The sequence below is a fragment of the Seriola dumerili genome, unplaced genomic scaffold, assembly GCF_002260705.1.
Source record: "Seriola dumerili isolate Sdu_G_001 unplaced genomic scaffold, Sdu_1.0 BDQW01000025.1, whole genome shotgun sequence".
Classification (NCBI taxonomy): Eukaryota; Metazoa; Chordata; class Actinopteri; order Carangiformes; family Carangidae; genus Seriola; species Seriola dumerili.
This window is the reverse complement of record NW_019174280.1, coordinates 9,166,334-9,238,422: the sequence shown is the minus strand read 5'-3', so window position 1 is coordinate 9,238,422 and position 72,089 is coordinate 9,166,334. Positions and strand designations below refer to the sequence as shown.

Here is a 72,089-nt window from a genome sequence, read left to right as displayed (position 1 = left end):
TGTGTGTGTGTGTGTGTGTGTGTGTGCGCGCGCCCACCAATGGTTCATCAAAGAATAGGCTTACGAAAGCTTTCACAATGTGCGGCTCCTTTATAATTTGTTTGAAATCATTAAAACAATATGACTTGCTCTTCTTTCTTCTCCTTTGGCACTCATATATCAGATGATGTTGATGGAGGGGGTGTAGTGGTGGTGGTGGTGGGGGCTAGGAATACTAGTGAAAGCATTTAGACAACTCATCTCTCTTGCATTTATTTCTGACAAGCATTATAAGACTGAGAGCGGCAGAAGGGAGGGGTCCAGATGCACAGAGATTCATTAAAAATGATTTGTAAGCTCAGTCGAGTTCCCCGCTATCTCCCCCTGCAGACATGAAATGCCTTTGGGTATAATACAGACACAGTGGGAAGATGTGATATATTGGATGCCCTGTCCAATAGATCCACAGATGGACAAACAGATAGACAGGGAAGCACCAACAATCTATAATCACTCCATGATGTAAACCTGGGCTACATGCAGAGGTATGAAAATGTCTATTCTCAGCAGCTGTGTGAGCGCCATCAAACAGAGTTGTATACCTTGACCCTTTGCCCAGCCTCTCATAAATAATCCTTTTTTGATATGTTAAAAAAAAAACGTTAATCCACAGTCGTGTTTGTCTTTCCAGTGAGACCTCACTGTTTAATCATAGACGAAAACATATTTGGCCGCTGTATCACGCCAGTAATTTCTTCCAGGGACATTGCCACCGTCTTTATGCTAATATTCCATTAAATTAATTAGTGTGCTGTACTATGTGAAAGCAAGACTGATAGTATGAAAATAACTCCTGTCACAACAAGTTGCCATAGTGACTGGCTTGTCTTAACTAATTTGTGGCAAGTATGGATGTTTTCTAATTTATCATTTTGTCCGACCAATAAGAATAAATTTGTTGCATCAAGGTGGGCAAACTGTTTGACAAGCTAATCAGGATTTCTCCTCACTTAAATTGAATTAAACGAATTTATAGTCATTGCACAGTCTTTACTAAATACCTTTAACTGTATCTCATCAAACCTACAAATATTAGCTTGAGAATTTCCAAGCAGATTTACAATTCTCTAGAAACAATTCAAATGATAGTTGACACCATTTGAAGAAATATTACAGAACGAAATAGAAGAGTCAAACATGCCAAAAAAAAAAAAACCTTGTAAAATGTTGTTTCTTTCTGCATATGTGTATGTATCAGGGTGTGTATGTGCATGCTTAACCGTGAGACATTGCTCCAGCCTCACCTTCGCATCTCCGGCGCATTTCAAATCTAGCACAAAACAGAAGTTGACATTTTCTCTTTTAAATTTATCTCTCTGCACAGAGACTCCTGCCTCTTGTTCCAGACACAGAACACCGGAGGTTCATTCATTTCTGCAGAAGTCTGTCAGTTCCTATAACATGCCCCCTATGATTTAGTTGAAATGCCAAGCGATGGCAAAGGTACTGCGGAAAAACCTCCTTTGTTTTAATCATAGACTTGTCAGATGGAGAAAATTATAATGAAACTTTAAGGGCTCTCTCGGTTATCCTACGTCCAGCTGGGCTGTACAGGACTTTAGAGGGAAATCTATCCTTTGGAGAGCAAAAATATGTCAGCAGTTTTATGAGGCTCATGCACATGAATCTCTAATGCTCTCCTGTGAAAGACTGATTTCCCGCTTCATACTCAAAGTAAACAGAGCATCTGCTTCATAAGAAAGTAAAAGGTTTATTTCAATGGTGTTTCCTGTAAGATGGGAGATGATATACACCCAGCATCAAGTTTCAGTCTTTCTGTCTGCAGACAGTCGACAACTGTGTCTGCAGTGAAGTAGAACTTTTATTCCTGCAATCATCTTTCATCATTTATTACTGAAATTACAATTTATGAAACATCCCCCTGATTATTTTGCATTCATGTGTGGACACTAGTTTCATGCCAACAAGCCTGTAGTGTTCAATATTTAATATACACCATGAGTATTGTAATCTGCTGAATTGTGCAAGAACACAAATAGTGAAAAGTGTCAATCAATTAATGCTATTTCAAGTCATTGATTCCATTATTCTTTTACTCGCCCTACAACATAAAAAATGTGTATTCAGAGGATGAATAGGATGAAGCAGATTGTTGTGAGGAACAAGGCAAAGACAAAGAAGCCATGTGACACCACTGTCAGGTGAATGACTTGCATCAGGAGCGGTTCCTCTGAGAGATGTCTGTTTGTAATGAAAAAGCACCTCTTAAAAGGCAGCCTCTGCAAAGACACAAAGACCCAGACAGGATGGATAGACAAGAAAACAAAACACATCAAACCCTGATGCCAGAAATGCTTTCTTTTAAAACATCCTATTCTCTAACAGACACTGTCAGTCTATATCTGTCACTTAGAAAAGCCAGCGTTTATTTGCCTTTTACTGGCTATTGTGGTTACTTACACAGCACTCGAGAGGTGGTGCTTATATACCTCTGTGCATTTGCAGCCATATGTGAACACTGGTGATGCACGTGAAAAGAGAACAAGCTGATTTAAACAGTCAATTTGGTTGACAATGTTGTGCTGTTTTAAAAATAGCCTTACATGTAAAGCCATATAAATGGCTTGGCTTGTTCCGGGCTTGTTCATTTTTAGCCAGTTCAGCTTTTCACAGCATAATGGAGAGAAAATTGCCTCTGCCTGCTCAGGGATGGGGATTTTGGAAGGCAGGAGCAGAGTGGGACGGTGTTGACATAAACAAACAAACAAACATGATGTTATTTTTGGCCGGATTTCTCAATATCAATATTGTGCTGATTTGGGAAAATACTAAGTATAACTCACTAACCCTGAAAAATATGATGTACACACATAAATAGCCTAAGCCCAAGGGTTTTTCACAAACATGGCATAAACACTGCACAGCGTTGGGTAACATACAATATGCAGAACTGTGTCAATATCAAAAGTTTGACTCACATTTCTGATAGCTGAGTACTTTTAGTCATTGCAACAACAAAAAAAGAGGTGCCATGAGGCAAGACTATAAATGGAAGCAGCATGTGGTATAGAATCCACTTTCAACGTAACACTAACGTCAACATGCTAACATGCTCAAAATGAGAATGCTAACGTGCTGATGCTAACACGGTATAATGTTTACCATGTTCAGTTCTTAGTTTAGCATGTTAGCGATCCATTCAAACCACACCTCACACAAGTCTACTGTCTGTCGACTGTGCAACACTTCAGTCAATAGTAAGACGTTATCTTGTACTGCTAGCCAGATTAGCATGGGATGATTCTTAATGGTTTAGTTCACCAAATCACCTTTTGTGTAGAGACACTGTGAGGCAAAAATTCCACCAGTTACAATATATTTGAAAAGGTACACTTTTTCCATGACCCCTGTCTTCTAGACTGGTAAGTACACAGCCGTTAATGCTAACCTTGACTATGTAGCAATAGCAAAACTTACAAATAACACCTTTAAATGCACTTATTGTAATTCAAGTACTGCTCTGAGCACTGATGTACTATAAAGTAAAGTATAGTATGTACTTTATAGTACATCAGTACTATATTTTACATACAGGTCTGTTTGAAATTAACAGAATACATTCATGCTTCCTAGAGGATATACCAATTCTATTATGAACTTCTGCCACCCTGAGGTCAAAATAACTTTATTCACTTTATAACACACCATGTATATTTGCTTAGCACATCCATGCGTTCGGGATGATAATCAATTTTGATTTAAGTGATGGCCTTTTCTCTAGAACAAATTTTACCTTAGTTTTGTAAAGAACTCTGCGGCCCTAAGGGCCCTCAATGAGCTTTGGGCTTGTAGTCTTGTTTGTATGTATATCCAGTTCTCATACACCAAATTAGTCAGGGTGTGAGTCACTGCCTGTATGTGTTGTCAGAAATAATGTTGGAGCACTCAGCATCATTTCAGTGATTATCTATGACATACCTGGAGCAAGGTGATGCTGGAATACTGATAATGTCTGACTGTTATTAAGCATGAAAAAAACAACACAGATGAATAAATCTCCCCCATGACGGGACTAATGGTTTGGCAGCTGTATTAATCAATCCTCATCTGTAAGAAATGGCAGATTTATAATATTCACACTGTGCAACGCTTTGTCTCTGTCTGTCTACTGAACCAAAGATGATATGTAAAAAATTGCAATTGATTTGGTTGTTGTACATAACATGCAGACTTCCTAATTATCGATTAGTTACCTTGTATGAACTCAGCTTGATGCGATTTCTATTTAAATTTCATATTGACCGACCAACAGGCAAAGTAAAAAAAACAAAACAAAGTAAGTCAGCAACTATCTGTCCATCAATCTGTCTGCTTTTCTCTCTTAGTGTACACTAGAAGGATGGGCTTGCAAATGACAATGATTTCAAATGGACTAACCTGCAACATTGATCATCAGCTGACTATAAGTTCTAGTAAACTATTTGCACTTCAAGCACAGATATACTTTAATTTAAAGAAGTGCAAACCTGTTTTTGAATAAACTTACAAATTCTCAAAAGAAAACAAGGTTACATCAAAACCTAGAATATGTCTGGACTACGTATGGACAGTGTGCCAAATTGAGGACAAAGTTGAAAGCTGTTGTGGAACCACTGTAAACAACTGACATCATGTGTCCTATTTGCATTTTGCCATGTGTCAGCGGTTTCAGCCCTTTAACTGTTTGCCTCTCTCCGTGCACACATATACAGTATTTTAATACAGTCATATTCCCTATAAAGCTGTAACCTCTTACATGTTTTTCTGTTGCTGTTGTCAGACAACAGAGGATTGAAATAGTGCCTGAAACATGGCTCATTAAGACTAAATGTTAACCGGCTGTCACATCTAAACCATTTCCAAGCTGCTGCTCTGCTGCTGCTAAAATCCTGATTTTAGAACGATTTATATGACTTTGTCTGACAAAATCACCAAACACATACAAAGACTGTTTTGTGATTTCGGCTATAATTACTTGTAAAATTATCACTCAGAGAGAAAGTTAGAATAAGTCAGAAGTCAGAATATCTTTCTTATTTTGTCTCACACACACAGCACAAAGTCTCTGTTTCTCACTCACAGTCAGTACTAGCAACTCTCTTCTACAGAGAGTAGCAAGTAGTATGTTTGTCCAAAAAGTCACTGGATATGTCGCTTGGTGATTAAAAAAAAAAAGTCTAAATCCAGGCACAAATGTAATAAGTTGGCAACACTGCAGGCTGTAAATGCCCCCCTAATAGAAACTGTTTCATTTTGAAAATGACCAATGGTGTAACTTCATGACTCAGTCACATGTATCTAACTGACCAATGGTGTAACTCGATCACTCAACTGTATCACTCAGCCAATCAATCAGTCACAGAAATTCGTTTTATATGGCTGGCCCCGCTGTTGTGGTCCAGCCAAAAATGCTCCATGTAGAACCTCTTTGTGAGCTGTTTTATAAGAAAAGTAATTTTCTTACAGAGCAACAACTTGACTCTCCCGTCTTTCCAGCCGCTTGCGCTTCTCCTCTGTCCCAGAAAATATATAATACACCCCAGCGTTATGCATGGACCAACACAAAGTCGGACATTTTAATTGAATTTACAGAGAAAAGGCCTTGACTGCCAGATTCTCTTAGCATGGCATAGTAACTCCACGTTAAGTTTTATTTCTCATACCCAGTTCTGGCTGAGTCATTCAGTCATAATCTCAGGAGCTGAAGAGTGTCATCACTTTCTGCAAAGTGAGAGGAAATTTATCCCATACATAACCCCCTTTAGTCCTCCATATCTTCCACAAAGAGATTAGGCTAGATGAGACGTACTAAATGAGGCTTTAATTGAATTGGGGCATTAACAAGTAGCATATGTCGACAAACCTATTCATTGCTATCAACCTCATATTTGATTTCGTTGAGCTGTACATGCCGTTATAACTGTGGCATCTCTGTGGACACCAAAATCACAGTGCAGTGAAGAGATATAAACGTGGCACAGTCTAAATGTATAGGCCCCCATGTTTGAATAAAAATAAGGATGATAACAAAACTTATTGAATTGGTTTTCACTAAAACAATTAACATGCAATTACTGGTATAGCCCCCTTTGGCACAGAACAAGTCATTCTATATTGTTCATAATATGTGACTTTTCCACGTTGAAATGTCTCAAAACGACATGTTATTATATATTTTTTGAGTTGTGTACTTGCATTATCCCAAATGTTTCCAGCAATTTTCAAACCTAGTGAAATCATCAATTAATCATAGTAAACATTTGCCTCATTTGGTCCCGTCAATAACATCATATCCCCTATGCATATGCGTCAGTATTGTGGTTGCCTGCTAGAGGCTCAAAATGAACTTTTCATTCAGTTTTAAGCCACATTTTTAAGATATATTTTTTACATCTTGATTGTTTTCAATTATGTATTTTAACCCGATGAAGGATTTTAGTCATTTGATATCTGGATGTTAAGTTTTCAGAGAAAACACCAAAAATGTTAGTAGCAGCTCAGTTCCCAGACCCTCCAAGACGTCCTAAGTCCACCAAACAGTGTCAGTGAAAATTAGATTTTTAATGTGAAACTAATTTTTTCAGTGTCTCTATCTGTTTTAATCCCCTGGCCCATTTTTTATGGAGAGGAGGACACCTCTGTGAATAATTCAGCTGCTGACAAAATCTCCTGAACGTCAGATAAACAATTGAAACAGAGGTTAGCAGTCTCAGCTACAAGCCCTCCCCTGATGTCCCATGTCTGCTGTACAGAATCAGCCAAACACCAACCTTTCAATTTGCTTTATTGTTTTTCACTTGTTAAAATCACCTGGTTTGTTTTGGAAAGAAGGCGACCTCCTGAACGACTGACACAGAAGGAATCCAAAAACAAGAAGTTGTTAGTAGTGGTGAAGACAACAATTTCGTTATTTTGTTATTGTTTTAATTGAGAGACCTATAATGCAAAAGCTATGTACTGTGCGTTTAAGGCAAACAGTGAAAAAACAGGGAAAAAGAGTAACTTTTGAAATGTTCTTACATACTTTTGTCAGCACAACATCCTCCTAATCACAGCAGTAGTCACACAAATTAATAACTGGAAACAGGCCTTTGGAATTATATTACAAATTTTGCTTAGATAAGTAAAATGTCAAAGTTAAAGAGGAAACTCTCTGCCAGTAAAGCTCACATAAATTTTGTATTAATGTCAAAATGAGCTCAGAGCTAGAAGCTGTTTGAGCTGGAGACCAGTGAGGCATGGTCCTGATTATGTGCCTTGTTTTATAGTAATTCTGGTTTCTCCAGGTGTGTGTGTCTTTTTGTACGTTTCTCAGCCTGTCTTGGCTAGTGATTAGACTCCCTTGCCTCCTTCAGCACTCAGCTGTGAATAATCCTCCCGCAGTCCCTCATTGTGCATTCTGACTCATCTAGAGATTTCTTCAGATGTCTGACCACAATGACGGTGATTCCAATAACCACCGTTACAGCTCAAGTAAGATAGGTTTTGATTGCCTGTTAGGGGGCTCTTGTTTTGCAAATATGTTTTATATTCTTGGAATTTGACATTATTATTGATGTCAACTTAATAGTAAAGTTGAGTTTGTTTTATTCATATAAAAGAGACTCTTCTCCAAAATGTACTCTGATTTTTAAAAATGAGCTAATTAGTGTGAACCAAATTTCATGTCTTTGTCTATTCAAACACTTTGATTTCCTGCTGCAACAGGAAACTTTTCACCATAGTTTTCAGTAATCAAATGTTGACGGTCCAAAACTGCTTATGCAGTAAAGGAAAGAACAATGGGGACAGAAATGCAAATAAGTCAGTGATTATGCACTAGGCTCCCTCTAAGTATGTAAATAAATTAAAAGAACAACAGTAATCTCTTTAGTCTACTCTGTATTTGGAATGCAACAGTTGTTAAAATCTTTAAATAAAAGATTGCCTTGCTCAACCAAGCAACCCAAGAAAGAAGAGCAGCACAATATAATCGAAGCATGGAGGTACAACCCCTGTGTGGAGAAGGCCAATAGTCACACAGCTCTGAGCGATCATTATAGGAACAATGGCAACATAGAGCTCAGTATCATCTGCATACAAGCAGAAATTTATGCCAAAGTTAAAAATGTAATTACCAAGTGTTTAGATGGAGTACAGAGCCATGAGGGGCAGTATATCAAACAATATGGAGAGATTGGTGGCTATTTTAAATTAAGATCAACTATTGGGCTACCACTTTAAATGTATTTGATTTCAAATTATATAAAATATTAACATTGGTGGTTTGAACTGTGTTTGGATCAAGGAGACTTAATAGTGAGGTTTCAATAGAGTCAGTTTCACTTTCATCTGACAGAAAAAGTCCAGACAGGTTATTAAAAGAAAGGTTAGAAGCTAGTTAGCCACTAGACATTCAAGGATTTTTTATACAAAAGGTAGAGGGATCTGGATCTAGATTTTTTTTTTTTTTTTTTTTTTTTAAAAAGGGATTTAATTAAAATGCAGGAAGCTCCCTGAATTTAATGTTTTCTAAACTAAGACAGAATATTGGGCAGTGTTCAACATTTAGTGAAAAGGATGGAATTTATGGGCAGTAGGCTCTCCATGTGAGCACAAATGAAACATTTTGATAAGACTGCAGTAACACCTGTGTCAACCTCCACAATCTAGGTTTCACCTTTGGCAACCATGTCTGCTACTGGGCCAACAGAAAAGCAAGTGTCCTGGTTCTCTTCCCTACAGCAACACTGGAAAATCACCCTGTCCAGACTACTGTGCATCATGACCCCAGGTATAGGAATGATGTTACAAATTATGCCAGAGCAGCAGTCTTTCTGTTTTCCACTGCAAGCTGAAAATACATCTGTGGCAGAAAAGAAAAAGAAAAGAAAAGAAAAAAGAAGTCAGCAAGATTAATTCAACATGTGATAAATACTGAGAGGGCATCAGTCATACAACCATGCTATCACCAAATGTGTTCCAGCCACTTACGCAGAGGAGTTCACTTCACCCCAGAGAAATAATATCTGAAAGTTTGAATTGATGATTATAATTTTCCACAGGGAGCTGCATGAAATATCAATTGTGCCCTTTGACTGACATTTGGACGCGCTGCGCTACTGATTACCCGGGGTAGCCAGGACTGTATTCTCTGCTGATAGGAAAAACTGACATGCTGTTCATTAGTGGGGCCTAGAAATCAAAGGTACACAGGCTCTCATTAAACAGTTGGCAATCATGTATCCAGGATCTTCACAAGTCAAAGACAACCATGGGAGGCTTGGCTGAGCACTAAGGACAGTAAAATTGGGTCTGGTATTCTGACAGGCACCCTTCTTTTATGATAAAATGTGAATGAATATGGTTTTGAATTTGATTTTGCTTCCATGCTGATTCTTAATCCCTGAAAAAGTAGGTTTTCCTTCCCTCATAAGGGGTTGAAAGTTAACACATATCAGTTATCTCCTCTGCATGAAAGAGACTGCACCAAATTAGAAATTGGCAGACTTTTAAAAATAATAATAATAGAGGCATATTCTACCCAGCTGTGCAATTGTTTCTGCAATATATTTCCATTACGGTAATTAAATTTCCAGTTTAATTAATTGCCAAGGAGACTGTGCTGCTACAGTCATTATAATGCACACCAGAGCATTTGCTGGTGAGATTCCTTTTCAAACATCGATGGCTCACTTGTTCAGTATTCACTGGAGGATTTAGTCGGCTGATTGTGACACAGTCACTAGGGGTTATCCGTGGTCATATCAAGCAGAGATGCTGACTGGTTTTTGGCTGAAACAGTCATGGCCAGGCATAGCACAACAAGCGCAGGCAGGTGGTGGAATCAAAAAACACAGAGAGAGATGCTTAATAGGACACCCGAAGGCTGGCAGTGATGCAACAGAGACAGAGAGGGTCCTGATCAAAGAGGTGGATGAGCTGAGAGCAGGCATCAATGGGAGACAGTCCCAAACAACTGCCATAGTGTTTTGCACTCTAGCTGGTGTATAGTTTAATATTAATACAAAACGCATGTTGGCCGTGTTAAGACCCAGGGAAAGAATAGAGTAGAATTTGAAATCATACTCATTTATTATATATCTTGGACATGCATATGTGCAAACACATAGGCATATGCACATACATACACATACATATATGTGCAAACCCACAATCTATAAGGGGAAGCCTAGAGCCATGCTGCGGGCTTAGTAGGTTCACTTACAGGCCAACCACGCCCATTTTCCTTCTCCTTTTCTATCATTAAAGGGATCTCCTCAATGCCAACACTCTATTGTACGTTCATCTTCCTGAACAAGAATGGCCATAATTTCAAGTGACTGGCTACTTCACCCTTATCAGTCATAACACTATGAACTTGTCCGTCAAGCTGCATACAGAAAAGGTTTATTCCATTTGTGATTGAACAAATCTATGATTGCTTAATTCTCTTATCTTGAAATGTATTCATTAGAGCAACTGACAGTAAAAAAATTACTATGCACAGTTGAACCGAGTGAACCATGTTCACTTTGCTCTGACAAGTGACTTTGTGGTAAAGGATTAATCTGTCTGAGTAGGTATATGCCTGAATTAACTCTACTATCTTTTTCTCTTCTTTTTCTTTTCATTAATCTGAACAGTTTTGGAAAAGATGTCAAAATTTGAATAACTTGCTTATACACTGTGTGTGTCCTCCATGTGGGAGTAAGTATTTATTGTGTGATGTTACTCAACAGTGAAGTAAAGAACACTGAGGTGTTTGGCACTGCAATAGAAAAAGGACAAACAACAAATGGATCTCTGGTGGAAAGTGAAATATTACTGCATGTTTTTCAAGGCAGTAAGTGAGCAAAATGTCAATCTCAACAAGGAACTGAGAAACTATTAAAATGAAAGGCCTGATGGATTCCCAGTGGCAGTGGGGGTGAGCAAGAAAGAAAGCATCATTGAAGACTCGCCTCTAAATCAAACTGTAGCCATGAATGTACATTAAAGACATAGCTGGAGTGGAGAGATATGTCTAGACACAGTCCGTCTTGACAGCCTCTGTGCTTTCTCCAATAATCTGCTATGACTGCTCTCTTCATATTCAAACGAGAATAAAATTCATAAAAGATCTTCAAAGTTCTTCGAACAGTGTGTGTTCAGCTCCAAGGATGGGTCCACTTCTGGTGTGATTCTTTTCAGACCCCTTTTTTTTTTGTTTTTGTTCTCTGTTTCGTTTGGTGGAGAGAACAAAAAGCTTTGTTTGAAAAGACACTGCGATCTGTTCTCATTCTGACTGTAAAATCCCATTAATGCATAAACAGTATCCATTAAAAATGAATGGGATTTCATTGAAATTACTGAAACAAGTGCTTTGCATTTAAATGCACTTGACGTCAAAGGATGAAACAGCAATTATTGTATTTACCTGTGTTTATTCAGGTGAATCCTGTTGAGGTAGACCTGAATGCGCACAAAAATACTGAAAAGTAATTATGAAAAATAATTGAAAAATACTCAACACTTTCAGATGGTTTTCTTTGTCTGCCGAGTTCAGAAAAATGACAGTGGTGTGTTGGAAGCACGCAAGGCAGCATTTCTGTTTCTGCAGCACCAGTGTGTAGGCTCTATGCCACTTGTGCATATGTGACTGATGTTCTCACCTACTGATCTTACCTTCAGCAGATGACTTAAAGGGATATGGAGTTCACCTCGAGGTGGTTCAGTTTAGTATGCCGTGTGCAAACCTTCAGCTTTTCTGCAACCATCATTTTAAACATAGGGAAACAAATATTAGACTCTATTCACCTTGCAGCTATTACCAACAGACAACAGTTTAGCCCGAGGGTCATGAATATCATTTAACATGATTTCTGGCAGATTATGGGTAACTTTTGGCACTATACTTTTTTTTTTTTTTTTTTACAGGATATACTGAGGCATAAATTGCAAGAATGCTAACTGACTATACCCATGGGAAATTATAACTTTTGTACATTATTTATGTTATTTTTGTTTCCTTTACTACCCTTTTTCCTGTCCAGACATGTTTTAAACTATGTATAAATACTCTGCTATGATTAATATTTTGTTCAACGTGGTTTTCCCACATAAAAAGTGAAAAAAAGGAAAACTGTGGCTGGAAGATCAGCTACCCTTTTATATAAAAACACCATATGGACATGTTTACAAGGTTAAAATGTTGATTCTCATGAGAGGGTGTCTTTAAGTATTGAGTTACAGAAATAGTTCAAAATTTAGGGAAATATGCTTTTTGCCTTCTTGTTGAGAATAAGATGAGAACATTCAATTCTATACAGTACATATTTAGCTGGACCCAGCTACAGAACCAGGTTTTCTGACGAGTTCTCATTTCAGCCAGATACTGAGCTGAGAACAAACACAGCCACCTTCTTCAGACACAGTCAGTGCATTCGTTGCTAGCTCACTTACAGCTAACGTACAGTTGGTACATTGGCTGTTTTGCTACACTGATTAAACAAATGGCATGTAACACTTTAGAGAAATGAATTTGTAATTAATTCATAATGAAAAGAAATCCAACATTCAAGTAACCTGCAGAGTCTATGTAGAGAGATAGACCTGGCAGTTGCAGTGACGCAGCAGACATGCCGCTGGTGTGAATGCATACGCGCGTGGGCCGCGCATATGCAACACAGGCAGTGTGTTCCTGGCGTAACTCTCATTGAGAAATCAAAAATCTTATTTCTCAAAATATCAAACTTTTTCTTAAATGTACTGGGTGTAAGTAGCTACATTTCAAAAAGGCAACAAAAAAAATGCCACAAAACAGCAGCCATACAGGAGTTATTCTATTCAATACAAGCACCTAAGCAGCATAATCAGTGTTTGGTTTCAAGAACAGATGGTAGGACTCACCAGTAGTATGAGCAGCACATTTCTCCTGACTTAAAAACATGATGACAAATATAATACATCTGTAATTTAATAACCTTTATGTGGTGTGTGCCAACACAGCTGTATGTTTACAATGAAGAAATGAGAAAAATGAATACAACATGCTGTATGTACAAATTAAACATACAATACATACAATATAAGGGATAAGTAATGTTGGTATGTGATCGAACCTCACTGTCAAACGTCACCTGGCTCAGATGTATATAAATTATGGCTTCTGAGAACTTTATTTTCACACTGTTGCTTATTTGTATTCCCTTCTACTCCTTGTGAGTGACAGCGGAGAGGTAAGAGTGACTGTAGATGTTGTAACTCTGAGCACGACACTGCTGATGAGCCCTCTACCTTCTAAACTCATATGAGAGAAGGTCTCTAAAGGTGACAGATGAAACCATGAGGGGAAAAGCAAGAGAATAGGTGGGAGGGGAGACCAAGGGTTTATAAAGACAATGTACCTCAGGTCTTAAAGAATTCTCTCCGTGCAGCTGCCATTATCCCTGTGTGCCTGTCTCCTGTCTGGAAACAGACCTGTGAGCCGCAGAGCCCAGGGATATTAATTTACAGTCCTAATGTTCTGTGGCAAAGGAATTGGAGTCATTTCAACACAAACAAATTGGATCTTGCAGCTGATCTGCAATGCAAGGCATGCCTGTGGGTATGGCGCCAAGCTGAATGACCACTTCCAACAAGCAGAGGAGGATATGGCTGAATTCTGTGGCGTGACAGCAGTTCAGTGGTCAAGGTGGGATTGAAATAGGAAGAATGAAGGAAGGAAGAGACGCTGTGTATGATATATATGATTGATAGGTTTCTGATGAGGTCCTGAGAGCAGCTGGTCAGTGGATCTGAATCTATTTGTCAGATATGATTGCAGTGATATTGAGTTAGAGGGGGAGAAAAAAAAAAGAAGACAGTGGATGACAATTCTGGAAATAACAGAAATACTGAGAGAGTGAGAAACAGAAATAGCAGGCACCACTGCAGGGTAAGAAATGGAGGTGTGATCAGTGTTTGAGAACACTCAGGCTATTACACAACCTGCAAGAGCCACCTCCCTTTGCTCTCGCCCTTGTTGTCCTCTCCTTGGTCATCCTCAGCAATAATCAGTGCGGCTGCAAGACTATTTTTTGATCCTCTCACTTCTCGGCTATTTGTTGACCTTTTTTTCCCCCTTGTGTAGCCCACAGGTTCAAATGCCAAACTCTCAATATATTGTACATGAAAGGAAGGAGGAATTGATACTGCAGATCCTTCACTGAGAACATAGGCGCTTTGTCGTTAAAGATCAAAACGACAAGATTGTGGTCAGGATTCCAACTATGTGCTTTTTTAAAAAAGATCCCAGATAATGATATGGGATTTCAGACCTGGTGCATGGCTACCTTTAGAGTCCATTCACTTAAATGAGCTTCTTGAACTACACATTAACCCCATGGAGGCTGCCTGAACTTTAAATAATGACCTTCATTTAACAGGAGGAACATTAACCATGCCTTTTAAAGAGTTATAGCCCGTGAATCACAACCTATATATTTTTACACATGTATTAACATTCAATAGAGTCACAATATTAGGACATGTTTTCATCTACATTAACTTCATCTTCATAACACTGCACTGATGTCTGAGCTCGCCTTTTATAATTGTGTCACATTTCTAAATATAAAAACACCAGTAAAATTGCACCAGTGAAAATGACACTACATTTATGGAGTACAGTCCTTCAGCAGACTGCTGAAACTGAAAACTGTACTCCTCAGTTTTAATGTCCAAACAGTGTTAATCGAATTCTCTATCACTCAACATTCTTTTACAAATATTAGTGGAATTTTATTCTCTTCAATTGTGATCTTGCACAATAATGTCCGGCCTCAATTGAATTCCAAAGGTGATACATCTAAAGTGCACAGAAAACTCAAAATCTGTGCACACAAATTAACTCTGAAATATATGTACATATGAAGTAAAATCATATATGTCCATGTTTGTATATATAGCTTATATCAAAATTACATATGGAGCCTGTTAGAAATTGGACAAATTGAACCATTTTGCAGAGAAACAGTTATTATTTACTGACATTCAATACAAAACATCACTGACATCACGTGACCTGGAGTTACCCTGTGATAAGTTAATCAAATTTTCCACTACACTTGTTCCAGCAGGAACAAGTCTCTTAAAGTGAACGTTTCAAGCATATTTGTTTGCAATATAGATAGAAAATCACGTTTTGGTGGCCCAGTATTTAATAATGGTAGATTGTTTTTAGATTGTTTTTAGATGTAAAAGTTTAAACAGACACATATAAAAAAAAGCAGATACAGTATATCCGTAACACAATGAGCAGATTCCTTTTTTTCAGCTTCTATATTACTGTTTTGTTACTTACTTTGTTACTTCTTAAGTTTTATCTGAATATTAATATGTTAATATGTATGTTAAATTTATATGAAATACTAAATGATATACAAGTAATATACATATATACTGTATGTTTGTGTGCTTATTGGTGATCAGGGATGTGATCATGAATACATCAAAAGCAGGAATCTTTCAGATTGTGAGGGGAAGGGTAGAGAACAGGATATTTCCATGTGTGTTACAAGTAGTTTCATTTTTTTATGTATTTTAATTAGTTTACAGTGTTTACAGTAAATAAATAAATATAATATAGTAAAATATTTGACTGTACAAGTTTGGAATATTTGACAGAAACTGTCATATATTTTGTTGCATATTTAGTTGTGTACAAATGTATGTATTCGTTTTTGTTATCTCTGTATTCTCATTCTGGAAAAACATCCATCAACAAACATGTTTTGCCATAGTTTTCGTTGATGAGAACTGTACTGCAGGGTTACTGCAGTACAGTTGATTTTAACTGTTCATGATTTGATGATTTCAGCTTGCTACTACCCTGGAGTTTCTGAAGACTGTAGGGATCCTTCATGCAGACTCAAAGCCTGAAAATATAATGATGGTGGACCATTTAGGGGCAGCCATTGAGAGTGAAAGTCAGTGACTTTGGTTTAGCCCGGAACAATCCTGAGGAACTGACGGGTGTGACTCTTCAGATCCTGTGGTACAGGTAAGTAACATCTGAACATCTGGGACAGCTGTGTCAGAGAGAATGTCCTGTACACTGGCATCTCAGCTTTTTCGTCAGGCTTATATTAGTTAGTCTTTATAACCTCAGTGATATGATGGCGCTTCTTTTCTTCTTCCTCTAAGATCTCCAGAAATCCTACAGGGGCCTTCCTTCAGTGAAGTGATTGATGTATGGTCTATCGGCTGCATAGCTCCTGAAATGTTTATAGGCATTCCACTATTCCCCAGCAATGATGAATATGACATGGTCAGCATTACACAATATTACACTATTACAACACAACAAACATGTCCATCTCAGCCACAATGATTTGTATGAATACTATTTTTCTAATCTGTGCATTGAGTTAGAATAGAGGGAGTCAGTGCGTGGTCACTGATTGGATTAAGATCTTTTAATGAGACCAACAGTGACTCTCATTTCAAGATAGAGTTACTTAATCCATATGTTTGAATAATATAAGTGCAAATTCACAACATGAAACATAACACAATGTTGGTGTTTTTTGTTTGGCTTAGCGATTGGTTGTCTTTCAGTGCGAAATCGCGTGTAGAGGTGATGAGCTGTGACAGTGGGGAAGATGTGGACTCAGGCGACCCTGAACACATGTCTGACTGAGGAGGCCACTAACAGCTATATGCCCAGAGTTCCCAACAAGGACGAGCCTGCTGGGCTGAGAAGCAAGGACTATCCCTTCCTCCAGAGCGACATCATTACCAGTCCAAATCAAAGAAAAAGGGATGCTAGTGACGACGCAGAGTGTGTCCAACAGGTGGGTGTTTGGTATATATCCCTGTATTGATTATTTAATATCGAAGAAGAATAGTTCAACATTCAACAACAATGAGAAGAATGACAATGCTCTAATTAACTATGGAGCTGGAGCCGTCCACAGCTCATCAACGCCCGGTTACCATAGACATGTGAGTGGTGTTTATCTTCATATCTAACTCTCAGCAAGAAAGGAAATAAGTGCATTTTCCATAATGTAAAACTACTGCTTTAAGATGCAGGAGATTTAAACTTTTTTTTTTTTTTAAATCTACATAGTAGCCCAGACACCTCCCCAGATAAAGAGAAGAAGGAGTCAATGCCTGGAGCTGACAGAGACAAGCGGGCAAACGGGCCCACCAGAGTCAGCGCGGCACAAACTGATCTGCTTCGTCATGTGTTGATATGGTTTGACAACAACCCACCAACTCTGATGAAAATGTTGCTAAAATCTGATTGGTGCATGGAGGTGAGTGACATCACTAATATCCAACCGAGATCAGGGCACTTTAACCAGTAAAAAAAACAAAAACAAAAAAAAAAACAAAACAAATCCTGTTGTAACTTTGGCAGGAAACTGTCTGATGATGCAGGACCCTGCAGCTGATAACAGGAAGCTAAGTCAGAATATAGATGATTGGGACCTTTAAAGTCCATTCATTAGTTTTGGTTCTTCAGCTCCATTTTGAAATTGAACAAATTAAAGTGACTAATTTGAGTGCCTTCTCTTCTATTTGAACTAATCAAATCAGTAGGCTTACTACAGACATCACTGGTCCACTCAGGGTAATTGTAGTGGCTGTTTAAGAAAGGGACCTTTTTTAGCTGCTATCTGCCCTGAAACACTTTAAACTCATGAGATGACAGTACACCCACAATCATATCCCCGCCACTGCTCAGTTTAATGACGACTATGAAGTATTTGTTTATACATTACTATCACTTGCATTGAATTTTTTATTCTACAGTATGATACAGTCACAAAATTCCTGCACTATGGGTTGCAATATCTGAAAACTGGATACTCCTGCCTGCTGATGATTTGCAGCAAAAAAGAAAAAAGAAAAAAAAAAGAAAGAAAAAAAAACATCATCTGCTCTAAGAAAAGATTAACCTCGTTCACGCATTTGAAGTCAAAGTAAACGCATGCATGTAGGGAGGGTGCGCGCATTGCGAAGTGTACTGGGCTCCAGTCTCCATACGCGTCACTGAACCTCCCCGCACCAGGACTCTCTCTCTCTCTCTCTCTCCTGGCTCTCTCATACACACACGCACACACACACACACACACACACACACACACACACACACACACACACACACACACACACACACACACACACACACACAGAAGGTGTTTCAACTTTCCGAGGGCGAAAACATTCCAGTCGACTCTCAAGGTAAACGGTTTATTGGGGAGCGAGACCTTCGTATTTATAGAGGAGAGAGATTACGAGGCTGTGACGGCGGCGACTTGCCTAGCGGAGACCTGTTCGCCAGAAGTGATTGGCTATTTCTTCAAATGAGAAAGTCAGAGAAATGTCTTTTTCTCTGGGCGACACCGTCAGCAGCATCCCAGCCATAATGTACAGGCGGGAACCAGCGAGTGTTCGCAGCTTCCAGACAATATTTGGATTGTCAAGAACTCAGAGGTAAGAAATAATCACAGCACCTTTCCTGATTTTTCTTCTTTTTTTTAGTTTTGTTCACAGTTTGCCTTTTTTTTTTATAGCACGCGCTTTGCTCTATTTCAAAGCTGTCAAACATGTGATCATATTTTTTTCTCCTACTGGGGAGTAAACTGTCTTTACGCGTTTATTTTTTGTTAACAGGAACGCACCTGTTCACATCTCATGTCATAATTAGGAATAAGTGGTGAATGTGACGCATCGCAATACATTGTGTCTATTGTGATGGGGAGGTGGAGGATGCTGTTGATAAAGAACTCTGCACTCAGTTCCCACCTGCGACTGCTGGGGCATAAATCCTCCTTATGTGTGTGTGTTGTGACTGAGATATGGGTTTGGCATGAAGTCACTCTGAACTGTAATAGTGTATTTTTTCTGTGTGAAGATTACTCATGGCACTTGGGGTACAGAGTGAATTCAAGAATATTTTTCATCCTGTAAACAAAGAAAGCCAAGAAAAAAAGATAACAGAGAGCAGTAAAGGAGTGGTTCAGTGTCTGCAGTCTGGACATTTTGTTGTCAACTTAATTTTGTATGCATGCAATAAGACATTTTTTTAAGGTGGTAATTAAGGATAATTGTTTCTTCAAAGATTTAAGTGGTTAGGCAATAAATAAATAAAACACACACTCTCTCTCTCTCACACACACACACACACACACACACACACACACACACACACAAACACACACACACACACACACCTTTTCCCTCTGATCTACTCCTGGTGCCTACAACAACTGGGACAGTACAAATGATGTCAGGTCTGATCGCTGCTTGAACTGCAGTAGAAATGAGAAACCTCAGTCTAAAAAGTGGCAGGTTTTCAAATCTTAATCCACTGCACATTTATTTCCCCTTGTAGTCTGATTATCTATCTATCTATAGCTGTTTCAGAAGCCAGAACACAATCTACATTCTGCTGTCTTGCTATCAGCAACTGGAGATCACAATCAATAGGCAATGAAGACAACTTAGCCGGAGCCTGCCTCTCACTAATAACAAACCAGTCGAGCATCATGGCTGGGGTGGCTTGTTGTTTGTTGTTAGAGTGTACATGGATGCTATTGACAGCAACCTCCCATTTAATAATTCAAAAACATGTGGCGGAGATTTTCAATAGCGGATTTACACATCAAGGAACACTTTAAATCATGTGCCGGAGGTGTGGAAAACACTAAGCCAAGTGATACAACTGTAATGGTACAAGGCTCCAGAGGAGTCCTGACTCCTCTGTGGAAGGTTCCTTGCTAAGTGTTTAATGTTTTATCAGCTCCTCAGATAGACGAGTAGACGGAGGGGACAGACTATCAGCAGTGGCTGCTGACACAGGAGTAGGATTCAGATTAATTTCATGTGGATTACGACATTTTTACACAGTCTCCTTTGATGATAATGCTTCATAAAAGGATCAGTCAACACTGTGTTAAGCCCATTACTCACTTCATCCTTTTCTGTTGCTTAATCTGTCAGTGGACTTTCATGTGCCGAGGCCAGGGGTACAGTTCACTGACAAATGTGCTTTAGGATGCATTTGCATTTCGGGCAATGAGCTCTCGTGCATTGTCCCGTTCTGTGATCATCAATAACTACCTGGTGTTACCTTATTATGCATATTACACGCCAGCCACTGCCTCCAAAATGAAATTACAGAAAGATGAAGTTGTTGTTGTCGAGCACAGTGAGCAGATCTCCACATGCGGTATCCAGGAAAAGCTGTGAGAGACACAGTCTGGATGAAATAGGTTGGTAAACATGGCCGACAGATAAGACACATTGGTATTCTGCTGCATCTCGCCGCGCTGGCCTCAAGGCCTGGCTGATAATACCCGCTCTCGGCTTCAGGGTCAGAGGTCTGAGGTTGATTGGCAATGGGCTGACACAGGGAAATAGAGTGTGCTGACGGTAGTCTAATGGGGTTGAAGCATACAGACGTATCGGCGTGGCTGGCATGTTAGCAGTGCCACGGCCTCATTCTTACCTCCCCACCCCCACCCCGCCCCGCACCTGGATGCTTACAGGTTGTTCGCTAATCTATTAGCCCCTTGTCAGACACCTCCGGGCTCTCCTGCACAGCGGCACTGCAGCACACGGGCCTGTGCTTGTGCCATCTCTGTCATGCTGAATTGTTTTCCTCGCAACAGCGTTTGCTCTGCCTCATTCGCTTTCAGCTGTACCTCCCAGCTCTTTATACCTCCCAGCCGCTGCTGTCTACCAACATGCCCAAATGCACTCAACCAGAGAATCACATATAAGTATGATCTCTCTCTTTCTTTCCCCTCTTCTCACTCCATCTCTTTGTTACTCTCTCACTCTCTAACAAACACATCCACCCACTCATACACACATGTATTTACTCACAGCCGTACATGGGCAAAACACAAACTCCTACACACATGCACACACTCACTCACACGCACGCACACACTCACACGCACACACGCACACACACACACACAGAACCATGGCTATTTCTATAACATTCATCTGCACTGATTATGAGGTGTCCTACATTGCTCAGCTTGCCCTGAAATAGCTTATTCACACTTAAATTCCCATTTACTGAAAAAATAAAGCTCCTCTCTGCACCAAACAACACAGCAGCAATGAATTTGGAAGAATGACAACACCAAAAAGATTTCTCAGAGCATCCCGAAGTAATGACACGAAAAGTAATCCACTGTCAGCTTGTAGCGCTGCCGCGGAGTAGGAGTTTCACAGTGTTCGAAACAAGGAAACACTTAGAACAACACTTATTATAGCTATATGACAGCCCATTGTATCTGTAACCTCAGACCCTGTCGAAGAGTGAATTTATCAGCATCGACCTGTTTGCAGCACCTGTTGGACTGGTCTGTTTGGAAAACCTTAACGAAGGGAAAAATAAAATGAACATTTTTGTCCGAGGTTCCACCATCTGCCATTGTGAGAAACTCGGAAATCTTTTTTTGGAAGGAGCAGCATCCTGATACGTGTTGTTTGGCACTATCTCTTTGAGCAGCAGAATTCCACCATCAAATCTAAACAGCAGACGAGACGCCAGTCGGAGTAAATTTTCCTCTTGCAGACTGCTTCATGTGATTATGGTAATCACAGCAGTGCTTCAGTATTAATGCAGTAGTGATTTATTGATGTTGAACGCTATTTGTAGCCCCTTGGATCTTAAGTGGCTATGCTTTGATATGAAAAGTAAATGCATTCTGACATTTAAAAAAAACAAAGGGTCACAAGGGTGTGTCATGTCAGACTTGTCCTGTTAAAATCCATAAATAGAAAGCAGTACAAATTTTAAAAATGAGTTGCAGGTCATGGCCAATAAAATCAGTTTTGATTATTCGTCAAATTTTTCGTCACAGCAAATTTTCAGCAACAAATTATCATCCCTGGAGTTGTCAGGGATGTAATATTTTTACTGAAGGACACTTAAACATGGTAGATGCCACTGTGGGGTTTGAACCTGGGTCAGAGATTATCTTTCCGCAGAGAAGCAGCAATCTATAACACGTGACAGCAGCATCCAGAGCAGATAGCAACCTAAGCACCTGCTCATCTTCAGTTTTGCACAGGAATCTGCTCACAGCCTTGATAGTCACACTTTTAGTCAACTGACTCAAGAACTGCATGGGTGTGCGTTCCCTGGAGCTATATGTGGACCAAAGAGGGCACTGGCATGGAACAACGATGTCAGCACATTCAGGAGCAGGAGGTCCAACGGGGAAGAACCATGAAAACGTTGCCGGCTGTCCGGTGCTTACTGCGCTTCAGGAAGCCTGGGAGCATGTGGCTTGTATTTTATTCATGGGGCAGAAAACATGAAAAGTATAGCAAACAAAAAAAAAAAAAAAAAAACTACTTTGCAGGAAATGAGGAAGACAAACTAACTTTCAGAGAGGAAAAAAAATGGAGTAAGGGAATCTGAGAAGAAAGTGATGATTACACAGTAAATGAAAGATTAAAACAGAGGGTTATGTGTGAAAACTTTACAGGACAGAGCATGGGTGAATGGATAAAGATTAGGAATGAGAACACACTGAGGATCAGTCAGTGTCCCCCTCAGGACAGTGACGCAGGGGGACCTCTATATCTTCTACGTCCTGCCCAATGGGAGACTGTCCGCACTGTACCGTTCCAGTCTAAATATCTTACATGTCTTAATGTCATGTGCCATATACTGGATGTTTAAATGAATGTATAGTACAGAGTATAAAAGGCTAAGCAAAAATAACAATTAAAATCTTGTTTGCAGATTACGAATCAGTGCACGTTTTGAACCATGATTTACCGAAGGACAGGAAGGAAATATCAAATAATTTATGAGACGATTAGTGTGCAATTTATTAACCTGTGAACCAACAAGGTATTATCCATATCCCATCGCCACAATGCCATTTTGCATTATGTGTAATCTTGTTGTCTTCGAATGGAAATACATTCTCTTTATGGGTGTGGAAATACTGCAGTAAGACAGCCATACACGATTGGGGTCAGGACCCTGAGAAATAATCTGCTTTTGGCATTTCTATTTTAAACGCAGATTAATCAGACAAAGGTTATGGGTGGCAACTGAGCAGCAGAGAACTCTGGGCTATTTTTACTGAGGGGAAGTGGCAATATCGTTTTGATGGTTAAATGTAGAGAAGGTGACATTTTTGTCTGTCCTCTGTGGAAGCAACAGCAAAAGCAAATTTTAGCATTCCACTGCATGGCTGGCATCATTATTATATGTTTTAAGATACTGATCAATTTTCAATGAACTTATGCAAGTTCTAAAGGCTGTCCAGTCTATTTTAATGGTTGTGCAGCTCTGTTTTATATTTATGGTGAAATGTCAGGACACTGACTCGACGGCTTTATGCCAAACAGCCACAGTTCTGGTCATTTTATTTTAGGGGGGTGGGGGTTGTGGTTAGGGTTATATAATACTACTGAATGCTTAACATTGAAATTTAGATACCACTGAATTCATAGCACTGAAATGTTTTATTTTGAAAACCATCAAAACTTTACTTCCAATATCTGGGATACCAAGGACAAGCAATCAAGCCTGAATGGAGGTGACACAGTACTGATTCATTTACATTATTAGGTATTCAGTTTCTTTTAATATCCCAAATGGTATTCCTTTAATTCCACAGGAATGGCGCAGACATGGCATTCTTAGTTAACTCATCATTAATGATTATAATACAGTTTTCATCTTCAGCTTATTATCACACATTCATGTGTTGAATGAATAAATGAAAGAAAATTTGCCACCAATGTCAAAGTAATTTCAGCATAAATGCCAGCCATATATTTCCACAGATGTGGCAGATTAGAGCCGTCTAAGCTGTGTACGTATAGGAGGCCTCAACTGATCCATATCAGACAGAGGCTGATGACACCAAATGAGACCTTAACAATGGAGCAATGGATCTAATTAGGTGCACAGAGAAAATACAAACACACACACACACACACACACACACACACACACAGATAGCGAAGGATATGATCCTTCGCTATCTGAGATATTTTAAGTAGAGGGCAGTACTTCGAGATGTTGCTGTTACCACGCTGAGATATGTGCACGTCTGTGTAAGCTTACTATATATGTCTGGAGTAAGGATGGAAATTAAACGTAATTGAATCATCTGCAATGTGCAGCTCTTGACAAGTGAGATGCTGTTAAAGCTGTTGCTGCTGAGGGAGCGACGGCTGAATTTATTTCAGTTAGTATTTGGCAAATTGTCATCCAACTGTTACCAGCTGTAGATGTCAAATAAAATTCTCCTTCTAAGTTTGAATCTAAAAAATTCCCGCTCTCTGTTGCTGTTTGTTTCCTCTGTAGGTCTCAGAGTGCTGAATTCTGAATGCCATTAACATCTTTACTGACATCGACGCACGTCACTGAGGAGCATATATCAACCAACAGTCTTCCATTTCCTCGCTAGAGCTAAAAGCACAGAGAAGCTCCTCCTGCTCACCTTTTGACCTCTGTTGCTATGGAGAACCTCAGTGAGCTCCAGAACCCGTTATTGGACAAAAACAGTAAGCACATGGTCAACGGTTATGGGGGAGACTTCCCTAATAACCAGTACCAGGAAAACATTATTAATTATTTTGCTGGAGGAGGAGGTGGTGGTGGAGGTGAGGGAGGAGGAGGAGGAGGAGGAGGAGGAGGAAAGGTGAATAACAGCAACGTAGTGAGCGGAGGAGGTTACAATACCAACGGGAAGGTGAAATCTCAGCAACTTTTGGACGCCACCTCGCTGCATCTGGCAGTAGAGGCCTTCTACAGGCCCAACTTCATCCTATACAAGGAGGACAGCGGCAGCATTAAGGCTAAGGAATACAAAAGCGAATGCTGTGAGACCACCTTCACGGAGAAGAAGGCAAAGGAGGCGTCCAACACAGCAGGGGCAGACACGCCTGGCACAGAGGATCCTCAGGCGAAGCTGCTGGAGGACGGCGAACACATCAAAATCCAAACGGTTTCCTACGAGGTGGAGGAGGAGGAGTATGTGGAGTATGAGGTAAGGGAGAAAATGCATGAGTAGGATGAAAAGCAATTGCATTTGACCAGACTGGATTTCTAGATCGGATAAATTGAGGGCAGAATTTCTTTCACATTGGGATGGCGATCATACAGGACAACACAAAAGGAGAAGGGCTTTTAATTTGAAATGGTTCCAGGAAGTGTTGTACTGTATTAATGCAGTAACTTTAACAGGGCAAAACGTTGAATGCTAATTTAACATGCCAGAATTGAATTCCCCTTTCACTACCATGGATGGCGCTACTTGGCAAGGTGTGCCAAAGCAATTATTTATAAACTTCAATATTTGATGGGCGGACATTTGCAGACATAGTGTGGCCTGTGGCTGGTCCAGCCAAAAATTTTTCTGCTTGTGGCATCATCCATAACTGCATGAATTTATATCAGTTTACGAAGAGATTTTCCTCCAGGTGTTGTACATATCTTTTAGGGGGTTTCGGGATTTTGGTGTTTTTCAATGAAAGGCCCAGTTGAGGCTTATTATCCATTCAGCCCAAGCTTGGATACCTGTAGTGTGTTTGTGTTAAAAGAGAGAAAGAGAAAGCATGTCGGTATTCCTATGGTGTTTGTACACTTGTATCATCACACCAAAGGATTGGGCTGGATGCCTCACTCAGACTGACAATTTACCAACCACAAATCCCATTTGATCCACTGACCTTGGCCTCAATACCCAACTCTAGTAAAATTCATCATTAGATAATAATAAATCACCCACACTGGCCTCACACAGGGATATTAGGTGCTACAGTGCTACTGCATTAGCTACAGGATTTTCACTCTCAACTGGCACAGCCAACGGCACAAAGCACTCCAAAGGATTTAAGGGATTGGACAGGCGGAATAGGGTGTTCAGTTTGACCAGTGTCCTGCAAGACCTAAGGGACCGAGAACACACCTGTGTGTCCACTAGAATTAACCTGGATTGGTGTGATAAACATGTAGCTGCTGAAATGCAATGTGACATGGGTACATATAGCTACGGGGCTCAGTCAGCAGGGAGTCAGTGCATTTCACATTATGAAGAAATAAGTAGTAGTCATGGGTGAAAAAATTAAATTAAGAGTAAATCGATCTTAAAGCTCTGCTTCACTCATAGATGAGAAACACGTTGACACACAGATGCCAAAGACCAAATAACCTGCCAACCTAGGTGGAAAAGGGGAACAGATGAGTGAGACACAATGATACGTATATACACCAACTGGAGGTTAAGTGAACACATTACCATATTGTTCACATTTTTTTCCACACGTCTCCTGTTCACAAATGAACAAGCACATTAAAAAAAAAAAGCATCATCAGGCCCCACAGCCAGTGTCGAGATATAAAGAGGCAAATACACAGTGGGACTCATTATGTAGCCTCCCAGCAGTGTGAGGCGTCTCTACCACCCTGCCCACAGTCTGACACAATGCGAAGACCTCAGCCAAGCCCTCCGCTGAAATACACACACTTGTTGGTGTTCTACCAAGACGGTGCTGTACAAGATGTATGTATTATGGTAACTGAGTCGGAAATGCTTGTTAGCATACACAGAAGAAGTTAATCTCCCAACCAATTATAATTTTTTTTAAGGGGTTGTATCTAACAAATATAGTATAGTTTTTTTAGCAGTAAAAGTAGCTTAAGGGTACCCTGTGGATTTTTCTTTGTAAACAAACCAAAGTAATGTTTACATTCATTGTTACTCAATGAAACACATCCTTTAGGTTCTAACAACTGAATACATTTCCTTCCAAGTAAAACGTTAAAAAGCATATTTGAATATTTTTATTGCTTGGAGTTTTTTTTTCTTGACTATCTTTGTGGTCACACTGCTCCATTGCTTTACACGTCACATGGCACCAACTGCTGATCAGCAAAATAGCCTGATATTCATGGCAGGAGTAAAACATCATCAGGGCACGTTTAAAGACCCACTCTGAAATTATATTTTGACCATAGCCTAACTGTTGAGAAAACAGTAGGGGGTGCTTCATTCTTGATTTTATGGTCTGAGTTTTTGGTGTAAGAACATTACTGTAAGTGACAGCTAAATGTGAGATTTACATGGTTTTTTAAATATCTTTGAGTGTTTAATTGTGCCTGTAAATGCTTGTATTAAAAAGGACTTTAACTTTAGTTATGATTGTTTAGGAACTGAACAGAGAAATTGTAATAGCTGGGTAACACTTAATTGTTAGTCTGCCTAATTAGCATTTTATGTAGAATATAAATATTTAATAAATACTTTATAACTTACAAATAAGTAGTTATCAGCAGATAAGGACATTATCTGTGAACATTTAAGTGTTCATTAATGTGCTTAACTGTGTACTATATTGTCTTTATTTTATTTGTCATAATCTGTTTATACAGTAGCCTCACTTTGTAAGTGCCCACAGTGGGAGTTATAGTTGTTAACAAATACATAAATGAACACTTACACATGCTTACAACTACATTACAGTGAGTTATTAACATTTACTAAGTGTTCATATTAGTGATGTCAGGAGAACTGATACTTCAGTACCACGTCAATGCCAAAATTCTGAATACGTGACCGTACTTGTTTTTACAACACCATAGGTTCCCAAGGTACTATATATGTCGTAGGTAGTAGAGATGTGATTCTTCCAGGAGTGAAGAGGGCAGCATAATAACCTTACAAGTGCTGTAGTCTGACATCAAATGCAAGAGGAAAGAGGAAGGAAGGTAAACAGTAACAATAACAACATATGAAATGTGGCAAGAGTCGGTGCATTTGAGTCAGATCATCAGGGACAAGTCATAGACAACCAAAAGCTAGTATGCAAACAGTCCAATCCAAACAGTGGTGTGTGTGTGTGTGTGTGTGTGTGTGTGTGTGTGTGTGTGTGTGTGTGTGTGTGTGTGTGTGTGTGTGTGTGTGTGTGTGTGTGCAGCGTGGTGTCAGATTTGGTATTGTGACTCATGGAACTTCCATGATATTGGTAGTGCCTGCTCGACCATATGGTTTAGCACACTTTGACTCTTCCATTGCTTTTTTCTTGGTGGGGTTGTTAAAGGGGAGGTATATGTTAGTTTTGCTATTGCTACAGCGATGCTTGCCAGCATTAACATTAACACCAGGTAATTTACCAGTCTAGCAGAAATGTTGCGAGTTCACCATTAAACGTCATTCTTTTACTTGCCAAGAACTGTCTCCAGTGGTGGAAAGCAACAGCAATGTTAACTCATGTTACCATATGTCTTCTATTAAGTTAGCACGCTAACCAGCTAGCCCCAGACTGCCTCATTACTTTCCAATAGCAACTCACTATAGCCTCCAATCTGCCCTGAAGATGTAGTGCTGCTCAGAGAATGTATTACAACCTCTTGACTTGTAAGCACAACAAAGGCCAAAGCGCTTGTCAAGCAACAATCACCACCACCACTTCCAGCAAGAAACCACAATCAGCAGCAGAGAAAACTTACAAATAGCCCCTTTAGCAATCTCTGTATGAGATTATATAGGAAGATTAAAATTAGTTGGTGGTTTATTTTTCAAAATGTCAGTTCGTCATGGACTTCCTCTTTACTGTATAAAAAAACATTTTCTCAGGTTTTGTATAATTTAATTTAATTCAATTTGTTCAAGTAAATGTCAACAATAATGTAGGCATTAATTTGTGTGTGTGTGTGTGTGTGTGTGTGTGTGTGTGTGTGTGTGTGTGTGTTTCATCAATAATGTGTTTTTCCAACTGTTAACACATACTGTACATTCACCACAATGGTTCATGTGCAGTGTTTATAAATTACTGTAGAATACAGCATCTATGTCCTGAAAACGATCACTTAAAAAGCTGCTCTCATGAACTGAAATAGAATCCAATCTCTTTTTCTGTTCATGAGGGAGGCGCAGAGAAGAAGACAAATTTAGGTAGTGGAGGCTTCCTCTGAGGAGGTTAGGATTGGGACTGTGACAAAGGGATGGAACATGATATCCCTATATCCAGGCAATTTTTCTGGTATAACCTAGACTGTTCAGTTCTTCAATGCTTACACTGTGGCTTTGTGTGTCTGCAGTGCGGTGTGAGAGAATTTTAGGAAGCGCTGCCTTTGAGGGAAAAGGCAGCTTTGGCAGTGCAGTGATGTCTCATGTTGTGGCTTTGATTATGGATACAGTTTGACAGTTTTGTGGCTTTGTGCAACATCATGAGCAACTGTCAGCTCTAGAGCAATAATACCCGAGAGGGCAACTATTATATATGATTATTTATTATATATGATCGTATGTTTCACAAAATAAAGGAACATTTTATGTTCTATTTTATCACTGCCTATGTACTACTTGAAGTTTTTTTAAGTGACTGAATATTAAGGTCTGGTTAAACCAACAATTAAAACAGCGAAATCTGGCCACAAAATCAAATCAATGTCTTCTGCTGTGTGGGTGTTGAGTTCATCTCTGGTGAACTCTGACCTGCTGTTTTGCATCGTTGACCAATAGTGGGCCGACAGAATGGAGAGGTTGAGAGTCCAAAATGGAGGAAGCTCATTAGCTGTGTCATTCTTCTGCTGAAATATAAACTGCTTTACAAAAATGAAGGGTTATCAGACTGTAATAAGACAGGAGTCGATGGCACAAATATGCTTTTTGAGGGAACTGAACTTTTTGTCCTGTTAGCGACCTGACGGTTAGCTGTGCAGTGTTTTGGTGTGACCAGGCATCTTTCAGCAACTGAACTGCTTCTGCTTTTTCACACTCTACATCTCAATTGTGTTTTTAAAATTCTTAATCCCTCTCTATCAGGTCAGTTGTACTTTATATGCGGCCTCTCCTCAGCGTGTTGCGTTGAGTAAGTAAGGGAATCAGTAAGGTGTAGCAGCTTTAGCCTAGTTCAGCTCAACACTAAAAATGATGTTTTTCACCAATCACGTTGCTTAATTGAATCTGCTGTCTAATCCATAATCCTCATAATCCTGCGATGCAGAGTAATGCAGCTATTACACAGCGATATTATACAAGTTATCTGAAAAGTTTTCATCAGCACTTTGTAAATAGATGAGAAAAAACTGTTGACAGTACCAGAAAGCTTTCTAAGAGAGTAGCAAACAATTCTTAAATCGAAGCACATCTCTAACAGCAAAAGTAGAACATTACCAATCACAGAATTTGACCTATGCCTATTCCTCTGATGATTCCTGTGATTAAAAAGGTCAGAGTTATTGTTGTCAACTTGGCATAAAGAAGTGAGAAGAACCTTTAGAGCTGCAGTGCGTGTAAGCTCACCATGTGTTGCATATAATATGGGGAACTGTGTAAATAATGAACTTGAAATCCTCACCAATTCATAAAAAATCATTAACTGCAGGCGGTAGATGATGTGCTTGTTTAGCATTCCCTTTCACTCGATGATATTAAAAGCCCAGTGTTTTGTGAACTCATCACAAAAAGATAACCCCCCCCCCCTACTGCTTTGGAATGAAGGGTTGTGTATTTTTATTTTTTTTAATGGCATTATTAAATAAAGCACACGTCATCCAATTATCAAAGTGCATGAGTAAATTACAGACGGCCTCTGAGGGGAATCGCTAAAGTAGAAGAGAAATTTTATCAAGGAAATTTAAATTAAATTTCCCTTTGTTTTCATTACCCCTACTGTCAAACTTGAAATGCAAACTGTTAGCTGTTTAGATATGACTTTTTTCCAATTTCAGTATTATTTAACCTCACACTCTAGCTGCAGAGGACATACCAATTTATTCAAAATACCGTAACAGCCAATTATCAGTCCTTTTTCCACAAAAATGTATTCTCTTTTTCAAGTGCCCTTTTCATGCCTCACATATTAACATAACAATTCCCTTTATTATTGTTTGCTTTATTACTTTTGAATGATGAGAGACTTGTGTTTGTGTATCCTCAGCTAACACCACTTTTCTTTCTCCTTCTTTTTCATTGACTTGCTTTTTTTTATTCTTTTTGAGCAGAATATTAGAAAAGCAGCAGTGCAGTTAGTAAGCAGATCATCCATTAAATAGAAGGTCTATGATAATAATAAGCACTACCCATGCTGAAGTGCCCTCAAGCAAGGCACTGAATCGCTCCGAGCTGTGAGCTCACAGTTCTGCTCTCTGATCTCCGTGTAGAAGATTAAAGGAAAGAGGGTTTTGCCTTCAGAGGCCAACAAGCCCAGCACAGTCTTTCCATGTTCAAGGCCTCTGTGTAGGTTAACCAAGAAAATCTCATCCGTCTCCTCTTATCAGCTCCAGCCTTAACAAGTGTACGGTGAGCACTGGAGGTCTGCCAAGTGGACCCTCCTCCGTCTGAGCCAAACTCCCAGTCTCACTGCACGCTGGCAGGTGAGGACATGTTCAAACTCAGTCAGCTACGTCTGAAAAAGACTTCTCCCATCCATAGCCCCCCCCCCCCAAAAAAAAATAAACAACAACATTGCTTTCCTAGTACTATGAGGTATTGTATTGCTGCTCACATCCTTGATGTAATGACTAACTTTGAGCGCCCATACAGCAGATCTCACAAGGGATGTAAACCTGTATTTATATTCATGCTGTCAGAGGATTTCACAGCCATGAATTTCTGATTTAATAGATGTCAGTGCTGAAGTGCCCAAATTTCCAATGGTTAACAGGTAGCATTTATGAGCCACGGACAAATTACTGCTTTACTTTCTGCTCATGCAGTTGTCTGACAACAGAATCAGAAAAATGTCATTGACAACAACTAAATTGCATGTTCTGCTATACTGAAACACAATGAAAGTGATCATGGAGAGTAGGGGGGTGGCAGAACTGAGGGTTTGTTTGCTACTGAAAACTAAAAGTCGAGGAAAAGGAAGAAGAAGAAGAAGAAATTCTGTTTTGTGTGTCAGTAACAGCAGTGAGCCTTTCACAAGCCTTCAGATGTAAACATGGCCATTTTTTTCAGTTATCTGCTAAATGGACAGTGTTAGATGTGGTGCCACAGTCATGGCTGAGGGGACTGTGTAGCTCCTTGCTAAACCATAATAAGCTGGTAGGCTCAACATGTGGGTCTGTGAGTCATGTCGGGTAGATTGTCTATATTTTGCATGCGATGAAGTTGGAAGAATAAAGTGGCAGTGCAAGACAGGCCAAGGCCTGGTCATTAGTTTCAACAACTCACCTCTGCAAATTATTTGTAGTAGCCTCAGACTGAGGAGCTAACTGGGGTTAATGAACCAGCAGGAAGTGATTTACATTGATCTTAACCAGCTCTTATTGATGCCTTTCTTCCTCAGTGGTGTCTGGGTATGCAGAAAACAAGTTCCTCTATATCATGAAGATATGTCGGTTGGTAGCTCCCCATTCATGTAACCCTTTCACCACCGGCCCGTAACGTGAAGAACACTTTATGCAGAACTTAATTAAGTATTAATCCCCTTTAAACTCCAAACTTGGTAAAACGGTGAAAGAGACATCTCATTGAATAATATACAAGTGTAGGGTAAACTCTCTCTCTCTAATAACTACGGAGAGGCTAAAGGAACAATCCTGGCTTTAATAACCCAAAGTGATGTTACTACAGAAATATGTGAATTATCTTATTAATTGTTCAGCATATACTTTGGAAAAACACACATTTCTTCAGTTTGAACTTTGTATTAACTGAATGCAGGAATCCCACGTCAAGCACAACCCCGATATGAAAAATATAAAAGAAAAACCAAAAGACGCGGGTAGTTTTAGTGTGTTTAGTGTTTTACCAGTTTGTTTTAACCTCAGTGAACTTTTTAAGTTTAATTAGTTCTTTAAGCAAACTTGCATTAAGGTTTGTTGGCGCGCTTAATGGTGGAGCTCACGGAAAAACAAATGGTTGTATGGCGTGAGAATGAATCCTGCCAAGTCTGCAGCAAACACCTGTTCTCACACTCACCTTGGGCCGCAGCAGCAGCAGCAGCAGCAGGGCATAACGCAGGCACATGGAACGCTGACATAGGACGGTAAAAATTTATTAAACAAATTTAAAAAAATCAGCACCCTGTTCTGAAACAGTAGGTATAGGGTCCGTCCTCAGTCGCCCGCCCCCCCCGCCCCCCCCCCCCAGTCCATACAGGTGAAGCAAGTGATGATCTCTTTGACAATGGCGGCGGCTCAGCTAATCAAGCTAGCTCGCGCCACAGTGAAAAGAACATACCTCATTGACCGCTAACAGTCTCAATATCACACACACACACACAGAGGAGCGAGTTCACCAGCAGACAGCCCACAGTTCTGTTAACAGAATTACTCAGTAAGCACTTAATAGTCCGTGGCGTCTCTCACTAATGCTCAACCCGGTTCCATCTCTCTCGACCAGCTTTTTCCCCACGATCACCCAGAGGTCGACTGGAAATCACACTCCTTCGGATTAACTCTCCAAATTTGACAAAATTATTGTTAAACCTTCTCGGTAATGAACAAGATTTAGAACATCTCATAGAATATACATTTACTGTAAATTAAATCACTTTCTAAATAATTATGAAAAATCGAATGTCAAATCCTATTATAGACGCACAAAAATACGTTCAGTAAATTCTAATGCACCTCAACATCAACCAAACAGAAATTGCATCTCATCAGTAACTGGCAATAATACCCATTTTCCTTTTAAGATAAAAAAAAACCCCAAAACAAAACAACTAATGATGTAAATCAGGTCATTACATTCAGATTTCAGTTGTGCTTGCTTTAGTGACAGAGTTCTGTTCAAAATGACATGCTTATTTATCAGGAAACGCGTGCCAAGCAGATACACGGTCAGAAATACAAGGAAAGAAATCGAGCAACTGCAAATTGTGTTCTTTATACTGTAAATCGCTGCAGCAACATGTCTGACCAGCCGGTCTACTCCTCTGACCATGCAAACTACTATACAGAGAGCTAACTAATGAGTGGAAATGCATTTAACAGCTGCAGCAAAATACGACGTATACTGACGTGACCCTGGACATCTTTGATCTGGCAGTGATTTGCTCCATTAAAATGTTCATGTATTCACACCTGCATAAAAAATAGCAATTGAACTTGGGGCTAAGACCTGCCATCTCTGTTTGTTTGCTTTGCCATTTGTTACACCTTCTCCAGTGCATGAAATTAGCATGAATCAATACATTTTATATTCAAATGATAATGTGAACATGTGGTAGTCCTGCTCATGAGCAGCATTTCAATAAAAATGGCTTCTCCTCAGCTTTTCTGAGTGTGCTCTTGGTTTTTTTTTTTTTTTTTTTTAGCTCAGGCATTGGGCTGGTAAAATCGTGTGTGTGGGTGTAAAAATAATAGAGAGATCAGTTCTGAAATAAATATATTTCTAGCTGCCCTCCACCTCATCTCTGCAGCATTTTAGATCAGGCCAGGTTTGACTGGAGGGGTTGTCCATTCTCACTAAATCTGAGGGGACATGAACACTTATGCCTTCATTAAATTTAAAATGTAGTCATGCTTCAGCTCAGTGCACACATATTGTTCCTTTTCTGAGAGGTCCAGCAGCTGATATGAGCCTGTGTCATATATTCTAGTGGAATCTTTCAGTGATATCCCATTTCTCATTTAGCAGTAAATGACAAAACGATCTCTTGGATCATTTCAATTCAGCTGTGAGCGAGTCTGTCCAATGGATTTTAGAGCCTGCTCTCCTCCGCTAAGCGGGGAAATTTATTCCATGGTTTGGTGCATCTGTCTGAGCTGTAGAAATCGTCACTCTACGGTGCCGGAAAAATGAATCGTGACATGTCAAAAGATATAACATTATTGCTGAATAAATGCTGTAAAACTTACCAGGAAGAAATAAGTCCTATACCCCGGTTTCTAGATCCAATGAATCACAGGTATCACACGAGCGAAACTAAAAAATCTAACAGACATTACCTTCATTAAAATGAAAGGAATTTTTATTAAATCTGAAAACACGCTAAATTTAAGTTAAACAAAAAATATTGAATTTGATTTGCTTCCTATCACTGGAATCCCAACATTTCACATGTATTCTTTGGTACTTTATCCCTCACTGTGAGGTCACCATCCAGTCAGGCATCTCAAACATCTTCAATAATCTGTCACATCTGAAATGTCAAGGATTTCCCATGAGCAGCCCTGGTGAGAATTCCAACCAAAATGACATATTATTCTCCAAATTTTCATTTTTCTTCAGCGCAAATGTTTTATTTAAAAAAAAAAAAAAAAATACATTTTTAAAATGTTGCTCTTTCTGCGACTGCCTCTTCACATGATCAGCAAATGTGACAAGTCAAACCTCACTGCTCAACTTGCACGGTTGAAATCATACATCTAAAAGGAGCACAACATGACGACCTGTCACTGTGTGTGAGACCATGACAGACATTTGAAGTTGTAAAGTCTGTAAAGATGAATGAGGTGAATATTCCTTCAAAGGCAGATGATGTTCCTGAGGAAAGCTGAATTTACATTTCAGAAGATGCTCAACTCCTTGTCAATGCTAATGCTGCTCATGTAGTTCTCAATCTGTGCAATTACACAACAATCACAGGAACAGCGAATGCCTACTGAGCCTACACCATCATAACGTCTCAACTGTAATGTGCTGTCCGATGCGAAATGAAGGCATGCCACCCTGACTCAGCTGGCAGTCTGATATCCTGTGCTTGCTGGGATGGAGTGGAAGAGAAATGTGTGATTCAGTGCTTTTCAATAAGCATTTGCACGTGCCTTCCTTCACTTTCACGCAGTAACACACAGCACCATACGTCACACTAATGGCCACTTGGAGAGTAAAGCGGGCTGTTTCCAAGGGAGGCAGAATAGGGAAGCAATAGGTTTGATAATTTAGAATAAGGAATGATGATTAAAGAGAGGTTATTTTCATAAATAAGACCATAAACTTCATACACCAATTGGTCCAACGTTGTTTACTTATACTTAATATTCCATGTGCATTGTGCAAAGGAAATGATAAAAGCTTACGGTTCATTTTGAAGAGATATGCCCTTTAAAAGTACAATGTTGTCCTTTCTCTCCCTTTGAAGGCTCGATCTCAAAGAGCTCAGCTCAAGACTTACGATTTGATCAACTGTAAAAGCGCAAAGTAGTTTCTGACAGTTTAAGTCAAATAAAACCAGAGGTACAGTCTCCAAACTCAGACAGGAAAGTACAACATATGGGGCAGCAGAATGGTACAGCAGCAAACACACTCACGCACCACTGCAGACTTTGATTTAAACTCCGGCAACAGCTCTTTAACCGTGGACCACAGTTGGCAATGTTTCCAGGTGGGAAACTGGTGAGGGAACTGTGTCACTTTTCTAGTAGTCACCCAAAGCCAGACCTATCTGCACTGTGGAGAATGGTCTGGCTGCACCTATTATCATTCTGCTATCGGGGGAAAAACACTGGTTTAGTTGCATTTCTTTAAACCAATCATAATGTCATTAACTGTGTGATCCTTGATCAAAACGTGACATTTTCATCGTGTGGGTTGCTGGCTCGGAGATTGTTGTTGTTTCCCACGGTGAAGGGGATATTGAAAGCGGTAACAGGCAGGGGAAGCCTGTGAGTCAGACTACAGTTGTAGTGAGTGGTACATGTCGACTGGTTTTCTACTGTCTCCTGTCTACGTTGTCCCTTCTCAGAGTAGAGTGGGAGTTACCAGCAACAGACACTGGCTGAATTGGTCATCCCTAACTGGGTGAAGCAGTTTCCCAAAGATTGTGCAATAATGAAACTATTCTTTACACTACAGGTGTATTTGGCTACACAATTAGTTTTTTTCTAAAAGAGAGAAGAAGAAGATGGCTCTGTACCATATTTGTATATATGGTCCTATAAACAGCTTTTGTGCTCCAACATGAAACAACTCTTTCCTGTACAAGCTTTGTTGTTTCAGTTTCTCACTGGTTACACTTTGCCAGCCATTTTATTACTTGTTGATGAAAACTGAAAGCTTTACCAGAGGAGTTAAGATGAACACCCGAGTGCGCCATTAGCTTTGGTCTCCACTTCTCATTTAGGGATTCACAGTGTAGGTTCAGCGTGGCCTTCGGGTCCTATGAAGGATGCTCCCTCGCAGGATACAACTCTTATTGTGGGACACAGGTTACTCTGTATGCTGCAATACATAATACAATCCTATTTTGTACTGAACGGGAATGTTGAACGTGTGTTAGGCAAATGCAATATGACCACGGTCACAACTAGAATTATAAGCCTCTAGCATTGCTGTATTTACACTGTATTTTGGGACGCACATCATGGATGTTTTAACCTACAAATTATGGAAGTAGTCTTACGTTTTTTAAAATACTTTTAAATATCTTTTACATTTTATCAGAGTATAAATTTCAGTATCAAAATTTGCTAAAATGGCTGGACTGAAAGATGTGGTTAAAATAGAAAATAGGAAATAAAAGATTGTCCTCATTCTTGCTTTTCAATAAAGTTCCTGAAAGAAGAGTGAAGTAGCACTTTATTGTCTCTCAGCCAAAATTCACTGGCACTTCTTTAATCCTCGCCTGAATGGCAGCTCAGAGTATTAAAAAGTGAATAACAAGAAAGATGCTTCTGTAATGCAATGAGTTTGAGTAATAGCAGCCCTTCAGGGGATGATTACATGTTACAAATCTGAGCCATTTTTTCACAGACAGACATATAATGATTGTTCATCAGTCTGTTGGATTTAGATGGATTTAGATGGTTTTTTACTCAAAAACAACCTAAGAGGAGATAAGGCTTTTTGTGATGTTGTAATCGGTACAATACCTTGGGGATGTTGAGCCTTATATCCACTCTGTCCCTCTCCATTAGTCTGGCAGGTCCAGTCGGACACCTTCTCATTGGCTGTGAATATGTAATACAGCCTTGTCATATCCTATATTAAACAGCCAGGCACAAGCTAATCAATTACCCGCTACATTATAGATGCAAGACGCCTCACTCTAATGCAGCTGCAATCTCAGACAGAGTGGCATCTTGTTCCATACTAGGAAGGTGCTGGTTTTGCTTATAGCTGAAATCTTTAGTTGGATTTGTGGATTTGATATTGGTTGTGTGTGTGGAAGGATGATTCAGCATGCAGCCCTAAAGCTAGTATTTAAATTCTTTAATCCAGTTGTTTTTGGTCAAGTGTTTGTCAAAGACTTTCTTTCTTTTCTTTTTTAATTTTGTAATATATGAAGTACGTTATTAATACTATTATTGTGGGATATACAAGAGGTATTCTGGCTTCACAGGGCAATAATTTCTTATTATTCTGCGAGATTTAATCAGTGATTTCTCTGATCCACAGCCCGTTTTTTTCCTTTCGCATTTCAACCTGCTTACAGAGCACGATGTGAATACTAAGTGTGATGTGTAGTGTTTCCCTGTTGTAGCCTCATTACACCATTCTAAATTGCACACCTGTCAACAAGAGGCCACAGGGGCAACGGAAAGAAAAATAACAAATATTTTGTTCATTAATTCACCACAGGTAGTACCCCCCCCCCCCCCAAAAGACTGCGATGCATGTCTGAGAGGACTGCATCATGACAAGGCTCTTATCATTGTGATCATATACTCTGTGACTGAGTGTCCCTCTGAGGTTCCTGACTGTGGGGGGACCTCATGCGGCTGCCGAGCCCGGGCACTGTGTAAATCAAAGGGTCTTATTAACCGTGCGGTAAAGTTTGTATTTCTTTTTTCCCAGCCACAATGTTTGGTAGCCCTCTGTCACACTGCCTGATAAATTGCAAACCCTTACACCGTAGTCACATCTGGGGCCGCGAGCTCCTGCCCCGGCATAACTTAATATGACCATCTGGTGTGGATAGAGACCAAGCGCATATTGCACTGATGCTACATTAGGATGCAGGGGACGCGACTCGCGCCTTGTGACAGACCAGATGACCTGCAGATGACTCTTATGCAAAGCGAACATGCGATGTCTTTTGTAGAAACGTAATTAAATGACAGGGAACCATTAAGCGCGCACAGATCCTAATGACTTCTGCTGGCTCCCTTTTCAAATGGCATGTTTTCCCATGGACATAGGACACTGTTGCAGATACTAGATAACACAAGATAACATCATGCGCAGTTTTTGTGATTTCCCATGAATACCTCTTCACTGTAAATGTGCTGAAAATGTCATTCGGTGCAGTATTGCCTCTTTAATGGCATTTGCTCATTAACTTTGCTTATGCATTCAGCCAAGTAATTGAATTCCCTTTGGTTGTGAAGTAGTTTGTTTCTATATCCAGACCTCCCTCTATACCTTTGTGCAGCCGTAAAGTAAAGCAATTAACTTGCGTAATCTCAACCGCTGGCTTTTGCTTCATAAAATGGCTGTGAAAGACAAAGTTAATTTCTGTGGGTGGTTTAATTTGATTCAGGGTGGTCAGTGTGTTTTCATTTGTGATGTGTTTGTGGTATGGAGTTTCCCTCTTATATATTCAAGCAAGCTGCTGCGTTGCTGAAATATAAAAGGTTTTTCTTTCTTCTTTGATTTTACTGTTACTGTCTGTCTATGGACTCGTTATGTTGGATGTATTTTATAACATGGCAATGGGAAATGATACATTCACATTTTCCCTATAGAGGCCTGTGGCGTCTAATTTAAAAAGTCAGCTCTCATGCCATGAATCTGCATTCAAAAGCATCAAAGAAGGGTATATGAAGGAAACTGGGACTGAGTGATTGCTCTCTTTATGTCCTCAAGGAGGTAAAGTAAGTAGAGAAGGTATAGTCATGTTTTTATTATTATTTCATTTGGAAAGGAAAGTCAGACAAGTAAGTACAGACACATGGATGGTACGGAGGAGCGTTCTTTTACTAAAATGTAGCCAAAAATATGCAGTTGAAATGTAATAAATGTACATTGCTCTGGCCAGATTACTGTGTCTATTTGCAGTCACAACATGTAGACCATGTGCCTTTCTACATTTATTTTCCTACCATGTGTAAATTATGGACAGGAATCATCATCAATCGGGAGACGTGCTCTTTAGTAGGTTTGCATATCACAAATAAAAAAGAAATCAAATAATGTGACAGCCTGTAGGAGGGTTTGCACACAGTATAGGGTGTTAAAATGGATGTTCACCCAAACACCCATCTTAAAATGATTACCTGCATTCCTGATGCACACAGGAGACATGCTATGAGACATTTACTTGACAGAAAATCAGGACAAAAGACTCCTAGACAAATGTCCAGGTTTGGAGAATGGAGAACAGGGAGTTAAAAAAAAAAGAAAGTGGACAGGGACACATTTCCTGTATGTTGTGGAGGCAGTTTGGCAACAGATAAATTACACAAGCCCTCCTCTTGGTTATGCTGTCATGGCAGAGTGGTGAAACCATCCATTAGCTCTTCGTTACCTGTCAGCCTGTTGCCTCATGCTGACAGGATTTATGCCCCACAAGACATATCTGAGCGCAGCTAGCAGCGCCAACATGCATAGTCATTAGGACTTTCTAGTACTGGGGAGGTGGTGAATGAATGACAATGTGCACGCATTCACACACACACACACACACACACACACACACACACACACACACACACACACACACACACACACACGCTCATTAAAAGTCAGGTCGAAAATTGGTAAACAAAATTCTGTTTCCTTTAAGCCAAATGCAGCCTCTCAGCAAATCCAAAGGCCTATCAGTAGTTTTGCGATCTGTAACTTTTGAGCAAAGGTTCCTGAGAGTTTGATTAGAATTTGGATGACACAGATTTGAGGAAAAGTAAGAGATTATGGTGTGATCACACCATTATAATAATGGGTGCATGGGGCAGTCTTGCAGAGGGATTGGTGGCCTCTTTTCATCTGCTCTGGATCTCCTGCAACCATTTGAAAGCGTTATGATTAATGACCTTCCTGTACATGCCCGGCAGGTCTGCATGTTACTTCCTGTGCATGCTGACCTGTCTGCAGGTCTGTACTGACTCCAGCCGACCTCATTGTTCTATTGCCTGACTGACTTCCTCTGCCTCTCCAACTTCTCTCTCTCTCTTGCCTGGTTACCTAACCCAAACCAAACAGCTAGGATCCCTGGATGATGTGTGTTTTCATTCTCCAAACAGCCAGAAGGCTGTGCAGATATTGTCAGTGAGCTCTAAGGCACAGAGCAGAGCAGGGCTGTCTCTGCAGAGATTGCACTATAGCGCTTGCTTAAGGCCATGACAGCAGAATGACATTATGCAGAATGGAGGCTGCATTATGCTCATGTGTTATGACCTTTTTTGCCTCAGAGCTGCATTATGAAGAAAATGAAAACATATCGATCTTCTCAACAGGAGCTTGTGCTCACAGCTTTTTAACAGGTTCATAAGTATAGCTTGATGACACAGAGTGGCATTGTCTTTGAGTGCACAGGCAGGTTGGAAAGGTTTCGCGTATTCTCTGGGTTTTGGAGTTTAATACACTTGTTTTTCCTTCTATAGGTCTATTTTTTGAAGAAAATCAATCCAGTGCTTCCCCTACCATTAGTGGGCAGGGCCCCAACACATTTCAACCACCCACTCACTAAACCTCATCATCAATCATTCAAACCGGCTATAAGGGGTGTGTGTTATTAAAATTAATTGAAAACTGTTTCACCTCTCAAAGCAAATGCTTTCCTAACACTCTTACCTAGCTTGAGTAATTTAACTTTTACTACAAAGCAAACACCACTGAAGTGCACTCTCTCTTATTGCAATAAAACACTCATACATAACACAAATTGCAGGTTTTAATAGAGTGGTCCATAGTGCCCTTGTTTATTTAAATCACTCATGCACAAAAACATGCTTTTGTATTAATCTGAACCTAATGTAAATTCTTCCAGTAATGTTTATCCTAAATGTAGCAATATAAAATAAATTCAGCAAGCTCAGGACACCCTGGTGGCCTTGAGGTTGCAGCACTGACTATCAGCTATAGAGCGTCCCCCTGGGTCATTCCTCATCTCTCTCCTTCATTCCCTGTGATCTCTCAATTGTTCACAGTGTAATACAGGTGTAAAATGCCTCCAAAAGTAATAAAAGTTATAAAAAGAAAAACAATTCCGTGCCCTTTATCGTTGGGATTTTGCAGTGAGTCATGAGCCTGGTGGAAGTCAGCCAGAAAAGACAACAATTCCATTTAACACAACATGTGTTATTCCAATGCAGCCTCGTGGCCAACACGCTGTACATCAGGCTGGGCTGCCGCTCAGCAGGAAGACTCAACATATCGACAAATCAAAAGACATATATATATATATATATATATTTAAAATGAAATACCAGAGTGTGATAAAGCTTAAACACTGTATTCTGAGGGTATTTGAAATAAAAGTCCAAATTCATTAGGCACACCACAACCAAGAACCCATGCAGGGATTAAGAGTTATAAACCCACTGAAAATACTTTAAAATAAAGGATTACATGTTGACAAGATGTCCCATTGCTAAAAAATCAGGAAAAGCACAAGGGTGGTAGGGGCATGTCCTTCGTCAGATTACCATCTTTGTGTAAATTCAGTAAGGCCTCCTCTGTGTCCACATCACTTGCCTGATTTACCCCCCATCTCTGATTGAAATGTTCAATTTAATATTGAACTCTTTTTTTTTTTTTTTTTTTTGACAAAACAGTATATTGTTAACCTTGATTTTTGTTTTTTTTTTTCATTTATTTTTCATGTTCCGTGCTGATGCTGGCTCATCCCTCAAACAGGATGATGTGTGAAGGATGCATCTTAATTGCTCTTATAGAAACCGTGGCCTCAATCTGCGACTTCTTTTCATCACAGACACGGTGGAAAATAAATCTCTAATCCTAGTCTTGTCTTCGTTGTTGGGGAAGATCAACTGCAAATGAGTGTTTGCGTATCTGTATGTTAGAGGTTAAAGTGGCCATAACAAACCAACTTTAATATTGTGAAGCGTACTGATATTTCTTTCTGTGGATCAGGACTGAGAATCTGTATGCAGATGTACGAGTGTCTATTCTCTTTTGCTGCAGGCGTTGCAGTTCCATGTGAGGAATGTTGCATGGAGCGTGAAATAGTTTCATAAAGCTTTAGGGAGGAGGTGCGTTTGATTCATAACTATTTCACATCTGAAATGAAGAGTACTTTCAACCGTAGCTTTTTTTTAATGCCATCTGTTGTTTAGATGCCAAAATGTAGGGATCTGCATATCTCAAAACTAATGAGAAACTAATGGGCCATCGCAAAAAGACCATGAATACGAGCTGTGACATTACGTAGAAGCAAATGACCCCGCATGTGGCGACTCGTCTATGTTTTGTTTCCCATTACACAAATGCCTTTTTCTTTCTCAATGAACGCACATTCTTTTCCCCACCCAGTCGACTTGAAAATCACATCTACCTGTGCACGGACTGCAGTGCACAAGGCAAAACTTCTTCTTTCATTTTTCCAAATAAAATCTGCCTCAATCCACCTGTCTGTCTCCAGAGCTACTTCAGCAATGATCAAACCTTTACAAAAACTATAGGAAATCAATGCACGGACTTGTTACACCTTTTGTTGTGTATGATTGGCCCAGAGGGGTGTTGTTGGGTGTTGTGAGTAAATGACATGTTAAGGATTGGGGGATTTGACTAAAGCTGTCAACTGTAATGTTTGTAGGATGAGTGTCTTTTCTGAAGTTACAATTAATTTTAACTTGTTTGCTGTGAATTAATGGTTCTCCATTTTGGAAAATACGCCTCTTCACTTTCTTGCCGAGCGTTAGATGAGAAGCTTGATACCAGTCTAATGTCTTTGTGACAATATATATGAAGATTCAGACTCGTGACATGTGCCAGGATGCCACTTGCACACATAACCCCCCCCCACCCCCACCCCACCCAAATAAATAAAAAACTAAACAAAACACGACTTCTCACCTTTACACTTCAGTTTTTGTGCAGATCAAACAAAAGTGGCACAAAATGTGTGCGTGTCTGCCTGTGTGTGTGTGTGTGTGTGTGTGTGTGTGTGTTTTGACCTGAATTGCTATTCTCTGTGCAGACGGATTGCTCCAGCGACAGTGAGAGCGAGGACAACTTCATTGTCGTCCCTCCACGAGACCACCTCGGCCTGGCCATCTTCTCCATGCTCTGCTGTTTCTGGCCTCTGGGGATTGCAGCGTTTTACTTCTCACAGGGGGTGAGGACACGCACACACACATACATACACATATAGAAAACATGTGCATGTCAGGCAACCACCTCCAAAGTTGTGCTTGTGTCACACATGGATGATACAACATCTCTTTGTCTAGGTCTTACATAAAAACAGGTGCATCAACCCACATTCACAGACACATTTCTATGCATTCGTAGACATGCGAGCACAACAACACACAGGCGCATACCCAGCTCTGTGCGTGACTCATCACCCAGAGATTAAGGGCTATCACACGAAAAAAATAAAAGACTGACAGCTGACTTGCTTTCCACCGACGCGAGGCCACTTTTTACTGAGTCGCCCATCGATAACTCAAGGCCAATCTGTAATGGCTGCTCGATGCTCTGTAAACAGGCTGAAAGGTGCCTTTAGGAAGAGTATATAAATCACCTCCAAGGCTCTATCCATAGACTCCAAGAACGGAGGTGTCTAAAATACTAAGATGAGAGAGGGCCTTTGAACTAGTGGAGTTTTTAAGGGGACTGGGAATGAACACAATTACAGGTGTGCCGACGTATTAAAGGTGATGACACATTAAACAGTTTGAGCTGTTATTTGGAAAGTAGAATTTCAGATAAGAAATGCATGAAAACACACTAAAAGCAGTGTGTCTATTACGGGTAATAGTTTGGCACTCGACATTATACATGTACTAACGCAAGTACACTTGAATATAATATTGTCTTGCCAGAGATACAGTGTTGTTCTTTGATGTGAAGATGTGTTGGTGATCTGAAAGGTTACATCATGTGTTGGTTCATACATGTTGACTGTCCTCACTCCACTTTTAATCTTGACCTTAAACACCCACCTTAAACAGTGGTAAGAGTTTTTTTTTAACAACAGCAATCGATGCGTTATTCAAAGACAGCAGTTATTTCCAAAGAGAATGAGCCAATACGATCTGTCAAGCTGACAAGGGAACGCTGTTAATTCTGAAGCTTTTGCCAATATGTTCTTAGCCAGTAACATCAGCAAACTGCACATAATGGTTGTCTAATTGATTCCAACTGGACTTCCTTCCCTTTTCAATTCTGTAGGAAACAACTCCGATGATGGTGTGTCAGTCAAGCAAAGAGCACAGTGATCGCCACTTTTCCTGCTGCTAATCAATTCTGGCACTCTTAAGTGCACCATCAACTTCAAAAGGCAAAATATGTTAAAGGGCAATCAGTGGCACACACACATTAACACACACATACAGTGTATGTTTAAAATCACAGGTTTACACATCCAGTCATACACACACATACTGGAGACGGACAAGGTTTCAGTAAATTGCTCCGCCTTTGACTATAAAATCTTATCAAAAGCTCGAGCGTTTAGCTGTCTTATCCGTGGGCACGAGGAGTCCGAGGCAGATGAAGGCAGTCACTGAATTATCTTGTCAGGAGCTAATTTGATTCTTCCTGGGTAATTATGGGGAAGTGATGGCTGTGTTTAGGGATGGATGGCTTTTCTGCCAATCTCCCTCCTTTAGAAGGTGCCGTCCAGAGGAGCTGTCAGGAAAAGATACGGTGGGAGTCTGAGATCGCTTCATTTTATAGCTCAATAAACCCCTTCACTGGTCTTCATTTCGTTCAATTGTTCAGGAAGCCCCCACCCCACCCCACCCCCCCTCACTAAATGAATTAATTCTTTGGGAGTTAACACGAGGATATTGTACGTTTTTAGCAGAAGACAAGCTGAAATTTGATTATGCGTGTGAACTTATTCCTCTGCCTCTCTGTTGGTACCGAGGGAAATGTGCATCGATCTGTATTGACAGACAGTAACAACCTAGATGGACAAGATGTAAGTAATATCATAATCTGACTGTTTGTCACTTGTTTTCCCTTATTATAGCAGGAACTAGCAGGAAATCTCTTTTAAGCTAAAGTTACCAGGTGAGGTAATCACAGTTAGCCTTAGCTAAAGCTAAATTTACCTATGTCATCCTACCTCTGTGCTTTTAAGTGACCAATCATTTTTTATCTCATGTGTTTGTAATTCAGTTTATTATCCCACATAACTAAGGCAGTAGCTACATCCCTTCATAATGGTGAAAAAACAGTAACACCAGTTAAGCTAGTTTTGCTAAAAAGCGACATAGAACATCTCCCGTTAATGACATCACAGCAAAACTAGAATTAGCGCCTTGCGGTCATATGCCTCCACCAACCAGCCAAGTTGCAGGAAATATGGTCACAATCTCCCCTTCCTGAATTACAGCATTGAATAATAAGTGTTTTGTAGAACATTATGATGTCACCTTTGACCTTTTATAAAATGTCCTTTGACCACCAAATTGTAATCAGTTTATTCTTGAGTCCAGGTGAATGTTTGAACTAAATCTGAAGAAATTCCTTCCTGCTGCATGTTTTGTGTTGGTCAACAGAAACTTACCACATAAAACTCTTGCCGACACTATACTAAATGTTGCCACCTTAGCTAAAATGCTAATGTTGCTAGCAGGAGATGGCTATGTTTCAGAGACTTTGTGTTTCTGTAAAAAAAAAAAAACCTGGTAGTGCATTCACACATCATATTATATTTTTTGTCCAGTCTTGATTGTACTGTTCTGGAAATTCAGAAACTAAAGTAATTTTTGTCTGTCTTCCAGTTGGCAATCATCAACAGCGATGCATCCACAAATGTTCCTTTTAGTGCCCTGCAGACATCAGCACATTGCAACACATCACATTGACTATAGTGGAGAGAAACATGCAAAAACATTTTTTTGGTGATAAGGTGAATATGCCTTCATTCCACTGCTTTTACAATTTATCTGACAATGGTTACTCAAACTGACATTGAAACTAGTAGCCATGTAGTCACACTATAAATGACCTACATAAGATATTAGCTGAACTGATTATTTTAGTGTCAATAGTGGACTTTATTTAGATGTAACTACCAGTGATGATAGCTCAAAGTTACAACTCAGAGCCTGATGTGAACAATCTTTCCTACTCAGCTGCTTATAATTATATTATAATCAATATGATGTGAACTCAGGAGACCACTGTTAGTTTCCCATTTGAATCCTCATTGTTTCTTTCATCCATGACCGTTCCACAACCTTAACCGTGTGCTTATTGATCTGGCATGATCTTTTCCTAAACCTAGCTAAGTTGTTTTTGTGCCTAAACCTACCCAAACTTTGAGCAATCCACAAGCTTAACCACTTGTTTATTAATGTAACCATGACGATGCAGGTCCAGTACACCTTACTCTGAGGAGTACTATCAGAGGGTAGAGACAACCAACCTATATAGTTCAGGTTGGTTACTGCCCTCTGCCTTCATGGAGCGGCATAAGCTGATGGATTATGGGATTTGACAAGGGCAGCAGAATGAGCCAAGAAGAAAAGTTAAAAATGATAGCACATCAGCTTCACCACTTACTCCGAGGACATTTACAAACAAACAGGTTAGCAACTTTAATAGAGTCTGTGGACGGCAGATCAATAGTGTTTTTGTCCCACTGGAAGGTCAGGCCCAGTCACACGGAGAGAGCCGCTGCATGGCTTCTTAAGCAGAGGAGCTGAGTGACTCACACACACACAGACATGCATTCATGTGCTGATTTAAATTGCTTGTATCCTATTTGCCTACAGACTACATCTTTAATACTGTGCAACATCTTTATGTTAAATAGTGCTGCATAGTTTAGGATTCAGCGTGAACCGCCCACACACACACAGACACACACACACACACACACACACAAGCAGACAACCAATAATGACTAGAATACCATGAATATCTGGGGAAAATTAGCGTTGAGCATTTGATTGGGAAGCGGAATTGAGTTTGAATTATTGCCACTAATAGGGTGAGTGTTTTGTTTGGAGATGCTGATAAATGTTTCTCTCAGCTCTGAGACATCTGCGCTGGGAAGTGCAGAGTTGAGAAGCAGCAGCGATTCCTTTCACGATTATGCAAATAAGACTCCCCTGAAGTTATCTTATGGCATACAAGTCATCATAATGGGTGAAAATGAATGAGCTAATTATTGTGAAACAGTTTATGTATTTGCATGCGTGTGTCTGCGCGAGGGAGGTCGAGAGACTGACACAGAGAGGGGGAGACAAAGAGAGAGATTTTGGGCTTTATGTGTTGTTTGTTTGGAAGAAAAACCTGTTAAGGATGCTGAATTGACTTCCGAGAGCGCATCGCTATATGTGTCTCCATGCAGCTAAGTCTGAGATGTTATCTGTTTTTTCTATGACACCACATTTCAATCATTTTGTCAAGGTTGTGGAGATAAAGCTTTAATGCTTCTAACCATTTCTCTCTCAAGGGGATTCAAGGAAAAGTCCTCACATTGACATGTTCAGTACGTTGTACAAAGCTGAAGCTCACAGACAAAACAGCACAAGCAAACGCACACACTTTCACCCGGTTATTTTCATCTGTGTTGTCCACATTACAGCATTATCATATTTAGTCTTTCAGCGACTTGTTCCTCAGGGAGAGCCACAACATGCTTTCATTTGATTATTTGTGTGAAGTGGAGAAAAAAAATTTGATAAATCACTTACAAATGCTTTCAATGGAGAGATGAAATGACAGTGCATGTGCCCTTCAACTCTTGCAGTGGTGGAGAGAATTAAACTGTCCACTGTCACATTATGACTCTTTTTTTTAGGATTTTCTCTGTCTAAAGACCGTGGTGAGGGGGCGTGCTACATCCTCAAATGCGGAATGTGCTCATTTTGAAAGCAAATTTAAATCTAATTTCCCATAAGGCCTCCATAACAGTGCTTTTGTTTCAATAATTACTATATTGACATGGAAGCTAAAGGCCATGCCTTGAATATATGTCCTTTATCTGGATTTGCTTCCTGATCTTTCGAGGTGTTTGTCAAAAGATTCTTTCTCTCTGGCTCTCAACTGGCTGTCTTTGTCTTGGACTATAAAGAACTGTTGTCTAAAACCTTCTTGGCACTAATCAAACACTTGGAGCAAAGCGAAAAGACCCCATGCTTAGTTTTTTAGTTGTAACAACAGCCATCACAGATGGATGGTAGGTTGAGTTTTTTTTCTTAGTTTAATATGCTGTTCAGTGGATGAGGGTACTGTGGTTAAAAATGCTGTGAGATTTAAAGTTGGCTGTTGGAGTCTGTGCCTCCTGAAAGTCAATTATTCAAATAACCAGTCAGTTTCTCACAGCAAGTATGACTCCTTTTTCTCACTGCATTTTTTTGTAGAAAATACAGAATAAAGTTTTACAAACCTGATCTTGTTTAAATAATTGTCTGAAAAAAGTCTCCTTACCCTGAAGATAAACCTTAGATGGTAAAGTTCAATCATCATAATCAAGAACATGCATCTCAAACAACAAACCGCTTGACACGAGTAAGTCCCCATTATGCAGTGATGCTTCCAAAGCAAATACAGAAAGGACACATACTAATGAGCTCATATCTGTCCTTTCTGCAATTGCTTTCCTTAGCAGTATTTTGTAGTGTCTCAGTCTCATTATTCCAATGTCACAGGCAAAAGCCAGGCCTACCTAACATCTCACACTGTGTGTCTTATGCAATTTGCATCTGTCTTAATGAACTGACTTGCTGAGAAACAAGTCTGGGTTTAAGTTTGGGTTTAAGGGAGTGATCTTTTGCTGTTTTGCTGCAGTGCAAATGGGCAGATGCAAAGATGAAAATGCTAGTAAATATTCAAAAAAATGAAAAACATCTGTCTAAATAATATGAAGTAAACCAGGTGCAGCCCTATCCAATGCAAACTTCAAAAGAGAAAAAGGTTGACAATGAGCCTGTGTGTTAGCTATTTGTTAATGACTTTTTCAAATTTAAATAATTATGGACTTTTAAAGGTCCCATATTGTAGAAAGTGAGATTTCCATTAATCTTTTGATTATAAAGCAGGTCTAGTTGCTGTATAAATACTGTGAAAGTATCAAAAACAATCAATCCACAGAGAAATCCACATATCCCGTATTCAGAAACTGCCTTAAAACAAGATGTCTGGACTTCAGTAACTTTGTGATGTCACAACTACACAGTCACCACACCCAGCCATGCCTGGACCCTCCATCCAACCTTTTTGTTGTTGTTGCTCATTTCAGCCCTGACTGACCATTTTCCATTTGCATTTGTTACCTGTGGTTGGCCTGGCCATGTGTCACTCAGAAAACAGTCAGCCAATCAGAGGAGAGGCTCAGAGACCAAAGCAAAAAGCCCTGTTCTTGGGCCCAGAGAGAAGTGTGAGATGTTTGACTATATTGAGATAGTTTTTGGTACTTAAAACTGCAAACACTGGAAACATATAAAATATGGGACCTTTAACTTAACTTGATACTAAAAGATTCACAAACTGTTAACACTACTGTTTGGTTATTACTATTTTCCTGAGGCACAAAAGCATTCAGTTAATTACGATTCACCTGCTAATAGTTTGACATGCTGCTTATCTGGGTCAGGCTCACAGTAACATCCTCAAGCTCCTCCTAGGGAACGTCAATGTGCTCCAGCAATGTGTTTTTATGTCAGTGTATGTTCATCTCAGGCTCTCCCTTCAGTTCACCACACAGAGCACACCTAAAAAGGATGGAGCCACAGGGCCAGGCACATGAACCAGCCGGCTCCTCTCAATAAGTAGTTGCAAAGGTTCAGGTTCACAGTTCTCCCAGATTTCTGAGATTCTCACTCTGCTGTGATGAGTGAGGTTATCCATCCTGCAAAGAAACCTAATTTCAGCCATGTTTATCCTCAATCTCAGAACTTGTTAGCAATGATAAAGGTCAAAACAAGGATTTGTAAAGAGTCTTGCTATGGTGTGTAGTTTTTTATTCAGTGCCACTGTCTGATACAAAACCCACATCACTGCGGACACTGCATCTAACTAGCAGTTTCAATACCTCTTAACCTCAGTTATGAATAAGAAACATCACCTTGTATGCTTGGAGCTGGGATCGTTTGCAAAATGAATAGGACAGGTTTTTATGAGATGACCATGGTTTCAGAGTTGGAGGGGCTGACCCTGCTTTATCACATTCACACACATCAGCTCCATTATTAATAGATTCAAAAGAATACGGAAGGTCATTTCACACACACTCTGCAGCCACTGCATTTCAAACTGTGCCGGCGTACAATCAGCACAATAGTCTGACGGATGAATTGTGTTATAGGCGGAACAAATCATGACTGGGATTTAGCAACACGCTCAACTATCGACCACTGAATTCATTAAGAAGGAAAAAATAAATCAATAGATTAACATGTGACGACATTTGGAATAAAAAAAAACAAAAAACAAAAGTTAGTTTAGGGGAAGATAATGGAAATGGAAAATGGAAAAGCCAATACAGATTCCAAACAATGCCACTGTAACACTAACTGTGACCTCTATTCAGGGATGTGCATGAAAACAACAAATCAAAATAGGCCTCTCTTTATCCTCCATTTTTCTCCTGGCAAGCAAGTCCATTCAAATAATAAGATAGCTAGAGGAAGCCCAACACAACAGCTCTTCAAAGATATCAACAAAGCACAGGATAGACGAGACAAACCACTTTCCAACCACTATCACTATCCATTGTTGCAATTTTAGGCTAATTATTGATTTCAGCTGTGCAGGTAGTATGGAAGGATAAGAAGCAATGATCTCTTTTAGCACCACTTCCACACATGTTGTTACCTGTTACCTGGCTAATTAATTAACGCCAGTCTGATATTGTTTACACAATAATTAAGAGGCATTCTCGGGGCTTTTGCATCAACAGTGTTGAATATGGACCAGACTTTTGTCGTTTCTGTTCAAATTAATTATGTTGTTGACGAATTCGATCCAACGGTTGTTTAGATGAGTTTTGTAGCTGACATGACTCACATGATTAAAAAAGAAAAATTTCACTTGCTCTACACTGTGGTCAGTGACTCACACTTCGGTAGTGCTGTTATTTAAGCTGAACAGTTAACACAACACCACAGAGAGGATCTATATGCGCCTATAGTGGGCTGTAAAAATGCACTATAACCTTAAATACATGGTAACTGGGTCATTACGATGGAGTGGTTGCCTGGAAAAAAATAAATTTTAAAATCCTCCATGCAACATCTTTGTGGGGGTTTTTTTTTTTTTGTATTTGATTACAAATGATGATGAATTTGCTTTTCTCCTGTGTCGTTTATCCTTCAGTGCTAGCAGCTGAGATGACCATAACATCCAGTCCTTGACATTTTCACACTAATTGCCATTTCTCAGTCCTGCCATGCATGATGAGCTCTCCTGGGTTACACTGAGCCACTCAGTCAATGGGCCCAACCTCCAACTCCAATCCCCTTCTTTTTTCTTTCCTCCACACTGCCACAGAAATAACAAACAGCTTCTCTAATTATGCTTCTTTTGAAAAATGGGTCACTCTTTCACTTTAGGTGCCTCCAAACTGCATCTGACTTTCCTATTGTCTTACATTTTCTCTTTTCCAGACCACCAAGGCGGTGAACAAAGGTGACTTCCCACTGGCCAACATCGCGTCCCGACGGGCTTTGTTCCTCGCTGCCCTCTCCATCACTATAGGCACTGGTGTGTATGTGGGGGTGGTGGTTGCTCTCATTGCCTACCTTTCTAAACCAGGACGCATATAGCAGCCGCACCTTCCCTCCACGCACCTCCGGGGAACCCAGGAAGAGAACAACCCCCTCTGGGGAACGGCGTTGCTCCTGCAGACTTCGAGGAAAGTTTTTGGGGATGTACAGTTTCTTCCCTCCACCTTCCTTTCTTTCCAGCCTTCTCTCCCTACAGGCCCTCTGTCAGCCAAGATTAGCCACAGTGACTGGAGAGAGGTCAAGCTTGAGGGTGAGAAGAAGGGGGATTTGGGGATAGACAAAGTTTTTTTTCTGTTGAGACAGGGAGAGGGTTTGAGTAATGGAAGTATTCCATGTTGGAGCCCAGTTTGAATCCCATTGACTTAAACCCCTGTTGGCTTCATCCTCTTTTGGCTGGTTTTTAACTTCTAAGACCCCTACAGAAACTTTGTGGTGATAGGACTGAGGTGATAACTCCTAAGCAATTATTCAAGAGCCGAGGTTGAGGATGGTTAGAAATCAACACAAAATCACTCTTAAACCAACTCCATGTTATTGTTGCTTGAGCTGCTGTTAAATTTGGAGCCTCTCTATGGAGTCCTGTCACCTGTCATCTCAGTCTGCCGACCAGGACTGTCTTTAATAGACCGCGATCTGCCCTCATCAACTCCAAATACCGAGGCTACATTTGTCCCTGGGCTGACTGCCTCGCAGTGGGAGATAAAAAAAAATACATGACTATGTGCACAGTTTCTTAAATCATGACAAATGAGGGCTTTCATTTCTGGAAAAACTTTAGAAAAAAATACAGAACTATTGATAATAGTTTCCATCAATAAAGAATTAAACTCTTGAGAGGTTGAAAAAAAAAAAAAAAAAAAAAAAAAAAAAAAAGATCACATAGTCAGGAACAGAGGCTATTTTCTTTCATACTGAACAATATGCACTGGCATGAATTACAAGAATCTCAATGGAGCCTCAGGCCTGTATTTTACCTCGGAGAAGGTGTCCATCCTTTAAAGGCGTGCCCTGAAGTCTAACAAAATCTGTTTATGCCAGATATAGTTTGCCTACATTCATGCAAATGTGCTTTGTTTTTATGTTTGTCTTTTTATGTTCCCTGCTGTCTAAAGGCACCTTGATTGATCTCACTTTAAGGAATGTTCATTTATAGCCTTTGAAGTAAAGCACAGATGTGAGGTAGCCAGATGGTCAGAAATTCAGGGGAAACGGCGTCCAGTGTCCCCCCCCCCCCAAAAAAAAAAAAAAAAAAAAAAAAAAAAAAAAAAAAAAAAAAAACAACAACAAAAAAAAAATGCTGCATCCGGTAACTCGATGTGAAATGAAGCATCAGCCATTCACAATGGATGTGGAAGTTATAAACCACATAGATGATGTCATTAAAAGTCGGGCCTTACATCTCCTCCAAGACTGCACATACACAAACAAAGTGTCGCAGTCTGACAGCTTTGAATGTAGCTGTGATCAATTATTCTTTGCATGACTCTAGCTATGCCAGCGGTGTACTGCTACGCATGATTGATCGGATTTAGAGCTTGTTTTTGTCAGATCATAAAAAAGCTTAAATTAAAATTGATCAGGCTGTGAAGGGGCTCATATTTTTTGCAATACTTTAACCCACATCCCTCAATCCAGCTATTAAAGCAGAGAGCGCTCCGTGGTAATAAAGCATTGAGACATTTCAGTTTGTTTCAAGAATTCTTACTCAAGACGAAAAAGAAGACACTCAACAAACAAATTCACTGATCCTCTTTGTATGAAGGGCTCATTAATTACTGAGATTTTAGTCCGTATTTTCTATATTGTAGATTATAAAGCAGGCAGATGCTGGGTTCAAGCAGTTAAGCCTCAAGAGGTGACATTATATACTTAGTTTTCCCTGCACAGTTCCTACATTAGTCATACCTGACATTTATGGTGCACAGTTAGATCCCCGTAATGGCTTTTTCTGAAGGAATGTGTACTCTCTAGAGCATAGCCCTAAAATAGCACAACCACATTAATTTCACTAATAAGCCACTTTTGGCGTCACTGGTTGCTGTCAAACCCTGCAAGTAAACAATCCATTTACACATCCTCGGCTCTGTGAACATTTTAAAATAAACATGGAAGACAGTTGTGTTGTGCTAATGAAGAGTGAATACTGCCCGTATTCTCCGTGAGGGGAGGTTTCCAGTGTGCTTTGCTTTATATGAAACTGCAGCGAAGACTTCAAACTTTTGATTGAATTTTATTTGTGGCTGCCTGAACGAGAAACCATCAGTCAGATAAAGACCATGATAAACTGAATGCCGATTGATTTCTAGCTGTTTGTATGGGGCCCTATATTCACCTCATTGAGTTTCTGGTCATCTGAAGACCTGGTTATTACACTTTATAAGTTTTGCCTTATGACCTCTGACCCCTTCTGAACACATGTCCCAGTGGTAACTCATGAGCTACTGATCCCACATCAGTGTATGCACACATCATGACCATCACTGTAACTATACTGAAATGTTTGCTTTCATCTCTTGGAGAAAGTTTTATTGCTGAAAATGATGAACATGCTTTGTGTTATGTAGCGTGTCATTAAAATGATGTGTTTTTATCTGGCTTTTTTGGCAACCTGGTATTGTGCAGTGTGTTACAAAAGTATGTGGGTTTCAATGCAGTTGTTCTTTCCTTCTCATTGTGATGAGCTGATGTACACATCCACGTGACAAAGACATTTGCTGAATGCATTCCTCAATGCCAGGGTGATAGTGCTCTCTTTGTGTCATGCTCTTAAGCCGAATTAAAGAAGATTACATTTTTTAATTACATTTATGTTTTGGGATTTTTTTCCTATCTTGTGTCAAGGCAACATGTACATAGTGCAAATAAAAACATGTTCAAATGTAATGACAAATAAATCAGAAAGGAAGGATGGCCTTCCTTAAAAGCAAAAATTGTTTTTCTCTGTGGTGTGTATAACATGAAGCTCTATAGTCAGATTCATATCCAAAAGATCCTCCGCAACCCGAGAGAACTGGCTGAGTAATTGAGATGCTCGAGTTGTCCTTAAAACAAAAGCAAACACAGACTGAGTCATGGAGTGTAGGTGGTTTTGCCAGAGACAGACGGAGGAGCAGCTCTGACGTTTGTAGTTGCAGTGTTCCCATAGCTGCGTGCAGGAAAGTACACTTTTCTTTGTGGTGTCACCATCATGATTATTGAACATAAATGCAGAGCTGCACTCCACTCAACATTTCACACACTGAACAATGGAAAAACACATTTCGCACTGTGCCTTTGTATTATAGTGATAGTCATATTCCTGCAGTCCAACAGCAGCGATTATGTTTTACCGTGTTGTGATTGTCAGGTATGTAGTTTTATAACTACAACTGTGGTTTCCAAGCTTTTTTTTCGTCCGATGTACGCCCACAGCTCTGGCATGGTGCTCACACGTTCACGTTGGAGGTTTCGACAACACACTTCTCATTCATTTTGAATGGGGTGATGTCATGTGTCGCTGAACTGCTTTGTGGTTCTGTTGCTTCATTTTGCTTGCATTGCTTGTGGTAGAAGTTGAGAAAAGTTAAAAGTTTCCTCGAAGCGGAGCAAGGACCATCCAATCAAATCAAATGTTCCAGCACAGACGCTAGTCAATCAAATCACATTTATGCAAATGCTCCAGCGCAGGTGCCAGCCAATCAAATCATGTTTATGTAAACATCCCGAGAGAGCAGGGTGGGTGTAGGTCCGAAGTTTATGTACGTACTGGGTCACAAACTGGAATAGAGGTGGAGGAGGTAGTTGGGGAATCTGGTATGTGTTCATCTGTTACAGTTCTGTCATTCAGTTTATTTCCTGTGTATTTCCCTTTAGCATTGCACGTACGGCTAGCATGGCATATTAGCCACCCTTTCTACCAAACTGGCATCCATGGCAAACAATGGTATGGCAGCTTTCTCGAAAGCCCGGGAACCTGTGATTGGCCGATACCAAGCATTAGGCACACCCACCAAGTATTAGCACTGGACGTACCTGTGAGTTCTCTGTAAGTAAATGAGCTCAAGTGTCCCCTCATCAACACCATCCAAATATACTGTTGTGAATAAACTATTTCAACTGTTTTTTTCTTTATTTTTAACTAACATTATCAACTGCTCATTCATGACTTTTAGCTATTTCAACTGTTGCTTATGTAAACTGTTTACTGAATACTTTTAACTAACAATTTTAAATGTTTGTTCCAAGTGTTGTTAATTATTTCAAACTGTTTACCCCTTGCTTTTAGCTAACTATTGGCTAAGTGTTAAGTAAATTTAGGTATTTATTTAAACTGTTTACCTACACATACTTTTAGTTTTATTTTACTTAGCTAACTATTTCAAGTGCGTCATTACTTTTAACTATGATTAATTTTGATAACTACTTCAAAACTGTTTATTGAGTACTTTTAGCTAACTATTTCAACTGGTTATTCATTAGCAACTTTAACCATTTTGACTATTCATTCATTGCTAAAAGTAATGAATGGTTTAACTATCTATTCAACTTCCCTGCTTGCTTGTAATTATCATGGACCCTTGATTTGCAATAAGTGGTGTCACAGCTGACTGGTAAGGCACTTTAGAGGCTATTGCTTCTTGCTGTTTTATTTTCATTCTTAACACAAACATGTGAGTAGTTAGCTGAGGGCTTTCCACGTACCTCGTCACAATTGGGGTGCAATACCCTGATTGATCTACACCAGTGAAGACTTGATCCTCACAAAACCATCCCATGAAGGAACTAAAACACTACATGAACATGAATCCCACTGTGTCAGAGCTGTTTCTGAGGTACTGTCAGTCTAACATCGCTGGTTTTATGCTGGTGCACATGCAACAGCAGTGGGTGCGACTGCAGCAGCAGGGGAAGAGCTCTCATTACAGGCGTGAGTAAAAAGTGAGTCACAAGCTGATATCTTTGTTAGTGCACACACTGCACCACAATAGACAATGTTGATGCTCGCCTAGTCATCAGGGGTGAAAAAAGCTCATCTATATAAGACAAATCAATGAGCATGCTCCACTTTTCCTTTTCACCAGCATATGCTAAACAAGCGATGCCCAACACCAGACACAGGCAGATTGAATTAATAAGCACTGTAGATCAAAAGAAGACTGTTGTGTTTTCCAGCGTTCTGTGTGTTTGCCTGAGCAAACAAGACAGTGAGCAGGAAAATATTTTGCTCGTCCTCTGGTGTTGTCTGATTTGTGCAATAGGGATTTCATATGCTCCCTTTAAAAATAATGTGTGACGTTTTATGTTCTTCAGGAAAAGGGCCTGTTATTATCAAGTTACAAATAGATAAATCACAAGCTTTCAAACGTTACAGAATTGATTTTTTCGATTTGACTCAGAAAAGCAGTGCTGGGTGTCCCCCAGTTACTCTCATCAGTCGATGAGTCAGTTCTTATCATTTCAACAACCATTTCTTTTTGCATTAGTGGATCATGCCAAACATTATCGTGGGAGAGAAAATGAACTTGGCTGTATTTGCCATAAGCCATAACACTAGACCGCAGCCTTTTTCTTGCAAGTGCAGTTCTGGGGACTGGTTATTGTATTTCACTCAAGGATGGTGCAATACCCTGGAAACCTCCACTTTATGAGCTCTCACACTTGCCCACACACTGGAAAAACAGCAAGTCAGTGGAGTTACAGCTTCCACTTACATTATTCACAGGTGGATTGGGCAAAAAGATTTGTGGAAAGGCCTGCGAACTGTGGTACAATTTGTGTTTTAATTACAGCTTGCACGGCACATGTCCCTCACTGATGGGTTTCTCAGTCAGATTCTTTTCTTAGCGACCAATGTTTTCACTGCAGTAAACATTCAATACATTTTTTTTCCTGCAGTGGTGGAGATGACAGCCTTTTGAAACCAGAGGGAAAAGACATAAATGAAAAGGGACGGAATTTGATTGGAAATGTTATAGAACTTGTATGTTGTTATACCAACCAGCCAAATGGAAGATTGGGGGGTGTAATACATAGTGACCCAAAGGTTTCAAACTCCCCTTTAATGTTTTGGAGGTTTGTTTGCAGAGATAAAGTGTTTTCAAACCATCCTATGGGGATTTCATACCAGCGAGAAAGCTGAGGAAAATGGAAAATGAAAAGCAAGCGAGTAGCCTCCTCCCACAGAGGTCATTCCCTGTGATATTTCCTTACAGCTGTAACATAGGAAACAATGCAAATCATTTTTTAAATATCCATACTTGGATAACCTATTGGATTTGGGGTGGTTTCTGGTGATGCCTCAGTTTTTTCATTGATTTGGTAAAATAGGTGAATAAATAAATAAATAAATAAACAAACTAGAAAAGATATGCTATTCGCAGGTTTTGAATGGAATTGCCCGGGGCATTACAAAGGTTTTTGGACAGATTTCAACCTCAGACAAAGAAGCTCATTTGGCTTATGTGACTCACGCACTTCATAAAAATAGCACAATGAACTAGTGCTGGTTTTGATCATTCCTTGTGAATTTGTAATGCAATGACTATTTGAAAAAAATGACCTTAGAAAAATGTGCACTGTCTTTTCTATTGAGAGGAGAAAAAAAGGCATGCAGATGTTACATCATCTAAATGTTCTCATCTTGGATGGATGACAGGAGTAGCCAGGCCCCAGGCTGGTGTCAGCCTCACTTCCATAGCAGTCCCTTAGGCAACAGCTATTGATCACAAAAGCATTCTTGTCATGAAAAAACCCTTTGGTAGAAACTTATTCCCATCTACTAACTGAATGCTACTATAGAGCTTTTCCTATTCCTCCCTATCCAGTCTCAGCATATGGACAGGATATTCTTTGTGGGTATATTTGTCTTTACCTATCTCTTTCAATGAGGAAACCTCAATGAAGAGAAGAAAATTGTGTCCCTGCTGAATAACAGTGATGAGAAGACTGGTGTATTTGTCTGTTGTTAATGAGATACAGCAGGAAATAACTACAGGCACATACAGACGAAGAGACGCACATCAAAATCCTCACTATTTTGTTTGGCAGCAGTTAAGTGAATATTGTACAAATGTGGGTTTTGCTGGTAGTTTTTACACCTCTAAGTTTGAAGAGAATAAATTATCTGGAAGCCAGTTCATTGAGATTGGACCTTTCTATTACATCATGCACAGTAATTTACTTGTGGCAGTTTGAGTCAAGAGGAGATGGATGAAAGAGTACTTGAGTTAAATTGTACAATTATTTGCACATGTTTACAGTCTGTTTCTCAGCAAAGCATCAGGATCATTGTTTACCTTTCAGCAGCAGGTTCTTTATGCAGTCTGTTATTGCCGTTGAGGAGCCAGCAAATGATGCAGGTCTCATTAAGAACCTCCATTATAGAGAAATAATGCTCTTTTCTTTTCTTTTTTTAATAAATAAAAGTACAGCCTAAACCTGTTCTGCTGCTGCAGTTCCATCCATGACTCTGTACACCTCTCCAAGAGTGTAGGCGGTGCGTTTCCAGGAAAGCCCTTTCAAATGCAGTGAAAGCGAGGGATTTCATGTTTTCATACAACTTGCGGCTTTTATCTTGCTTCTGCACTTGTTGGTTTGTCTGTAAGCAAGGGGAAGAAAGGGGGCGAGATGGAAGTAATTTTATGGATTTTCAAGCCCTCCGGAAAGAGGCAGATACCTCTGTAAAGATTTATTTATCAACTCAAAAGCAAGCAGGGGAAAGCGGAGTCAGCGACGGGGAAACATGAGATTGTACAGATGAATCTATGTATGTGTACCTGTTCATCGTGGGTCAGCGGAAGCAGCTGGGCAGTTGAGTGGAACATATCTTCTTATGGAAGATAATAGAAAGTAAAAAAGCCAACAAAGCAGTTATCGGTGCGGAATCATGTTACAAGTTATTCTATTCACCGTGTGTTTAGCCTTAGTTTTATTTTAAAGGAAGAGTTTGACATTTTGACTAAGATGAGAAGATTGGTACCACTCTCACATGTGTATGGTAAATATGAAGCTACTGCCAGCTGCCAGTTAGCTTAGCTTAGCTTAGCAAAAACACTGGAAAAAGAGGGGTAGCAGCTCAGTTCTGTGTTATTAGCACCTTTAAAGCTCTACAAATTAACACTTAAATATATTATCACGTGTTTTAAAGGCTCCACTTCTGCTTTGTACAGACTAAACAAACACACTATAACATGTTGAGGATTTTGTTACATTCGGATAGAGCCAGTAGTCCCCTAGTGTCAAGTGCTAAGCTAAGCAAAGCAGCTGTTTACTGTAACCTATTTTTTTTCTGTACAGGCAGGAGAGTGTTATCGTCAATAAGTCTAAATATGCTACAAGACATGAGTACAGGCCTAAACATTGTTAAATAATCCATGTCTCAAATACAACTGATTAACATTCTGACACTGATGTTCACACACACCACCAAGAAAAAACACACAGCCAAACAAATCTGTTGCCTGAGGCAAAAGCACATCAGTTCATGTTTTAGCAGAAGTAAAAACTAATCTCTTTTTTTTCCTCCATACTGGCTTTTGTGTCTGTGTGTGTGTGTGTGTGTGTGTGTGTCTCTCTAATAAACATTTGCGCTCCAAGCAGAGTCACGACTGTCTATGAAATTTGAAAGCTTTCGTCCCCAGGACAAAGAAGAGCAGGGTGTGCATGAAATGTAATGAAATGGACCTGCTCAGAGTAGTGCTGTGGGTGTCTGGTGACAGATGCCTTTTCCAGAGGAACTGCCTTCAAAGCTCCCATTTTTCTTCCACATTGGCGATAAAAAGGACAGAATTTAGACTCATCCTGTGGTCGACAAAATTAATGCTTTTCATGCCAGCATGGGTGACAGACGCAGCGGACTCAACACGTGTCACAAGTCAGATTAAAATGCTTTTTCATTAACTGAAACATTAAAAAGGAATCACCACAGCAGTTAAAGGGGCTTAGGCCTTTCCCACTGGCAGAGGTATGGCAGAGCTGCTGCTAATCAAAACCAGCAATTTGCCTCAAGCAGTGATACTCTGCAGGGGAAATATGGGCATCCATTGCTTTTATGGCTGTATAGTGCCAATATACACGTGTTAATTGAGAGCACTGGAATGTCTACAAGGCAAAACTGACTTTCGAATGTCAAGGTTGCAAGAATATGACTCCCAACTGAAAGATGACAAGTCAATTATTTTGTTCCCTTTTCTTTTCTTGGATGACTTTCGCACATCTGCACATATATGTAGTCATTAAATGCCACTGTGGTGTGGGAGCCAATTACATAAGAGGTGGTGCTAGGTATTCTCATCTCTATAATAAGTTACTCATAAAATGTCACTAAATGGTAAGAATGATGACATGCAAAGCTCTCAAGTGATAAATCTGTCCACTTCCATATAGCTCCAGCCAGGCAACTGCCACATTAACGATTCCTAAAAGATTACAGCATTTCAGACGAATGACATCTGGACCTCCTTGTCTTCAGTGTGCTCATGCTTGATTGAGTTAACAGCATCTCGGCGGGAGTTTTATTACGGTTTCTCTCTGCAGACTAGATGAGGCCTACAGCAGCGTGCAGCTATAGGCAACATGAAAATGGAGACAGGAACAGTTTGAATAATGCACCAGCCACCCACTCATATTTGCTGCTGTCATTATCTTTAACAATACACGCTGGCCCTGTTGGAGCATCCCTGTAGCCACCACTCACAACTTCTCCTCCTCTGCACTCCAGTCGTAGTTCCTTCTTTCAAACATGAGTTTCCCTGTAGTGTTGGCCAACTCTATTATCTCAGCCTCAGCTGACAAACCAGCACACTGAGTTTCTCGGGATTAGTTTCAGATCTGAGATTTCTCTCTTTTACGAACATGGAGGTTCACTTGTCCTTCTCCCGGCTTATGACTCAGGAATCAAGAGATTGTTTGCAGGAGGATGCACTTAACGCTCTCAATTTTTTCAGCTGGAATCAGTGTGGTTGTGAGCCTGGCTAATTGCTTCCATCTCTTTGATCAGCAGCAATTCTAAAAATAAAAAAATATATAAAAAACGCACTCACATATTTGCTGAATTTGCCACCTTGTGTGCAACAGCAAACTTCATTTTTAGTTCATCTTAACTTCCGGGAGACACACTGTGCGCTGCAGGTTGGTGAGTGGTTTGTCACAGCTGAACCTGCTTTATTTATATAGCTCTTAAACTTATCGACTGCGTCACTGCATTGTGTTTGTACTTGTAAGCACAGACAAAAGCCAGCAACTCAATAGAGCTTACCAGGATAAATGCCGCTTCAGTGCCAGGAACGCACTCAGATCTCACAATGACGAGATAAAAGCTACCTACACGAGTCAACGCGTGTAATCTGGGGAATGTTACCGGGACTGTTTGGCCTTTACACAAAGCAACACGTGAGTGGCAATGATCACCTTTAAAACAGGGACCACTCAGTCAGTTGTCTTGACCCGGGTGAATGGAGCGATCACTCACTCCTCGAAAAGGTCGCGAGACGGAACACAACCGAGCCGTACATGCCGTAAATACCAACAGTGAGAGCGACATGAAACAATATGTGAGAAAGCGAAAGATCAGGATACTTTCGAGTGAACTGTGTATACGAGATAAATAAAGACAAAGAGCGAAGGAAATGAAGACGAGACCGGGGCAGCCGAGGCCTCCTGACAGACAGGTAGTGATTTACTGCTGTCCTGCTGACTCTCACATTGTTGTCTCTGTCTCTAATTGACAGTCAATTATCTCCCGATGACAGCCCCATCCAATGAAGAGCCGGTCTGCGTGAAGGCTTTGTTGACATCCCCAGGGCAGGGCCGAGTTTACAAGGCTCAGCTCCAGTGACAAATCAATCATGCTTGGCGACATCCTTCCTTTCCCCCCTAGGATCGGGGAAAAGGGCCATTGAGGACGCGTGAGAGAGTGGTCCAGGGAAGATACACACCTACACTGCAGGAGGAAAAAAGAAGGTGCTTTTAAATGAGTAAAAGAGGCTGATTGCAGGGTGGGTGATTGGGTTTGATTATTATGTTTTACAAGAATGAATAATGATGATGAGGAGGGGGAAGAAAATGGATGTACTCTTTAAGAAATGTCAGGTCATGCCGTGTTTGGTAGGCGGACAATCCAGCTGTGTTGTGTGAGACTCTCGTTTGGACGTCGTAATGGACATTAACATAGCTGGAGGCATTTTTCAAATGAAAGTAAACACACGGTCAGACAGCGTAGACATAGGAGTTATGACTTAAAAAAAAAAAAAAAAAAAAAAAACACAAATGAAGATCTGTAGAGATCTACCACCTCTGTGGTTTTCAGCATGATGCATTAGCACACCAGTGTGGCAAATCAATTCTTAATTATGCTGTGGGCAAAGAAATCCAGCTGTTCAGGTCATTGTAGAAAAACTCTTATCCTGGGTCAAAGGGTGCCTGTGAAGCACAGTGGCAGCAGAATCAATGTATTGATGATGTTGCAGCAGCAGCAGGATCACAGCAGTACAAAACACCAAGAAGCACACTAACACTACAAGATATTAGAGAGACTTGGAAATATTAGACGAGCCTGAGGGTGTTTGTGTAGGTGTGTGTGTGTGTGAGAGAGAGAGTGTTGTTTTATGTGTTGCTGGGTCTTTTTGTGGTCCTTGAGGCACAGCTCAGGTCCCAAGGTTTCCTTCAATCACAGCTGTTGTTGTAGATGGCTTTTTTATGCGAGGTCTCATCTCCCATCACCGATGAAAACAGCTTGGTAAGGGTGTGTACTTGGCTCAGTAATGAAAAGACATGCTGTGTGCTGCCAGGCAAAGAGAGCGGTTGCAAACACCCTCCCAACACCTGTCCAATCAGCCCACAAGACCCAGCCTTAAATGTTTTCCATCAGTGCTGCTGGTGTTCAGGAGCTCTGCGCTCACAGGGAAAACCTAGTAATTGGCTTCTGTTTGTTCCTGGCCTTATCAGTGTATTACTTTCATGGATAACTTGGAACTAATTAATCAGGGTATGGAGGGAGGGATGGGATTTGCCTTTCTCTCGCTCTCTTTCATTTTCTTTTCATTTTCTTTCAAGCCCTAACTTCTCACAGTGTTCAGAAAGCCCTTTTGGAACAGTTGGAATACAGATATGGACTCAGGGAAGTGGCGTAGATAAAGGCTTTGAGTATTTCCCAATTTAGGACGCTTTGTTTTTACATGCTTAAATCGTATGTTTTTGTCTCACACTGTCATCGTTGTTTTGTTTTAATGTTTACAATATGTGTCTAAGGCTGCCTGAAGCATCTCGCACTCATCTGAATGCAAAATAACTTGAATTCTTTCAACAACAAAAAAAAAAAGCACACTGTGTTCAAATAATTGCTTTGATACAATCTAGCAATTTCATCTATTAATGCCCCAGGAAGTTCTTCAATGGAAACTGACTGAGTGTTGTTGAACAATGATGCTGGAAACATATCTAATATCTTATAAAGAGTAGCTTTACAACATGAGAAATGCACATAGCACGTCCTTGAAACAAGGGAGATATGATCAGCCTTGCTGCTATGTCATAATTCTCCAAATGTCAACAAGCAGACGTGACTGGCAGTCGGTTCACTTGTTTCTTGCTGTGGATAATGAAATCAAGCATATTTATAGCAATAGGCTATGTGATCAATTTGGTTTTATGTTCAGACAACCTGAACCTAGAGGCTGTATGTTCCAAAGCCTTTGAAACCTTGTACTGCACATACTGTATCATGTCCTGTCTGTGTTTTTTATTGTGAGAATTAAGCCTACATAAAAGATGGGTACTCGAAACTAAAGCACTGCACACGCACACCGTATTCATGCGTCATACACAAATGAATGAGAATGTAAGGTAGGTTGAGGCTACATCAAAAATACCTTTTAGCTTTAAAACACATTACTTTCCCTACGCTACGATACCTGACATCCACACTACTCTAGCCCCTAAAATGGAGACTTTTGAAAATCTGCTGGCCCCGTTTTAGTTTGAAAGCTCCAGGGATGTTTTAGTTTTAGTCTGGACAGGCAGGCATACAGACTTTTGGAAACAGTGACGCAGACACCCATGTTCGCTTCAGATTCGGTCTCATCAGTCACGACCATAGACCGTAAGTAAAGTTGGACGTAGCCTCCGTGACGTCACCCATAGGTTTCTGAGGAGCGGTTCTGAAGCTCAGAGTGGGCCGTTCCGTCGTCGCCATCTTGCCAGTACCTGACTCCGCCGAACTCCCGGCCAGTCCAGAAATAGGCAAACAGGAGGGGCATTTGTCAAGCTGAGACTTTGATGCTTTCGTTCTTGGAATCTTCTGCAACTATGCAACATCTGCAGAGAAGATAATCTGCCTTCTGTTTACACCAGCTTGCACATGCCCAGTGTACGTGAAAGGTCATGTGATATGCATTTGCAGGCGTGTTAGCATGGATGGAGATTATTTCTGATATGAAGCAGTCTTCTGATTGGAGATTGTTTTCGTTTTAAAAATACCATTTTAAAACTGGAAAATTATTAGTGTGGTGTATTAATGTGTGTGTGTGTGTGTGTGTGGTGTAAGTGCATACTATATACTCTGGCAACCACAAGCCATGTGTTGTATTTGTGCGTGTGGCAAGAAATATCAATGACCAAACAAAAACAAAACTAACTTTTGTCCTGCCATCACAGGCTCAACACTGCAGAAACATATACTTGCTCAGCAAACCCACTCCACATCCACAAACTGATGGCCCGTGATCATACAGCGAGAGCTACGACGAACAAAACCTTATTCTATACAACACAAGCTCAGCTTAATGTCCGCAGTGCCACTACTGAGCATGGACCCTAGAAAATCCATAAAAACGCTGATAGTGATAAATCACAGAGCAAGATAAAGACCAAACTGCCGCCGAGTAGATGTGTACTATCTCTGTCGCACTGAAAAGAGTCCTTAATGTTGCCATCTTCTTGGCAGGAGGCCCTTCCCCCTGGCTACGTAAAAGCCTTCACGTAGCCAGTGTGCGAGCTGTTGTTTGCATAAGTGTCGTGCCCACAAGCTCCTTCACCATAAAATATGAACAGCTGCTGTGAGCTTCTCTGGGAGGCTGTATGTCCCACATAACATGCCAGAATACACAAGAGACACAACTGATGCATTTTTGCTTGAGCGCCTGCTGCAGAGGAAAGACACAGAGCTTCACCATCGCAGACCTACAATAACAGCCTCAGGCTAAAAGGATGAATTTGACTTGTTTGTACCTCTAGACCAAATAAATTAACAAGCAAACTGCCTGGACCAGTGAGGATCATAAATATTTCCTGGAGGTCGTAGTGAGCAACAGAGCCACCTCACAGTTATAGAAGGCATTGGGAGCATTATTATTGAGAGTGAAACATACATCGGCTGTGTCAGTTCCCGTTGTGTCAGCTTGAAGCCGTCAGAGCTCCAGCGCCGAGCAAAATTACGCAAATGAACCAGAGTCCAATGGAGGAAGAGTCAGCCAGCTCCATTCTCCAACTGATGGTAGAAAAGGCCTGCAAAAAGCACGTGCTAGGTTTTCTAATCGAGTTGTGAAGCCGGCATCTTTAAGCATGAAAACCGACATGACAGGGTAGGAGAGTATCGTCACGGGGTTTGTTGACAATAACAATAATTCTTCTGGGAATTATAGAATCTGACTCGCAGGTAGTAGATTACCTGCCACAATTCATTTCTGCCTGCATTTTGGGGTTTGGTTGGTGTTGATTTTCAGTCATGAACATGCCATATTTGAAAAAAAGCATGTTTATTATAATCATATGTTAATTTAAATTGAATTCAATGGTTACATGCAGTGTTGCTGTAGGCTACTGGCAAAAAAAAGAAGATATTTTATACTTTTCTAGTAAATGTGAATCTAATGCCATTACTAAATAATTGCTTTCGAGTATTCTTTCATGCCTCATTATCATGAGGGAATTCAAGCCTTACGGAGGTCTTCTATTATTTAAGAAACAGCAGGGAACATATTTGGGGTGTAAAGCACTTTGACACATTTCTTTGGTGACGAAATGTATCCTTATGCTTCTGCCTTTCACGACAAATCTATCATTTGAGTAGCAGCCCATGGGAGATCCGCCTTGTCATTTTTTTTTTTCTTCCCTTTTCTCTCTCTCCTCAGCCTCGGAGTGTGGGAGGAGTGCAGAAGGGCCTCGCATTAATACCTCGTGCTTTCAAATGGAAGCCCATCGACTGGGGATGTGTGTTCATTTCATTTGCTTGATATCTAACTCTGTGTTGGGGGGGTGGGGACATCTGGTGGGGGTTGGGGGGGGGGTGAGGATTAGCGGGCAGACAGACACACAGCGTGGAGGTCTGTCTGGCTCTGTTGACTCTGTAGGATCCCAGTAGACTATGTGCATACATACACAGGGGCCAGAGGGTAGAGACGAGGAGGCTGTTGATGTTAGAAAACATATACATGCCGATAAAAGGCCAGCACTCGCTTGCACACCCAGATAAATATTAATACGCACTTATATACATTTGTGCCTGTGTGCAGATACACGTTGCATTTCATACCGCCATTATAATAGGCTGCCTTAATTTTAGAAGTAGCACCGTGTCACATTTTCCGTGCCCTCCCTGATATTAAATGGATTAGAATAGAAGCTTCAGAAAAGCAGATTGACTCCCACCTACATGAAGCGCTGTATAAAAAAATAAAAAATAAAAAAAAAACTCCTACCCAGTGTGTGCGCTGACTGGAAAGCTCAGAATTAAACATTCACTATAACAGCATTTGTTTGACGGGCAGAAAGGCTCATAAACATTTTATATGTTTAAGCTTATATGTTGTTGATTGCATGCTGCTTTTCTTCATTTTATGTGATAATAAACTGGATATTCTTTGGGTTTTGAGCTGTTGGTCAGACAAAACAAGTGACTGGAAGATATCCCCATAAGCTTCAGTTACTGAGAAAGTTTTCAGCAGATTAATTGCTAATGAAAATGATTAATTGCAGTCGTAATTGCAATGCATATTTATTGACTAATGTATAACAACCTCCACTTTGACATTTAAAGCTGTGCTAATCAATATTTTTATAATAACAATGGATCCAATGAATAATATGAGAGGTAGTGAATTATCACCTGACACTACAGTTCCCCTCAGCTACACTGACCTTTTTTTGTAGCATCGTTAAGCTCATTGTTTTGGTTTTCCAGTTTTTTGGGGTTTTTTTTCTGCTCTAGGCCACTATGTTCAGAGAAAAAGTACTACCTGCACAGCACCAAGGCAACTGGTGAACATAGTGGACCGTTATCATTTACATTCATCAGGTGGCCAGAAACACGACTCCACATGAATAATAATGTTGCTCTGTGTTTGGTATATGTAGACAGGCAACTGTGTTCAAACACATTTGTCTATCAATATGTCAGCGTGCATTCACAGCTTGATTCAGCATCAAATATTCCATTAATGTTTGTGTTTACATGTAGAATAGATGTGTATGTTTGTGTAGGCAGATGTTACTTGACAGTGTGGACTGAATTCAAGTAACCAGCATATGAAATTCAACAAACGTGACGTTTTTAAGTGCCTCGGCTGACTTTGCTGTGCATCGCAGCATGATGTAGATGCAGAGGAAAGACAAGCTTTAATAAAATTTTACCACTGGCTGCCCTTTTATAACCAACCTCTGCTTATATCTGTGTGTGTGTTTGTATGAGTGCAGCCATGTGTGAATCTTGCACGTGTGGATGTGTGTGTGAAGAGTGCAGCTGGGATGTTGTGTGATCCATGTGGGTGCAGGTGGCACATATTGGCCGGCTTTGCGTGTATATGTGTGTATATATATGTGTGTGTGTGTGTGTGTGTGTGTGTTTGTGTGTGAGCCTGTGATCCTGAGCACAGCTGTGATATGGCAATATACTCAGCATCAAGTTCAGCTCGGGCTATTCATACATCATCCCCACAGTTGGAAGATCCTAGAGTCATTTGTGAAGATGCGCTCTGGTAACCAGCTCATCCTCAGAGCCACTTGTCATCTGTGCACTCGGCAACACTGAAATGGTGCCTCAAGGGCCTTTTAGAATTAAAAGAGTGACAATTTTCTGCAACACCTTAACAAAAAAAAAATCACATGGTTTTGAACATCTTTATGCATGTGTTAGTGGGTTTTACTTGTCTAATCACAATCATTTCTTCAGTATTCTTCAATTTATTCAAAATTTAATTGATTGCTTTTTTTTCCTGGTGTGGTGTGTATAGGTGTGATTGTAGGTGTGTCCGTATACGTGTGCCTGATTTTGTGCATGGAGTGTTAGTGCAGCTGTGCGGTTGTGTGGGTGGTGGTGTTTTTCAGGGCTAAGATGAAAAGCTTTGATATGAGAAGAACAAACCCTTTATTATTTTCTCACAGAGATTTATGTGCAATCTTCCACTGTGGCTCAGCAGGCCCTGATAACGGAAGCCAGTAATCTCAGCCATGGATTTAGTGCCATAGTCGAAGGGTCAACAACCTCTTCATCCATTCACAGAACTCTCAACATGTGATGGATAACCTGGACCGCGGCAGGACACCACGAATCTCAGCCATATTGTTCCTGTCTGTCAGTACTGACAGCTGTCATGTAAGCACCTCAAATGAGACTTAGACGTACTGCAGCACCACAGCCGCTAACTAGTTGGCACCGTCTCTGAGGAGCGTTTGTGTTCTCCCCTTTGAGTTTTTTTACTTTCCTCCCACGTTTTTTCACCCGAATGGGATAAAGTTTTATCGAAAGCTACTGTAACGATTCGGAAAGGCAAGTAATCATTCCCTGTAATCAACAAACTTTGATACAATGAGTGCTGACAAAGGTTGTTTCAGAATAAGCATGCGTCTCATATAATTGGTGGTCTGAATCAGTTTTTGGTGAATGAATACTAATTTCAGGTTGCCACGATTTCCACAGATAACACACATATACAAAAAAAGAGATGGTTAACAGGAAAGGTATGAATCAGCCACATACATGGTATCCAATCTGAACAAAATTTACCACCTATTCAAACTTTTTGAGCATCTCTTTTAAACTGGTAAAAGCATAAAGAGGAATTTTATTTATGATAATATAAATAAAGACTCCCCCTTGTATTACCTGCAGTAAATAAGTTTCGACTTACACATCCGAATTCTGATTATTCAGCACAGCTCTCTGAACACTCTTCCAGCCATATACTTTGAAAGCCACTGGGACACTTACTGAGACACATTGACACGAAAATGTAATTATAATGTCATTAAATGATAATTAAAAACGCGGCCATCATAATCCCAGCGGGACCACTAACTCCACATTTGCCATCAGCACAGCCAGCTCAGTGGTCTGCAGTGCCTGTAAGGCACATGTGTGCACTGAGAACTGTTGGCAGCACTGGCATCGTTCTTTGAAAATGAGATATACAGTAAATACCACATCCACACACAAAACCACACATTCAACATGGTGTTTAACTATCCATACCAGACTGCTGCTGTCACAGGTGTTCACATACATGTTTCTACACATCTCTGCTAAATAGACTTTGCATGCATTTGTGACTTCAGCAATATTTAGATGTTCAGTAGTTTATTTGCATGGAAGTCACTAAATACATTAAAATAAACATCTGCACCAGCAAATAAATATCAGCAGGTGATCCAGACAAAGTGTGATGTGAAACATTAAAGGGCCAGAAAATGTATAGAGATAAGAACAGCTTTGGTCATTTCACATAAGAGATTTCTTTTTGTCTGCTCTTGTCACAGGTTGAAAGTGGATAGATCTCAGATAGAATAAACGGAATAAATGCTGTGCCTGGTACAGCCTTAAGCTCCTTTTACACTGGTCAAAAAACCAGCTAAGTTCCGCTAGTATCAGGCTTTTGTCTGTAATCGAAATAGGTACAATCAGCATTCACACCTGGGTCAAACGACGCTGCAGTAGTAATGGGTATTTATAAGCTGTGGTTCCAATCAGGGATGAGGCGCGGAGGATGTTTTACCAGTTTGCATGGTAGCAGCTCATTCTTTCTCCTCTGCATCTGCGTCTGTGTGTGGTGCTCTGTAAGTACATGTGATGACATTGCTCCCTGCAGTCGTGTGGGTGTCCTCTCAGGCAAACACGTCTTTAAAAAACCTCCATAGATGAGCTCATTTTGATGTAAAAATGGTATTACAGAGCTGCTAGAATGGCTGTAGACTCTGTAGACTGGTAAAATCTTGGTACAAAATATCTAAGGATTTAAAACATTTCATCTTGTTGCCTATTTAGTCATGAATAACAAATGTTAACAAGTTAACATTAAAACTCACATCTCATAATTCATAATAATGGTTTTGTATCCTGAATAGAGCACAAGTTCTGCTTGTCATAGGAGGTCATAGAAATCCTTTAATCAGGCTGTAGTAAACAGAGTAATCCTGC

The 72,089-nt window shown here is 40.2% G+C and overlaps 1 protein-coding gene across 1 annotated transcript; it reads left to right on the top strand.

The window, feature by feature from the left end:
- Positions 1 to 18,219: 18,219 nt before the first annotated feature.
- On the top strand, positions 18,220 to 53,537 carry LOC111240158 (synapse differentiation-inducing gene protein 1-like). Its single transcript, XM_022770144.1, has 4 exons — positions 18,220 to 18,486; positions 24,353 to 25,037; positions 43,993 to 44,130; positions 52,589 to 53,537. Exons 2-4 carry the CDS (start codon positions 24,507 to 24,509, stop codon positions 52,745 to 52,747), a joined length of 828 nt encoding a protein of 275 aa, XP_022625865.1. The 5' UTR covers positions 18,220 to 18,486; positions 24,353 to 24,506; the 3' UTR covers positions 52,748 to 53,537.
- Positions 53,538 to 72,089: the final 18,552 nt, after the last annotated feature.

Bases quoted from the DNA above. Each gene is read 5' to 3' on its own strand.
- LOC111240158 (XM_022770144.1), top strand. From the start codon at position 24,507: ATGGAGAACCTCAGTGAGCTCCAGAACCCGTTATTGGACAAAAACAGT. The intron at 25,038-43,992 runs GTAAGGGAGAAA...TTCTCTGTGCAG, and splicing joins AGGAGTATGTGGAGTATGAG to ACGGATTGCTCCAGCGACAG. The intron at 44,131-52,588 runs GTGAGGACACGC...TCTCTTTTCCAG, and splicing joins CGTTTTACTTCTCACAGGGG to ACCACCAAGGCGGTGAACAA.